This window comes from Anser cygnoides, chromosome 2 (genome assembly GCF_040182565.1).
Source record: "Anser cygnoides isolate HZ-2024a breed goose chromosome 2, Taihu_goose_T2T_genome, whole genome shotgun sequence".
NCBI classification, from domain to species: domain Eukaryota; kingdom Metazoa; phylum Chordata; class Aves; order Anseriformes; family Anatidae; genus Anser; species Anser cygnoides.
In genome coordinates, this window is record NC_089874.1 from 45,436,119 (window position 1) to 45,490,820 (window position 54,702).

Sequence of the window (54,702 nt, forward strand, 5' to 3'; positions counted from 1 at the left end):
CAAAGTCTCATTTCTTGACAGTTGCAGTATCTGACTATATGATGGCTCTAGAAGAGAAAGGCAATGCAGCAAACTAAATTCTCTGTGTTTCAGTCCCTACAGATATTGTCCTCCTAGTTGACAGCTCTGCTATGGAACAATCATCTCTCTCCTATGTGAAAAAAAAAAAAATAGAAAATTCTGTGCTGTAGTTCAGTAGTGTAATATTTAATTCTAATTAATTTTAAGTTAACTTGTTTTGTTAACTTTCATAATTGAGGGAGTTCTATCAAATGTGTGCACTGATAAAACATGCTCTATCACATGGACATTTTTGCAACCACCAGGCACTCACATATGGTGGAAAGAATGTCCCTTAAGTAAATGAAACATTACTTCATATACAATCCTGATGTTTCCAGCTCTTGTGGATAAACATCTTGAGTGGTCACTCATTAATGAATGTTGCTTCTCATCTGTCTTTTTCAGCAGCTATCAACACTGATGCTGGAGGCCTCTAACAGCTGACTAAATGGGCAGCTCGTGCTTGTGGAGTGTTAGTTCACCTAAAGTTTTTGAGCAGCCATAGATTCATTTTGTCCTCTGTCTCTTTGCTTCTCCTGAAGTAAAGGCTCTTTGAGTCTTCACATGCTCGTCACCTTGTACCCTGCACAGCATCTCTTCCCCCTGGCCCTTCTTTCCTTACAAACATTCAGACAAGTCCAATGTGCACCACAGATAGGTTTGCAGGTGCACCAACATGACAGCTATACCTAGATTCCATTTCTAACACCACCAGGCCAGATGCTGGCCTTCTGCCTTGCCAGGGCAGCTGGCAGCCTCCCACACCTGCCAGCACAAAATCTGAGAGCTGGTGTTTTGCTTAATGCTGTGATCTTTTGCAGGAACTTTGTGGTCATAGAAGGAACTGCTCCTCACAGCCTCAATTCAGAACCATAACAACCTTTGCTGCTCTAAAAGACAAAATACAAAACATTTTTTTGCAGAGTAATGCTTTGAAGTGTGGCTGATGAAGTAGGAAAAAAATGTTGGTGGTGCTGTCGTGTCTCTCTTTTTAGCCTTCCCTTTCTCAACAGAAAGTAAACATGAACACTTTCCACTTTCCAGAATGCTCTCACAAAATATTGTGCCAGGGTCAGCACTTACCCTGCCTGGGAACATACTGTAGGCACAGAAAAAAACAGCTACTCACATGAGCATCTATCTCAGAATTCAGTACAGTGGCTGCTTTCTCTGACTAGATTTTCACACTCAAAACATTACCCTATTGCAAAAGGTCTCTGAACTCAGATAGGAGCTGAGTGGAATCAGCGCTTCTTTTTGGCCTATGAAACATATTTGCACAGGGGAAGATGATGAGAAATTGAAAGAATGCTCTCTCTTATCCTCTATTCTATGCAGCAAGACTTACTGCATACTGAACCATTAGGAGCGCTCATTAGGCCTGTGTTGAAACTCAAAGCCCAGAACAGCTGTTTTTCATGTAGGTTTTGTATCTGTGGAATCGTAGGACAGTGAAAATGACCATTTTGGGTCATTTGCTTTGCTGATTAGATCTCTCCCAAACTAGTTCTCCCCCAAACTAGTTCTCCTAAATCATACACATTTTAAAGTATTATCCCATAATTTACTTGTTTTATGGTACCTTCTTTCCTCCTGGGCCCGAAACTAGGGCAAATAGTACACTCTTAACTCTTCTATAAAGGTAGGTTACATGAACTGCTTCAAAAATAGCTGGACTAGAATAAAAACAATATGAAAGAACAATGGTAAATCAGAAACAGAGAGACATTTTACAAGTTTTGTGGTTACAAAATGTAGTCTGAAAAGAGATCAACCTCTAAAAATCTGCGTGAACTGCACAAGGAACAACGCTATGCAGAAGCCCTAATATCTGATATTGAAAGACGATTGTTCACCATAAAGCATCCGAGGAAAACATTGGGTCACCTTTCGAATCTAATTTTATGACAAATAATGCATAATGATGAATGAAACTGTTAGTGAGTGATATGGGGGGAAATACTAGGAGAAAAATGATTTTCTCCTCATCATTCTTAGACACAGAGACTGTGTCTATTTAAGTACAACTCTGTCTCAAATGTTGCTTGCCCAACTTTTTGCTGAAACATGCACAGGCATATAAAAATACTAGCATAAAGCTGAAATCTTTTTCTAATAGGCACCCTTCTTTCCTTTGAGAAAGATGTTTCCATTCAGCTAAATCACTATTTTGTAGAACCTGCCGACTCAGGCAAAGGCACAAAGACCAAGCTGGGTGAGTTACCTGGACTGCAGCAGGCAGTAACAAGCAGAGGTGCTAACTTGAAAACAGTGAACAGGTGTGAATTTTTGTTCTTGAAATACTGTTTGACAGCACTAAGGCACAATGGGAGTTTTGATCTATATAACCCTTTAGGAGCTGCTCTTTAGCTTCTAGTTATTTGGATTTTCGTATAGTCTTACTGGAATAGCTTAGTGATTTTATACATGCGCACCCCACTCTAGTAAGACAAAGACTCTGATTTCACATGGTTAACAATTATGCAATATAATATATGAATGTTCCCTTTGGTAAACATACAAAACATACAAAGAAGGGAAGAACAAAGTGTTTCCATACTGCAGTATCTTGTCTTATTTCTTTCAGCAAACTGCTAACAGATAGGAAGTAATAAAAATTTCTCCCTCACTTCAGTACATAGTTGCTGCTGTGGCAAGAAGTTACTTGACTTTGTGTTTTGTGTGAGACACGATTTCTTCTGTGTATTGGTGTTGTAGATGGAAATTGTTAAATAATCACACCTCCCCCCTCCCCACCCCCCAATTACTAGTGATAAAAGCTATCACCTTCAGAGAACAGACTTTAATTGCTTTGACCCAGGTTTCCAAATTCTTGCAACTGGCTCTCATGTTATGAGTTGCTTCACTGCAGCCAACAGGCAGACAGCAGAGCATGCGTAACAACAGATATTCAAATCACTGTCTACATTCACTTAAGACAACCAGCCAACTAAACAACAACAGAAAAAAAAGCCTTTGTATTTGATCACGATATCATTAACAGACTGCCAGCTCAAACATAAGCCTCTGAACTGTCTATAAAAAATGAAAGAAAAAAGGAAAAATCAGAAGTCTATAGAAGACATGTTACAGCATCTCCAAAAGAGGAACTACTGGAACAGCTGTGCTGCCAGACAATTCTGACGTTTCTAAAGGCTGGGCCAAAGCTCGTTGTCCCTACAAGTAGTGCCAATGAAGTCCAACAAGTTTTCTCATGAGAATGGCCACCATGATTTTGTCATTCCACATTACTGTATACTGTCAAGAGCCGCACACAGACATACAGTTTATGCTTAAGAGGTTTTGAAGCATCATTGCTTGCCCCAGTTTTTAACCTTCTAATGATCACTGTAAAGCGCTTTAACACTGTAGAGATGGATCTTATAACACAAATTCTTTTTACACTGTAGCCACAATATAACAAAATTACTGCAGAGGAACAATGGGTATGAACAGAACCGAGTACCAAACAGGGAAGCTCAAGTGGACTTTATTATAGTTATTAGAATATACAGGGACATTAGTGCACTGGTTGGTATTTCATTTCTCAGATTCAATGCAGCAGCAGTCAGACGTTGAAATTGTACCAGCCGTTTCCTTTTTGTATGTTTAGATGTGTGGGAGTTCTTTCAATCATCTTCTGAAAGATCCTTGAAGAACAGTGACAAACTAGGCTAAACAATTTCTTCAAAAACTGCTTGGCCTTTCAGGCAAATGCCATAGATACTAAACACCTTTAATAAAAAAAGTGATTAAGAAGTGCTTTCAACAGGGTGGTAGGACACTGATAACTGATTTTATCACCCCCTTTACAGTCTTTTAAAGTCCGTTCTATTCCATGATCTGGAAGTAGTCCTTGAAAACTTCATTATAACACTATTTCTTTATTACAAATATTTACATACTATATATTAGTACAACTTTTATTTCCACACTTTAACAATCCCATCCCTTGATGCAGTTACTATAAACCCTTGAGTGGTCTGGAAAGTTGCTATATCTGTGATAATATCATGATGTCCAACTGGTAGAGACTCTGGACCCTTCCGAGGGGTCTCATCAGTGGGCCCCATTTTTTGCTTGTTTTGAATTTCCTGTAAAGTAAAAAAAAATGTATTTAGAGAACGGTGAGATTTGCAAAGGGTTATTGTCCCTTATAGTAGCTTGTCAGCATATGAAGACCAAAAAACCCCTCTTCAAATAACAACAACAACAACAACAAACTTCCACCCTTTGATGGTTCTCTTATGATTATTCCTTGGTTCATTTCTTTTCATCATACACAACCCAAGTCTTGATTTGAACTGACATAACAGCTCATTAGGGAAAATCATGGTCATTTGTCATATTTATTTCAATAACACAAACTAATAAGATTTGATGTTCCTCAAGGGAAAAATAAAGGTTACAGCAACACATACATCTTAGCTTTCCAAGAGTTTTTATAAAAAACAGTTCAATAGAAGGAACATAAAAAAGGAAACATATGATGTGGCTTCTGCATGTGTTATTTGGTAAGCCTAATTTTGTCAGAAACAACTGTTGTTTTTTTTTTTTTCCTTTTAAAATAACTTTTTCCTAACTATGCCAAAATCCAACGCTGACACCATCCATTAAAATTAAGAGAGAATTGTAATTGAAGTCATCATGAAATTAATGTAACCCAGAGGGCCATCCCAAAGGCATGCTGAATAGGTATCTATCAAACAAAGCAAAAATACCTGAACCACCTCTGTGCCCTCAATTATCTTCCTGTAGTAGGAAACGGATGGGCAGTTAGAACTTCCAGCAACAATGTATGATCTCTCAGGGTAGGCTAGATCCCAAAACCTAAACAGAAAGAGAAAAAAATAAAGCTGTTAAAATTTTTAATCAACTCAATATGGCTGTTTGAAACCTGTCTTACTCTTATGGTGAAAATGCGTGAGACCAAATACTGCATGCTTTCCACACTTGGTGGAACGAAGATGAAGAGAAATTAGTATTCATATCAAGCTTAGACATGCTATTTTTTCTGTTTCTTGACATGCAGCCTATCAACTGCTTCACAGAACGGTACACACTGCATCCCAGGGAAGCACAGTTTTGCACTGCTTTTGTTGAGAACAATTCTTTCTGCTCACTGATGCTTGCTAGTGAACGCATCTTCAGCATTATAGTTTTGGCTTCTTGGAGCCTACTTATACAGTGCTTTGCAAAACTTAATACACTGCCAAGGGTAGAAAGGGAGAGTGTCAAACAAAAACGTTGTTGGTTTCATTACCTTATTTTCATGTCCGAGCCTGCTGTCAGTAATATGGGATTACCAGATGCTGGACTACAGTATATTCCATGGATACTGTGAGGGGAAGGCTATTAGGAAAAAAGAACATATAAAAAAGTACTATCAAAAGCTGTTGCCATGCTTCACGAAGTAAATGCATTCTTTACCATATTCATCCATACAATTTCCAAATATTTGTGACAAATGCCAAGTTACCTTGTTAACAGGCCACATCTTTAAATATTAAAGTAAATTGCTTCCTTTTGTTTCTTACAGTTCACAGATCAGTGTAATGAATTAAACCCTTCATAATGTAATTTCCAAGATACCAAGAAGTATTCTCAATGATGGCAAATAAGAAAGAATATTTCTAACAAAATCAGGCAGGTGAATCATATTGAGAAGCATATGGAAGCTCAAACTTTTACGTGATTAAGGCATTAAGGAAGGGATATAACAGCAGAAAACGAGCCTGAATCATGAAGTTTCCTGTCTGGTTTTGCAAAGCGGGTGACCAAAATGAACTGAACTTGCAGTCCTTCTAGTACGTACAAATTCAAGTTTAGGTGGATTCCTGATCTGCATTTACGATGTTTATGAAGAACATGGGGTTATTTTTGTGTATGTAAAGATCTCCCAGATTGCTCCTTCCCCAATTAACTCCTGGAAGCAGAGGAACTTCATGCTCTAAACTGTCAGTTAAGTGTAGCAGTGGCATTATATTACAAAATGAACATGCAAAAGAACAGATGCTTACGGAGGTACCCATTATCCCAGAAACTACAAGTAAAAGTAAGTACAAGATGCCATACCACAAATTTTTGCGTTGCTAAAAATCTTTACAGGCCTGCCTGGCTCACTGGTCTTGTGAGAATGTGACTGGATATAACAAGTGAACGTCACAAGTACATTCCACATGGAGTGGAAGATACCAATGAAGATTCCAGTTACACTAGTGTTTTACAAAGGGAATTTAATTTTGACAGCAAAACAATTATGGTGCCAAAATAAATACCAGGGCAAGTTGCTGGTGCAACTGGCAAGGCCATGGAGACAGGTAACTGTACTGATGCACAGCATGGAGTCTGAGGTTGTTCTGGCCCCAGCTACAGAACAGAAGTGGGAAGAGAAAAAGACCAGACCTGCAGTTCTGAAAGAGGCGGTGCGCTGCTGGCCCACAAAGTGAAGCGTCGATCACCAGTTTCCATATCCCACATGGAGACTTCATTATTGCCTTGAACAGCTACAGGAAAGATAATGCCAATGCATACAAATAAAACATGTGGCTTGGCTCTCACTACTCACTTTACTAACATGACAGAGAGTATGGCACAGATGCTCTTTACTTGCTCTCTGCAGCATTTGTTAGTCTTGCTTTATCAGCCATGCATGCATTTTGTTGATTTTATCCCTTGATAGCACTACAGTGCCTCCCCTTAAGAGAGCTTTAATCTATAACCCTTTAAAAAAGGTATTAAAAATTCATTGTTTCCTCCCTAGATAACTTCACATACTTCTTTAGGAATGATAGATGATCTGTTCAGCACTGCTGACTTTGGAGATTACTCCTGGGCAGTTAAGACAGGAATCCAAAGTTACCAAGTTCAGTAACTACAATGAAGTTTCACACCCATGTTTAGTGTAAAAAGGCAAAGAATTCTGTTAAAAGGACTGTTTACATGCTTGGCATCAACCTAGCATGCAAGGATTTTGAATAATATTCCAAAATGATTAACTCTGTCACTAATTTATTCTTTAGCAGAGAAGAAAAAACTAGAAAGCACAGAGTAGCTTCCTTTTTTTACATGTTTTTAAAGAAATTTGTTTAGGTCCCAGGGTGGTTCATTACTAAAAGTAGTCAAACCTAAGAAGCAAGTTTAAGCAAGATATGAAACTCAAATCGCTCTCATTTCATATCAACTTTATCAGCTTTGTTATTGTAGGATTAGTTTAAGCTACTTGTCCACTTCAGAATGTTCCTGACAGAAACACTTAGAAGTACTTTCCTTACGCACAGCATATGAGAGGGCTACATGCGGTGAGGATGAAGCAGCTGTGAGTATACCAGATGAAGACTCTCGGAAGTTTTTAGAAAGCTCTAACCCATGACACAGCTGGATCAGATTCAAGAGGCAGTTGGACATGGAACAACCTTTCAGTCTCTGCTGTACAAAGGCACTGAAGGCAGTGGCAGAATTTCCGTCAGCTTCGATGTATGGCACAAGATCGGGTTTTGTCTTTTAAAACATTTTGTCCATAAAAAATGATGTGTTAGCACACAGGGAGGGACGCTCACAAGAGTTGTAATGCTCCAGAAGATGAGAATTGGAAAGGCTGTCGTTTTCATAATGGCTTAGCACTAATTATTATTTTTTCCTCTCTCTTTTTTAAATTTAAAAAGCCAAGAAGGGCACAGTGGTAGAATACAAGTATGAACTTTCCCTTTTTCCTTTCCCCAAGCAAAGCACAAGAAAAACTACAAGAGAAGAAAAACAAACAAACAAACAAAGAAGACCCAGGGATTGAAGCAGAAGTTGAAACAGAAGCTTCTTTAATTACAACCTCTGGCGACTATGCGGTAAGTTTAAAATCTTTTTACCTGCAATTACCCAGGACTGATAGACAGGATGCATGAGCAGGCGTCTGATTCGGGCCTTGGAAGGATGAGAATGGCTGGAGATTGGTAACTGAAACCTCATGTCCCAGCATGCCATGGTACCATTGCTTGTGCCTGGTGAGAGACAGCTGTCTACAGTCAGAAGGACAATTACACACGTTTTTACACAGCTCCATATTGTTGTATTCTGCTTCTACGGAGATGGGACCTCACCCTCAAATAATTATAGAGCAGAATACTTCCCACAAATAGATCAGGAGGTATTTCCTTCCCCTTCTTAGAGAACAGCATATTCTAGTAAATCAAATCAAGCAGAAGCTTGAGCTACAGTTATTGTAAAATAAAACTAAAGTGGCGAAACAAAAAGCAGCTAGTAGGAAATACAGGCTTACCAATACACAGCCAGCATTGGTGTATGTCCACAGCAAATGAAGTTATGAGGCCTAACTTCAAATCATGTTTCAGTGTCCAAGCATTGCTGCTAGATCGCAAATCCCATCCAACCAGAGACCCATTAACTGTACCATAAGCCAGCACTGACTGCGCTCCTGAATTGAAGTGATGCATATCTACCACGCAGCCATCATCCTTCAAATCTAGAGACCTGGGTTAAAAAAAAAAAAAAAAACTAAATTAGAAACAGATAGTACTCCCAAGTTTAAGACTCCTTTCAATAGCTAAGGCCAACCAGCATTGCCTTCACATTATTTCTCAAGGCATCTGCCTTGGGAACAACTTTCCACTCTTAGTGCAACGGATGCTTACACTCTCTGAAAACTCTCTGCTCGAAGAACCTGCAGGCCTTCTGCAGGCTAGTAAAATACTGTCGAGAGCTCTTTGCATGTTCTTTGCAGTGCTCTGGCTCTCTTTGTTTCAGATATTTCTCTCAGATTCACATTCCATGCTTATCAGATATTCATCTACCCAGAGTCTACAGGCAGGAACACATACCTGTTTTATTTTTTTCTTCTCCACTATCCTACTGCCAGAATTGTACTCAGTCACTCACTGTGTGTGCAAATGGGACCTTCTTCAGGCACAAACACAGTATACACCAAAATGGAAACATGCCTCTGGTTTGCAGTTTACACCTCCATTAGATTTTGCTTACTTCATTTATGAACTTAATCCCAGTAAGAGAGGACATTTGAAACAAAACCTTACTTTGGACAAAAAGCAGTCTTTGAGACAAAGGCTAGATTTGATGGAGCCTGGACGTGTTCCTCACTCATGCTGGAAGATCAAGCTGTTTAATCAGTGCCAACTATTCAAAATCACTTACATGGAGACAGGTAAGAAAGGTCTAAATCATCCCCACACATTCTACTAAATAGTGTCTTATCCCTCATATATTTGCGACCTTACTCCTCACCTTAAAAGCCTGGGACAAAAAACTGCAGATCTGAGGCCAAATCACTTATTGCTCATTTGTGAATAACCATCTAATGACCTCTAAAAAGAACCTCTAAAATTACTTTATAAATATTAACATTGTAACAGTGGAGGTAAGAAGCTACCAATCCCAGGGCATAAATAAAAGAACTGAGAAGTATTCAGACTGAGTGACTGTTTCAAGCTCATAATGAGTCCGGTGACACAGGAGATACCGATAACCTAGAGCTATAAATCCAAATCTCTCCGCTGTTGCTTTTCAACCTGTCTTTACGAAGCAGGATAAGATCACTGCTTATAGCCTTCCAGTACAGCCTGGGATTGATCAGCCAGCAAGAAGCACAGAGCAAAGACTCGTTAAGCGAGGGATATACCAACAGCTTGAGCTGTGTGGTGAGATTTAAATGCTGTAAGTACGTACCTGCTTTGTATTGGATGAATTTTAGGAGATTTAGGGAGCTTTGAAGCCTCAATACCAAGAAGCTGGATGGCACCATTATCTGAAGCTATAGCCAAATAATGCGAGCCTTGGCAGAATGTAAGCGTCTTGACATGTCCTCCAATTCGAGAGTATGTCAGAATTGATCTGAACAGTAAAAGCGGAGGGGGAGAAAAAGAAGAAATGTTTTCTAAGAGAAGTAATTTTTATTTACATTGCCACAAACACCACTGGCTCTTGAGAGAGCTCTGAGAATGTTTACTAAGTGTTCCAAAATCAGAAAGCAACAAAGCCAGAGTTGCTCCTGCAAGCTTAATTGTCCATCTTTGACCCTCTAGGCTATGACAGTCTCCAGCTTCAGCAGCACATATTTGTCAACTAACAAAATAGAATAAAAGTCTAACGCAGATCTGTATCAAATTATCATACTGTAGTTACTGTTACATAACTGATACTGCAATCTACTGCCCTTTTTCAAAAGTATTTTCAGACACATCCTCTTCTTCCAAAGATACTTCTCACAGAGAGTGTCAGCCTCATACCCCCCTACCTGTGTTTCAACCAACAATACAGCTTTCCTGCATCAAATATCAGTGGACGAGACAGTTTAGAATAAAGCTGATTTGTTGAAAAAAACACCCTCAAATGGCTTTAGACAGCAGCACCAAAATATTTTTATTTATGCTTAGAAATGAAGTCAAAGAGCCTGTAATTACAACTGTGAAGCACTCCCTCTGCTGTTTCAATTAATTAATGAAAGAAAAAGGTTTGCAAATGCAATCTAGTATTTTAGGCTTGCATGCCAAGAAAAACACCAGTATATTTCAATAATAAAATCTCCAATATAGCCACAAGTGATTTGTATTTCCTCTGAGCTCTAGTTTATTTTTTATTCTAAAGAGTAGCCCCCGTAGTCCTATGAGTTTTAAAACTACCTGGTTGTAGTGGTTTTTCCTTCCATCTTTTGGCTGTTCCAGATTTTCACTGTGCCATCATTTGAACAAGTAGCAAAAATGGAATGTTCATCAGAGACCCGAATGCGGTTCACTGCAGACTTGTGTTCGTGGAGGTGAGCTACCAACAACCCTTTGGGACGCCATCCTACAGGGAAAACAGAAAACCAGAAAGTTTGGGGTTAATTTTGTAACCTAACAGGAACAAGAAAATTCCCCTGATCTCAGACATACTGGGATACAGCTATTATAGTTCCAAAGCATAGAAGGCACTGAAAACACACAGGCAATGCATTTTAAAAGTTCAAGGCAAAAGCTTGTTCAATTCCGAACTGAAGTCTATTGGCAGAACTGAGTAAGTGTTTTCTTTTAGATGGGTTCTGTGCACATTCAGTGAAATTACAAAGAACCCTTCAGAACCCGTACATGCTGTAGAGAAACTAATGCACAGATCACCTGTAATCAGCCTATGCATACTTCTGTGCTGTGAATGGCAATCCCTTAAAAGCCCAAAATGCACATAGCGAGCAACACATCTGAGCAGGCTTATACCCCTGGATTGTCTGTAGCGTGCTTGAAGTGACAGGCTCGGCATTGCAGCACAAGCTACACATCAGCTTTATGTACGTAATAAAATGAAGTTGCAGCTCTTCTAAATCCCACAGAAACTTTATCCAAGCCCTTCAAAAAAGGAATTGAGGACTTGAGCAGCCATTCAGTAACTCTTGCCAAGAAATTGCCAAGATTTGTGTGATATGTTTCCTCCTCTGACATAAGCAAAGCAGACATATCTAGCTTCATTTCTAACAGGCATCTGCTTCAGTGAAGGATTAACAACAGATGAACATTAATGAGGTAGAGACTACAGCTAATTTCAGAGTAACACAGAAACTTTAAATATAAACATTATTAACAGACATAGACCTGTTAGAGCAAGTACAGAGGTAGGCCATGAGGATGATCAGAGCTGGAGTACCTCTCCTGTGAAGAAAGGCTGAGGGAGTTGGGATTCAGCCTGGAGAAGAGAAGGCTCCGGGGAGACCTTCTCTACCTTCAGGTACCTTCTAGTACCTAAAGGAGGTCTACAGGAAAGCTGGAGAGGGACTCTTTGCCAGGGAGTACAGGGATAGGGACAGGGTAGCAGCTTTAGACTAAACTAAAGATTTAGCTCAGATTAGACATTAGGAAGTCATTGGGATTGTGTGCACCCTCAGCAAGTTTGCAGATGACACCAAGCTGAATGGTCAGTCGATACAACAGAAGGAAAGGATGCCATCCAAAGGGACCTGGACAAGCTGGAGAAGTGGCCCCACGTGAACCTAATGAGGTTCAACAAGGCCAAGCGCAAGGTGCTGCAACTGGGTTGGGGCAATCCCAGACATGAGGACAGACTGGGAGAAGAACTCATTGAGAGCAGCCCTGCAGAGAAGGACTTGGGGGTTCTGGTGGACGAAAAGCTCGACATGAGCCAGCAGTGTGTGCTTGCAGCCCAGGTGGCCAACTGCGTCCTGGGCTGCATCAACAGAGGGGTGGCCGGTAGGGCGAGAGAGGGGATTGTCCCCCTCTGCTCTGCCCTCGTGAGGTCCCACCTGGAGTGCTGCATCCAGGACTGGGGGCCCCAATACAAGAAGGACGTGGAGCTGTTAGAGCAGATCCAGGGGGGGCCAGCAAAGATGATCAGAGGGTTGGAGAACCTCTGCTATGAAGAAGGGCTGAGAGAGCTGGGGATGTTCAGCCTGGAGAAGAGAAGGCTCCGGTGAGGCCTCATTGTAGCCCTTCACTACTTTAAGGGGGCTTATAAAAAGGATGGAGAACAACATTTTGCTCAGTCACATGATAGGACAAGGGGAATGGTTTTAAACTAAAAGAAGGGAGGTTTAGATCAGATATTAGGAGGAAATTCTTCACTGTGAAGGTGGCAGGCACTGGAAGAGGTTGCCCAGAGAAGCTGTGGATGCCCCATCCCTGGAGGTGTTGAAGGCCAGGTTGGATGGGGCTTTGGGCAACCTGATCTAGTGGGTGGTATCCCTGCCCATGGCAGGGGAGTTGGAATGAGGTGACCTTCTAGGTCCCTTCCAACCCAAACCATTCTGTGATTTTATGATTCTGGCACTCAATCCCTTCTGTGGCTGAGCAAATCAGCTGCTTGTACCAGGACCCATTATTTGATAAGTTCTAAAACTCTCTTCAAAAGACAAAAACACATAAATTAGCCAAGCTTGATCAAGGTTAGCTAAGTTCAAATGCTATCTGACTCTATCAGTTTCCTTGTAATTTTCAACAACTTCCCTTAAATTGATGTGGTAGCTTATACACCTAGCTATGTAACTTCATGCTAGATCTACCAAAAGACTTTAGCATCATAGTGTTGATCACTGCAAGCCTAGCCAGTACAGATTCTGCTAACATCTGAAATTTAAGCACATGAATTCCCATTAGCCTGGAATCTTCATAAGGGATACTCATTAACAAGCACATGCAGCGGACAATACCAGCAGAAAATTCTGAGGACTAATCTGGGTAAATTCCAAACTTGGAATTTGGAGCATCAAAATTTAAGTTGAGGTCATAGGAAGATGACAAATTTAAAACTGTGCACGTTTCCTCCATGGCTGCTGCCAAAGCTCTGTTCAGCAAAACCTGTGTGTTGCTCCTTTCTGGTAAAGAAAAGGGAACAAGAGGTAAAAATGGCTTTCCTTCCTCTCTGAAAGCAACAGTGTAGTATAGGAATACATCTGTTCTTGGCTGGGCACCTGTATTGCCGCTACAACTGCGGAAGGTGACAGGCCCCTTTGTAAACAAGGGCAGCTCAAACAGCTCACTCCAGTACGCGTGCCTGGTTAACAAAACCTGGCTGAGAGTTTAAAACTTTCACACAGGATGGCTGAAAATCTGGAGTCACTCCCCAGGTAAAAATACATTTCTCACCTTCCAACAGCATTTCTACCCTTGCTGAAACCAAGCTACAGGCTGTCACAGGATGGCACGTTATCTGCCACATATCCTGTTGTAAACATCCTGCTTCATAAAACTCTCTGGAAAAGATAGCACACCCCGGGCTTTAGACGAGTGGTTTGGGTCCATTACTGGAAAAGTAAAGATCCAGGGTCCAGATCCTCTTTCATAGGTCATGCATATGTTTTGCTAAATAGGTGTTCTGCATAGCAGGCATATTGCCTAAAATTTCCTGTTTTCCTAATGTTTTGCATTTTTCCTTGGGATTAACGTGTTTTAACTTTTTTTTTTTTTTTTTTTTTGCCCAATGACCTCAGTGGCCTGTGATTTACCTGGAGGTGGAGGCTTGCTCTCCCACTCAGCATTCTCCATCATCTGCTTGGCAATTCTTTCTGCATTACACTGTTCTCGCTTTTGCTGAATCAGCTGCTGAAGTTCCGTTTTGCAAGTGGTGATGCGTAGCTGGTATGCAGATGCGGACACCGAACTGCTTGGTACCTGTATCGTCGGTTTCCTGGGTTGAACAACTGTTCCATCGGATGTCTGTAACAGATAAGCACTTAAAAATATATGCCTTACATTTTACAACAGTAAATGTTTGCAGAAGTGATTGGTTTTAATACAAATATACAATAGCAACAACATTATTGACAATTTCATATTTCAGATCCATCATGATACAAACTCAATCAAAAACTTTTGAAAACAATTAAAGAGTGAAAATTATTTATAGAAAAGCATAACCATTCAGTTATCCTACCTAGTTTGCCTAGTATGTTCTATATCCTATTTTTGTACACTCTTAAGACTGACAGAATTACAAATTAGCTCCCAAATGATTAATTGTTTATATTTGGCTTGAAAAATAAAAGTGGGAAGTGTTTCCATCTTAGTTCAGAGTGGACACTTATTTAAAGCTAACAGAAGTTAATTTCCAACTAGAAACTGAACAGACAGCAGAGCTCAGTGTCAAGGGACGCTTCCCCAGCCTGCAAGGCTCCCTGCCCATCCTTCTGTAGCCAGTACCAAGTATTACAGGTACAGGATGTCTAAAGGCAGCTATGATGTGATACACCAGTTCCTATTTTCCAAGTTAAAGTCATGGTATCTCATCTCTTCCTCACAACACGTATCAGAGCATACAATTTGAGAAGTCTTCCCTATCAGAACAGCTTATCTAACAATTGGCTATTACACAAAGCTCCATCCCTTCATGCAAAGCATACATTTGTTAGTAAAGCTTTTCTGTTCAAGTGACTAGACTTATTTCCCTCCTCTTTTAATTCCTATTTTAAAAATAAGAAGTTTAAAGTCTGCTACTCTGCTGGAGAAAAACACAAGAGAACAACAACAGTTTAAAGTAAGTTCCAAACGAAACAAGAATGCCACTTCCCCGTAGTCCTGCTCCACATTAAACTGAACATGTTAAACAACTGAATCATCTCAGTTTAAGACGAAAGATGCAAAGATGGTGTTTTTCAGCCATACCTGTGGAGAGGATGATAGAGCAGCACAAATGCCAGCTGAGGACTCTGAACGAAGTGGTTTCCCAGCTTGTATAGACTCAGGATCAGCCGTTTGCCCGTGTCCTTTGGGTATTGGCTGGGAGATGTTAGATGGTTCCAGGGACCCAAACATGCTTTTCCATTCTTCATTTACATTTGAATCTTGCTTTACGTGTTTTCTAGCTATAAGCAGTTGGGGCATGAGGGAGAGGAGGGAGAGAATAAATGCAGTGATGACAATATTCATCCAGGCTGGTCACTGCTTTCAGACTACATGTGAGATTAATGTTTACATGCCAATTTATTATGTATATAGTTAATGGAGAAAAACCACTGCTAGGTGGTTTAAGTTGGCTGACAGGGCTTTATGAAGCAAACAGAACATGTGGCAAGTGCTCTGTTTACACCTTATTAAACCTACAGTTGACTCATTCCAGTATCGTGAAATTTTGTATTTATAAAGCTACAAAATTAGACTCCATGTGAAAAATTCTTCCTTGCAAGTGTTACTCCATTATTGGAGTAAGTCTGGGATAAGTTTGTAATAGAACAGTAGATAAGTCAAATACAATCAGTTTTCCAACAAAATCACATCATCTATAGATTCAAGAATGTTATCTGTAAACAGGAAATGTATTTTCATCATTTTTTTGGAGTCATTAAAAACTGTAAAATACAGAAAGTGAAATGAAAACACGTGATTAGATTTGGATGAAATCAGTGAAGGAAAGCTGAAGGCACAAAGACTTTGCAGGCAAGAGTTTTGTGTAAAAAAAATCAGACCAAGCACATTCTCCACCTACTAACTTTTAAATCCTGCCCACTCCTGACTCCAGAGGATACACAAAAATGAAAAATCCTGTACTTATGTACTTTCCTTTAAAATTAGATGCAAAACATTTGCAGAGAATATCTTAGTCCTGGAAATAAGACGGCAGTAGTTACACAGTTTGCAGATATTTCTGGATATTTCTGTATTTTACATCTAAAACCATAGAACTTAAGAGTGGCATACAGAGAAGGGACCTACAAGTTTGAAAGAGCTAAGAGGAAGATCAAACATCACCTAGAAGAAAACAAACTTTTGAGGATACAGACAACTGGAAAAGGGTTAGCAGAAAGTGGATTTAAAAGCTGGACCAGGGAATATGAGAGGTGGTTTTTTTTGTTTTATTTTTGTTATTGTTTTCTAAGCATAAAGGAAAGCAGGCAACAAAGTAAAATGAGGGTGGACAGGCAGCTGAAGAACTCTAAAGCAAAAAAAGTATGTACTTAGATGAATGACAACACTCCTCAGTGCTAGCCTGTTTCACACCTATGCTTCAGTCTTCCCCATACCACCTCAAGAAAACATCCTGGATTTTCAAATTTAAAGAGCTCATCACTTCTTAAGAGGAAACAGAAGTAGTAGAAATGTGTCCTTCACAATTTACGCTTACTTACCATGGGTCTCTAGTCCTGTTTTGTCGCAACCAGCTAAAACAACCTGTGCATATTGCTACTGCAAATGCAATCTTATTTAAGTACTCTTACAAGCAAAATATTCTTATATTTCACTGTTGTAGAGAGCATTCCAACACCTCATGTTTCAAATAGCAGCATGCTACAGAGAAGCTGTTCTAGATTTCCTTATTGCAAACTCTGTGAGGATGGTGAAAGTTATGTAGGATGAATTGCTGAGTAAATTAAAGACTTAGTTCTCTGAAGGAAAAACAATACTTTATCTATATAGACCACAAAATATACCAACCACGTTTGTCATCAGGCTCCTGTTTTGTTTTAACAAGATCCACTTGTCTGCCAGTTATTCCCAGAGCTGACAAGTCGATCACCCCTTTCTGACTGCTGTCGTGCAGGTGGCTCTGATCCACTATATTGGCTTTAGCTTTATTTGATTTTAACATAAAGTCTTTCAGTGCTAATAGTTTGTCTTCTTCCTCCTCAGTCATCCCCTGCAGAATAAGAGAAAAGATGTTACTTCTTTTTTGAGCAAGAACATGAAACAAGGCATGAAGATGCAAGCAGCAGCAAGACTAATGACTGGCTCAGAAGTAAAGCTATCGAGCACATCCCCAGAACTCAAGACACCAGTCTATCATTCATATGATATGAACTTTGGGTAAGTTGCTTTAGTACATCTTTCTTCTTCAGGTAAACGCCTAGGAATGATGAAAGAGCAGAATTGCATTTAATATTGGATCACTGTCTGGTGCAATCTGCTTAATTGCCACCTCAGCTATTCTTACAGCCCACAAACCGTAGGAAACAAAATGAACAAAACCCAACCACACACACTTAGCTGCAGTCCTTCCTCTTCCCAGTTCTCACTGCTTTGTGTGGGTGATTCTTAGCATTCCCCTCTTCACATATAAACCGCAAAACTTTTCAGTTCCCTTTGGCTTTGGCACTGTTATTTGCATGTCTGTCTCTTCAACAAATGCATACTCTCCTCTACAGCACTCTACACAGCCTGTATTCTGTAATACTGACATATTGTCTATGTCAGAAATTGAGACATACAACTGAAGTCTATAAAAAGAGGATATACTTGGGAAATCCAGACATAAGGTCACCCTATTTCTGGTAGATCTTTTAAGACTCTTCCATGACTTCTGAACTCTTTGTCCTGCAAGCATATACAGAAATCAGAGAAGTCAATGGTTTGCAGGATCAGAACCTCAGACCAGGAGCCTCTAAGAGCATCAACTGCAGGGCTGCTGTAGAGACATACAGAGCCCAAAACTCTCAAATTACAAATGAAAAACAATCACTTGTGAAAGTAGCTTCTTCAGCAGCTGTGCAATGGCAGGGTCCTCAGGGGGCGGACAGTCAGGGAGAGCACCATTCCTCTTCTTCTGACGCATCTGAAGGTGTCGAAAGAGGCTTGTGATATCCTTTGATCTTAAGACATAATCAAATATGGAACGGCTGACAGGCTCTTTAAGTACACTTAGCAAAACTATTTCTTTGTCTATCTGTAATTCAAAAAGAGAAAACAGTCAACATAGAGGATATCCATATAGATATGGAGAAATCTAACAGTAAGTGCTGTAGTTCCATGTCTACAACAGTTTAACTTTTTTTCCTAGCCCACAAATCAGTAACTGGACAACTACAAATATTAATAAAAATAAAAACATATCTTCCTATGAAGGCTTGCTCTAAAAGCTACTTTTAAACTCTGTCCTGAGGAGATGATTTTAAGCTTACAATAACAACAACAGAATCATCACACTAGGACATCAAAATTATTGCATGTGATTACGCCAATAATCTAAATTCAACTTCTCTCCTTTCTTGAAAAAGAAATCTCTCATACTAGATATACCAGACTTCCTCAATTTTCTTTCCCTGTTCTCCCCGTAATCTCAGAATTTTAGCTTGGCATTGCTAAATGGAAGTAAGAAATCTACTAGTAGTACAACGCTATTTCAAACTCTGTCATTCTTTGACCTACATTTACCCTCTAAAAGTATCAAATAGAAGAGCTCCTGGATCAGTCAGATTACGGTCTTTCCTTCAATGTATACAATGGCATAAGGATGCATAAGAATGTAATTACATAATAATCAAAAGTATATTGCGAGTTTAGTAAACAGTCACAAGAAATCAATGGGTTGGGGCATAATTTAGAATCATTAACTGTGGAAATGCTTATAAAGACTGTTCATTACTATTAAAACAGAAAACAACAACTTTCAATACTGACAGGTGGTGATTCAATGTCTGGGACTAGAGAACATGTCTGAACAAATAAAATCTTGTACACCATTCAGGGTACTTGCAACCCCAACACTCCTTTGAATTCATGTTTATTTTAGTCCTTAAATTTTCCTGTTTCATGAGTAGGTCTTAAGATGATGGCGGCAAGGGAAGAGGGCAATATTCATGAGATAGACACCCCCAGTTACAGTCCTAGAGTTAGCCAAGTTAGCCAAACCTAACTTGACCCAAAATTATGACATAAATGCTTGTATAAAACTTGGAATACTCAAAATAGTTAATGGGATGGGGTTGAGACTGCAATTGTTTTTTCACAAGTGACAGAAAACCTCGTAACTCCAACTCACTCCTCATAACAGGCTGTCTACATGAAATACAAATTCAACATTAGTCCAAAGTGAGGATTTCTTCATTACAATCCAAGTCCCTACTTGCTTACTATATTTAGTGCTTCATAGCAAAGAAAAGATTCATACACTAAAAATGAAGCAAGAAATGAACAAGACAGATATTTATCAACCAATGCCTAAAACACAGCAAAAGCCATTCAAGGAGAGGAAAACAGAGAAAAATATTATTTTAATTAAGGTGCCGGCTGCATGATTTCCAAAAAAAAAAAAAAAGGTTAAACACATGATGCACTCTTCAATGCAAGTACTGCGACTATTTCTTATCTATTTAAAGACCTGAGAGGAATTCTACAGGCCCTAAAGCTGTACACAGAGATGCCTACATAATTCATGTTACCAGCATTATGCAGGCCATTCCAATACATATACTGTTAGGAAATAACTTACTCATGCTGAGCACTTTGCTCTTAGTCTTGGGCAAAGCAAACAAGTAGCACTGCAAAAACCACAAGCTAGCAATACTAGCAGACTGTTCGTGTTTTCAGTGAGTGGGGCAAACTAGATGTTTGTAGCTGAAAGCACAGAGCACAGAAACACTTGTGTCATAGCCAACTTTCCATGCCTTTTAGACTTCTACAAAGTAGTGCAATATTGCAGCAGTTTGATTGCAAACAAAAAATTTGAGACAAGCCTTTCAAACATGCATGGCAATGGACATTCAGTCAACATTTGCTGAGATCAAAAAACTATCACCTCTACCCTTACTAGAAAAAAAATTAAATCTAATAACCAGGACCATGAGAATGACAGACCTAAGAATTATGACTGTTCGAGGTATATTCACATTAATAGTTGAAATATTACCTGTATTATTGGTTGTGTGATAAAAGGATTGAGGTATGGCATTAGCTTGCAGTAGACATCAGCAATGTTTAAATACTGTGCTACCACAGTGATAAAGCCCACTGCACCGTAACGTATCCAAAGATTAGGATGGCACAGGAAAGGTGCTGAAAGAAAATTAAGCTGTTAAAATACATCATTCAAATTAAAGAGAGAGGATCATCCTGTATATGGCAGTCTGTGATATTATTTCCTTCCCCTAGGATCACCCCACAGATTCAGCCCTTCCTCCTGCAGAGCACCAAGGTTGACACCTGAATTGAGAAAACTATTTCAGAGAGTTTACTGGGCCCATGGCACTCAGCTTCCTTGCTGTTGTCAAAAAGCATGATTTTCCTGTTTATTCATTTCACTTCCTAATTGTCAGCTCCAGATTTGCAAAGGAAACTAAACCAAAAATAAATGCTAACCTTAATCTGGGCAGTTACAGAGAACTGAAATAACAGTGGTTTTTTGGTTTTGTTTTTTCATTTTTAAGTAAATACTTTATTCCTTCCTTCTTCCACTTTCTTCCTTGCACAGTCGCTATTTATGTTGTAAGATTATTTCTAAGTTCTCTTGCTTGACTCAAAAGTCTGTCTCAGTTATGTGGGTTTTAAGAAGTTATAATCAAGGGACTGTATCCAGTCATGAGATATAACCACGGATCATCTGCCTCAAATTCTGAATGCTTTTGAAAAGTCGTAACAGGAAGAAGCAGACAGTTTCAAAAGATGAGTTGGTCTTTTCTACAAATAGCTTGTAAATGCCTAAATTAAGCCTGATGAGGAAGGAGAGGCCAACTCTGTATTTAAAGTTCTATAATAAATTGTAAATGAGTGAAATGCAATTTTATGGTGTTCAAAACAGGATGAGAAGGGATCATGTGTCGTCTGAAAGACTGGATTCCCCCGTTCATCAAAGGCCAATGGGTAAGACAGTTCGCAAGTTATGTGCCTGACCAGCTTCCAGAAAGTAACTAGTGATCCGAGGTTGACATGAAGAATAAGAAAAGATCTTAAACCAGAAAGTTATCAGACTTAAGGTTCAAGTATTGTGTGTTGGTTTTTTTTTTTCTGCTGTCCTATATGAAGTCAGAGAAGACGTTTTCAATTTGTTCCACCAAAATGATTTTTCTTTTTTTAAAGAGTTCTGAGCACTAATACAGTCCAACAAGCAACAATTTATTAACTTAATTTCAAGTAGACTCTAAAACAGTACAACAGGTTTGCATATCAGACAGCTAAGCTGACTGAAACTTTATGCAGTACTAAGTTTTCTTTAATAGCAAAACAAGGTTATCTTCAGTATTCCAACTTACCAATATCACAAGCAAATTCATAAATATGGGGCTTTTGCAAGAGGCCTAACTGGCACATACAAGTAAGAGCATTCAGGGCCTTATAAATGACAAATTCTTCAGCATCACTGAGACCTTGCTGAAGCAGAGGTTTCAGTATTGACGAGCTCTGCCAGCCAACATAAGCAGCAACACCTGAAACATTAACAAAACAAAAAGAAAGCACATAAAAATCCAAAGTAGCACTTCCTTGCCTTTCCTCACCAAAGTTTATAATCTCGATCCTCTGGTAGACAAGGAATCGATAACATTTTCCAGGAAGTATCAAAACAAGAAATATGTGCATATATTGAGACAGCAATGCAGAAGCAAACATCAAAGCCTCAGTCCAACAAAACTGTAAACGCGCAAAACGCAGGATGTGCGTTAAAATTACTTAGAAGACCAGGGATGGTCTTCCCTGCGACACAGATTATAATCAGAGATTAAAAAAAAAAGTGTTAAAGATTAGGAAGGACACATACTTATTTCTAATCTTATTTCAATCTTTTAGATTGACCAGCACCACATTGTAATAAGACAGCATAACATGAAAAGTTAAATGGGATGATTTAACATTACTAAATCTACCTCTTCCACTAACCCCAAGTTAAAAAAAGGGCTTTTAAATTCATCATTGCTGATGTTCAAGTATTTATTTTTAGAACATCTGAAGAGACATACGAAAATAGAAGATTAGCCATTTAAAAAAAAAAAAAAGGAAGCTTCTTTCCATTCAAATTTAGACCAATATTCTGAAAGCTGTTTGACAAAAACAGATTCCTGTGCCTGCAGAGGTCCCAGACATCAGGCATGGATGTAAACACACAGCTGGCCAGCAAAGTCTGAAACAGCAAGGCTAAAACCAGCTGTGCTCCTAAAGGGTGAGAACACAGTGCCTGCAGTTGTATGTGGAAAGGACGAAAGAGCACTGATGAAAGATTCTGGTGGCAGGATTTTTTGTCTTTCAAAAACTTTAGCATTTATTTGTTGTAATTTAAATTTTTCAATTAGTGGCTTTAGAAAGATTTAAAAATAAACTTTAATTTATGTGGGTTTTTTTTATGTTAATCTAACCTAGCCTTAAATGTGTCAGCCTCATTTGTATGAAATATTTGGACCAAAAAAAAAAAAGGATATTTGTATTTACATTGTCTCTTGTGTACTCCATCAAGAAACATTTATACACAGTAATTCAGCAGGTCCTTTCCTAAAAATTATGCACTTCTTTAATAAGAAATGACTTAACAGTTACCAAGATATGCAAAAATAAAATTTATATTTTACCTCTCCACGCTGGCTGAAAACATACACTTACCTACAATGCTGTCAAAGAAAGCTCCTCGAAGATGCCAGTCATTCTTATCATTTAAGAAAGTGATCATATGAGACAGAAGAACATCATTGGCTTTTTGACGTCCAAAAAAGACACAGAGGCGTGTTATTCCATTTTCCATTAGTGTTTGTTTCACAATATTCTCTGGGTCACTCAGCAAAGTCACAACTTTCTGCTGGACCATTTCATGCAACGCTTGCAACTCTGCAAGAGCAAACACTTGGATAGGTGAGAAACAGCATGTGCACATATACTGCTTGTTGCTAAAGGAGTTACGCTGATACATCACCCTGAAAAACACCCTGAAGAACTTGCTGAGATGGACAATGCCACAGGATCCCAACAGTTCCAAGGACTGGCATAAAAAGACTTCAGACTAAGCAATAGGGTGGTGGTAAAATCAAAAACTATAGAAATATGAGATACTCTTCCCAGAAAAATGTAATTCTAAATTTGTAAAAACTTCAACTCGGATGAACCAACTCATCTCATATATAGGTGAAATGCAGATGTGAAGAATCATTAGAAAAAGTCAGCACCAATGTTACAACAGTAACCAAAGTACTTCAAAACAATTATGTCTTTACATGTTTATTTGACTGCCAGTTTCCAAATTCATGAACTGAAAACAGATCAAGGCTGTATTTTTACTTAGGTATGTAGATTAGCTTCATTAAGGTCAGAGGGAAATAAACAATACTCCAAAAAGTACTTCCAATTTCATTCAATACTAGCAGTTACCCTAACAACACTGACAAAACAATTTGAAAGTGACCTCACCCCTGGCTTCTATTCCATGATGCAATTGAAAAATGAACCACCTCCATTAAGTGGAAGTAATAATACTGTTAATGCATAAGCTCATACTGAAAGCCGTACAAGGGAGGTTCTCAAGCAAATAGCACAAAATTTTCAGATATTGCTATCCCAGCCTTGCAGGAGTAATTACCATTTGCCCACAGACAGTCACAAGACCAGTTAATTTGCTTTCTAAAACACTGTTTGTCAGTCACATAGAAAAGTTGCCTTCTGGGTTCAAATTTCTCAGGCTCAGTTTCTGCAAGCATGAAAAGAACAGAACTAATCAAACTTTTCTTCCTTGCATTACTTCTTTCATCTCCAAGCTATTTTGAGGAATAGAGGACAGTATCTCTTAGAAACATAGCCTGTGAGATAGACCTTACTTTCTTTCATGCTTAAGCAATTCTCAACACCCAATGGCTTACATGAAGAACTGAAAGGAGCCCTTTTTTTTTTTTAAGGCATTGTTCTGCAACTATTTAAAACATAATTGAAGCATATATTTTTCCCTGACAAATGGAGTATGCACGAGCCATTTACCATTACAATTAGTCACAGATCTATTCTGGGCTAAGTAGATTAAAGTGACATGTTTTTAACCAAAAAGCTCTTCCCAATTTAGAAAAGTTGCCCAGCATTATTCAAGAAAACTATGTATCACTAAAAGGCATTGAAGCTGACACAAAGGCCAATTATTTCTTAACCCTCCTTTCCAGGAGAGAGAAAAAAAAAAGCCATCCTTAGAACTTTAATTCATTCTCTGTGCTATACCACAGACTGCCATGTTACTGTCCAATGACATCCACATTTTCAGCATTTTCAGACAAAAGACAGACAAAAATTGCCAGGCATATGAACAGAAGGGAAAAAATGACTGAACAATACACTACTATGATTATGCTAGAACTTGCCAGATTTTTCAAAGCTAACCCTGCCTGGCACTTCAAAGGAAGTGGTATTTGGAACACAGCCATCTTTACGCAGCTAACTTATTTATGGGACCATGAGTGAAGCAGGATATACAGCCAGTCAGTCAGCATCAGAGTCAAATACCTTGAGAATTTCTGGAGAAGAAAAGTGTGCTACTTTATTTATTTTTGTCTTTCACAGCGTTCAGAACAGAGGTGTCAGTTTCTGCATGAAGCTGTATCAGATACACTTTGATACTGGTTGAGGCAAAGCAGTCTTCTCATTTAATAGGAAGGCTAACCTTCAAGTGTTGAGTGAAATCAGAACTAAGCAGGAGCTTTGACGTATGATTTGCTGTTATAAGCAGGCAAGGTAAGTAGACATGACAATACCTGTGTCATAGTTATCACTAGGCTGAGATGTTTCATCCATTTCTTCACCATTTGGTTCATTTTCCATATTCAGGTTTTTCAGCTGGACTAACTCCAGAAATCTCAGAGCTGTTTCTGCCAACAACGCTATGTTTTCTGCAGAGGAAAACATTTCGGTTAAGAATTGTTCTGCTTTGCCAATTTACACCCTTTCGATGATCCCTTATGAGAGATTAAAACCACTCAGAACACCAGTCACGATAGGCAAATAGCACTGAAATTACACAGCGTGTTCTGTTAACCCACTTCAGGGACTCGTGTCCCTGACCACAGAGAAGCTACTGAGTACATCACACAGTAATGTCATGTAAGCAAGTGGAAAAATTGTAAGGATATCAAATGTAACAACAACTAATTTTAGTCTTCTAGAACTAGCCCTAACCACTACCTAATCTCAGGCTAATGACTAAGTAACCTGATAGAACTTAAAGGCCAATTAACCCAAATTAACAACAACCCAAACCAACAACAAACCACCACACCAAGATATGTACCCTAGGGAATAACAACAGGGCTACCCTCGAGGGCTGGATTCCAGTTTTACGACATTCATACCCATATCTATCCATGGGATTTGGCACTATTCTGCTGTGTTTGGAAGCTGCCGAAGCAACCCAAGCTATATGGGTCAGGCCACTGCTGGCACAGGAATAATCCCGTCAAGGCTTAAGTCCCACTTAAGCAGTCATTCTGAGTCTCATCCAAGACAACACCAGCATGCCAATGGAGACTGTACACAGCCAGATCAAATCCTGTAAGTGACCAGTCTGACCATGTCCAAAAAGTGTCCTATGGTAACACAAGTTAGCTCAAGCATTAAGCTACCTTACATATTTTGTTATTTACTTATTGAAATATAATTGTTTTCTTAAAAGAAAAGCTATTTGAATTGAAGGCAACTTAGCCAGATAACCACCTACAATTCAAATAACTGTCAAATTTCAGAAAATACTCTAGGTGCATTGAAAATAAAGTCAAACTACTTAACATAAAAAGAGAAACTCTGTTTAAGCAGATGCAATTGGAATCTATTGAGTAGTGAAATCTGCAGCCTTTTTGCAATTGTAGAAAAAGGAGATGGCATTTTATTTTTTTCCATTTCAGTTTATTTAACAAGCTCAACTTTATATTAGTTAAATTAGAATTTTATTATGAACAGACCGGAATTTTACAAGATTTAGTTTTGGTTTTTTTCCTAGCCTACAAATAAAAGCGAGGCATGAGAAAAATGTTTCTTTCATAAAGCCCTAAATGTGGAAGACCAAGGTGAACAAAAGCACCTGGTTCTATCCACTACCTATACATTGCCTTCAATAATGAGCTTTATCAGTTTATTTAGTTTAAAAAAAAAAAAGACAGCCAGCCATCATCTTCAACTGACTTATGGATTTGTAAATTTTAAAAAAAAGGTAAAAATATGCTAGTCATAGCAAATAAGGGTAATTGGTAAATAGAAAATAGAGGTATCATTACAAAACTTCTTCCTGAACCACCAGAATTCAGATAACTGAATAAAATATGAAGAAAACATCTGCTAAGGTCTAAGTCAATCTATTACATAGCAAATAATATGATTTCAGCTCCAAGTATCAAATTTCACTCTGTGGGAAAATAACTCTGAAGCATAATAACGAAGTGATGCTTTAAATGGAGTTTCATATTTATTCGTTTCAGTTGGGCTACTCCAAGCAAACAGTTTGAGCTAATGAAATGTCAATTACTATAAATTTATAAAAGCTGCAAAGGGTGGGTAAGCTCAGAAAGCCCTGTTCACATACTTAGATACACATGGCTGCTTGGACAAGTGGTTTTACTCGTTACATTCTTTTTTATCTAGGGAATAGATGCAGGGCTGCTTCCCTGAGCACAAGGCTCTAAACTCTGACCCCTTACCTTAGCTGCGAGCAGACCTGCTGTGTGCTACATTCAGGCCCTAACCCAAAATGAATATACACATTCTGCAAGTTCTTTGTACATGCAGAACCACAGAGAAGAATGAATGTTAATTTATACATATAAAAGAAAATCATCTAGCAAAGAGCAAATGAGTTTTGCCAATTATTTTACATATAATTATTTACTTCGGGCATAGACCTACACTAGAAACTCATTTGATAATACAAGCCAACTCCCATAAATTATTAAGTTGCTGCCACCCCCTGAATCAGTTAGCTTAGGTGAATACAGGTATCTTTACCTGCAGAAATTTCTGAGACTTCTGGGGAGATTCACTGAAATAGAAACAGCAAGCTGTGTGACGATTTTGAGTAGCAGAGAAAACAGTTAAGGAAATACAGAAAAACCCAAGATTTGGAGTTTTGACTGGATTTCCTCTTACCAGCATATGCAAGTCTGACGATAGTGGCTTCATCTTGGGCCAAGTGTGCAATGCCTGGCAGGATGTATTCTGGATAAATGTTAATATCATTGCGTGGCACTTCTTTGACGAGAGCAAGAACTTTAGTTAGTGTCCTCACAGATTCTGCCCTCACCCTGGGCACAGAGTCGTTGCTGAAATGTAACAGATAAGGAGTAATACGATCCAGAAGAATCTCTACACTTAATCTTGGTGCTAAATGAAGAATCAGTTCCAAAGCAGCCAGTTTTGAATCACAATATTTGAGAGTCTGTAAACAGGAAGTTATCACAGACACTAGAATAACCAGCCCATTCTCTTTTGTCTCTCCCTCGGCTTTCTCTGTGCGATCATGCCCACAGAGATTGTGAATGATGTTGTCCAGATCTTTACGTATGACCAATATACGCTCATCTGCCGATACAAATGTTTCCTTGGCAAACTGGGCCATGTAAGGCTGAAGGAAAGTGTAAAATATTTCAGGAAATGCATTGTTACGTTGCTGTTTCAAATAATCTTCAGCTGCTAAACGTTTATCTGGCTCACGATGGACCATCTGAGTGACCTTGAGAAAGGCAGAAGCAGGAGGGAGCGGGAGAGAAAGATTAAAGGTTTAGACATTTGTAATGAAAAACAAAAAAAAAAAAATCAACAAGCAATTTGTCACCAATGTAGGTGAAAAACTACACACAGATTACACAAATGGTTCTACTGCTGTAGTCCATCCTTACCAGTTCTCTGATACTGCGGTCTTCAATTTTGTTTAGAACTTGATCAGGGGAAAAGAGGCCATTTCTGTAAGCCAAAAGTTGAGATAAATCAAACATCGGTACACCTTCTGTGAAGAGCTCTGCTATTACACAGCCTGGAAAAAAATAGTCAAAGATATCAGAGGATTATAAGCAGACATTTTAACTTTGTTTCCTATATGCAGTTAAGAACAGAACCTGCATCAATCTTAGCTCAATTAAAAACAAGGCAAAGAAGCTGAGAAATTAGCTTGTGGAAATGGGACAGTATTTCCACCTCCAAAACCTGGCTTTTGCACTTGATCCCTGAAATGTCTCCCAGGTATTCTATTTCAAACGTGCCAACAGCAGAGGAGTTTGCAATTAGGAAACATGAGGCACTGCCAGCTGGAAAATACAACACCAGAAAAGGAACCCACATCACTGTCACATGGAAGAAGAGTGCCAGTAAATCAAGTGTGGACCAGGCAGGAGGTCAAAACTAAGTGGCCCTTTTACAGAAGGTAAAGGAATAACCTCTACTTCTGCAGTGATGCTGGGGGACAGCATACATTCACTCAAACAAGCTCAAAAGCGCAGTGAAAAATGACAAAATTACCAAACGCCCTCCCCCTCCCCCTCCCCCCCCATTGTGTATATGATACATGTCTTCTTCAAAGGCTTGTGTCCCATTCCTGCAGTTTATTCCCAATGGTCAGCATCCTGCTGTATCAGTGGAGCAGCCTGGAAGTTTGGCGGTAAGAGCAGCTGGTAAAAGTGCAGTAACCGTTACCTTTACATCCAGATTTTAGTTATTATTATTATTATTTTAAATAGGCCAAACATATGGCTTTCAAGTTACTCAAGACAAGCCCGAGACTCAGGACAGGCTCCTACAATGAGGCTCTATCAAGTATTTGTGAGAAGCACCATGAGAGGAGCTTACTGAGTTATCCAGCTTCCTACTTGTGGGAAAAAATGAAACAAGAAGGGGCTTCTAAAGTCAACGTTGCCAAATTGCACTGAAAACTGGCACAGTCCCCAGGCAGGTGGATCTTAGGTGTGCCACTGACTGGTTCCTCCTCTTGGGTCCCATGAGGCATACAGTATGCATCCCTGGGACCTCAGCCACCTGAACATGATGATGTGCTTAAGTTATGTAGCTTACTCTATTGTGTCTGTACTTTTTCTGTGAATGAAAGGTTTGGCGTTCAGTCTTAATGCTTAAAACAAGCAAGTTCTTCCACATGCTGTTCTCTTAAACCCACTGCAAAAAAGTTAAAAATTGGTTAAAAAGAACCAAAAAAAAATCCACCCAAAACTTTTTCTGCACCCCTGACGTACAACCGTTAAGAAGACACTGATCTCTCCAGATCAAATACCTGCAGAAAAGATATCCATTGCACGTTTTAACTCCCCTCTCGTTCGCTGATTGCTATTTGCCAAGTCCACCAAAGGGGTTGAAGGATCCCGAATGTTCTCCAGCTCTGTAGCAAACATACTTCCATCAACAAAGCGCTCGGGAGCAATGTAGCATGTTCTCCTCCGCGACGTGTCGAAGAAATAATTGAAGTCAGCGGGATTGTCTTCAGGAAGATACGTTGGTTTAAAACTGGCAAAGTCAGTGAGAAGAACCCAGTTCCAGCTGGTCACCATGATGTTCTCAGTTTTAATGTCCCCGTGGCGGACCCCGGATTTGTGTGCTTGGTCCACCGCAGTAAGGATCTGGAAAGCGATCCACCTTTTTTCAATGTTATTGAGGAATGGCCTAGTGCTGATCCGATCGTAAAGGTTGTCCCGTACATACTGTCTGAAAAGCATGGCAGCCTTTTCGGACAAAGTTGCTTTCTGAAAGGGGAGGCAGTTCTGCGCCGAGTGTAACCTTATCTTCAGCTCCTCCAGCTCTTGCTTGTAGCTCGTTAGGGGTAAAGTCGGATCCTGGATCGCAAACACCTTCACAACCACCAGGCCCTCCCGGTGCTTGGCTCGGGCAACCTTGAAGAAGCGGGTGCTGCCCAGGCTCTTGTCGTATTCGAAGTCGTGGATGTCGGAGAAATAGCTGTCCACCGACAGGATCTGCGAAGGGGCGATACCAGCCAGCTGGTTCCCCATGACGGCGCACCGGCGGACGGCACCCCTCAGCCTCGGGAAAAAAAAAAAAAGACAATTCACACTATTTCACACCGGACAGGCCCGGGCCGACCCCGGCAGCATTCACAGCTCAGCTCCTTTCCCCCCACGACCCCACGGAGCCCCCGGGCCGCCACCGTGTCCCCCCCACCCCGCGCGGGCCCCGCCGCCGCCGCTCCGGCCCCGCCGCGGGCTGCGCCGCTGGGGCTTTTCCCCACAGCGGTCCCCCACCGGCAGCGGAGCCCCTTCCCCAGCGCTCACCGGCCCGGCACGGCTCGCCCTGCCCAGGCAGAGCCGGGACCCCCCTCCCCGGCCGCGGTTTGGAGCGAGGCGGGACTCAGGGCGGCGGAACCGGCACCATGAGGCGGGCGGGGAAGGGGCGGTGCAGGATGTGAGCTCACGGCGCCGCCATAGCCGCCGTCCCTCTCATAGGGGCTGCTGGGGTTTTGGTTCTCTTTTTTTTTTTTTTGCCTTTTTGCTTTTTTGACCATGGTTGTATTCTCCCGAGCTCTGTCCTGGAGAGTTTGGACGGGGGGACCTGAAGGGGTCAGCAGCTACCGTGCCGGTTGACAAGCAGGGCTCTTCGTTTTTACCCCTTTGTTTTGTTTCTGAGGCCAACAGGGCTGTTTGATTTCCTGGGGAGGAGAGGAGGAGGGCTTAGAGGCTCAGGTTTGGTGTGTTAAGGATGACTTGCCACATCCCTGTTAGCCCTTCCCATGCAGTTACCCCAAGGAAGGAATTCCAGGCTTTAGTCCTTCCCTTTCAGGCACGGCGGAGTGAGAGGGGAACTCGTAAGGTGCTAAAAATGCTGCCTTCCAGTTTTCAAGGAGGGGTTGCAACCTTGGCAAAAGCTTTCCTGGAAAGGGACCCTGCACCCTTCTCTTTTGTCCGCTCTTTGGTTTCCTTTGTGCAGCTGTTACTCCTGCTGAGGAGCTGGAAAGGTGCGTGGCTGCAGTGGAAGCAGCACAAACTAATAACAAAATTCCTTACAGGGTGAAATGGAGCCGTTTTCTACAATACGAGTGTCTGTGAAAGCACTTAAATACCTTGGACCTTCATTGCGCCCTTATTTCTTCTGTTCTTTACCCCCTCCCCCCCCAATTTCATTTTAATTAATACGTGAAGACATTTTTCATTTTTCCTCCTTGCATCTTTTTGCTGGTGAATTTACCCAGAGCCATTCTGTGGTTCTACTCCCTAGTTTGAATGAGCTTATGCACAGTAGGAGAATGACTTTCATCGTCCAAAAATCAGCTTTACTTGTTCTCCCCTCTGTGAGGGATGAGGCCAGGCCTGGCTGCCGTCAGACTGGCTGCCTGCTGGCGGTGCTTTCCATAAGGCTGCTGGGCTGTCCCCCGTGACTTGTAAAGGGAAGAGTTTTGGACTAATAACTAACTCAGTGACATAATTTTGGCCTTGAAAGTGATCTGGGCTAGTTTTCTTCTGGTGAACTTTTTTGCTACTTGTAATCCCTTAAAAGGCGTCTATTTTTGGCTGCTGCTTTGTTATGGGAAGAGGATATGACAGCAGCAAGAGTGAAGTGTTCAGGCAGTTTTCGTGTTATTTTTGTCTGCATTTTTCGATGTCAAGGAGAAGCTGCAGCAGTGTGGGGAGGTACAGCGTATCTGCTTCAGTGAGTTTGGTACTGAGGCGGTGTAAACTGGATCAGAAGGTGCTGCAGGAGACCAGCTACGTCGGTAGAACCAGCTTGAGGTGCAGCCAGGATGTCTTTTTGGCCAGGTGAAGTGTCGAGTAGCTGCTGTGTTTCTTTCTCCCTGTGTTCAGCATTGGATGCCCGCGAGGAACTTTTCAGATGACTTCACTACTGGGTCTGTCCTGGAACCATGTACCTGAGATAGCAGAAAAACGCCTTCCATAGCGAACCCAGAATGAAACGAAAAGGGCATCTTTCTCATTCTCGATCTGAAAATGCTTGAGAGCAAGCAGAAGCCCAGGGCAGAGTCTTTTCCTGCTTTCCTTTATTTTTTGCATTTCCCATGTTGTTTCATTGCCATCTGTAACTCTCACATTACAAGAGAAGCGACATTTGGGTCCCCTACATGTGTGCAAGTATGATGGAAACTTACACAAATAAGCAATTTCAGCAGCCATGTGTGAGGTCACTTAATCGGGTTGTCTCCAAAGCGGATCATGTTGTGGCAGTGAGGGCTTCCTGCTGGGAGGACTCTTCCACCAACAGTCTGCACCTGGAGGCTCAGCATGTCCCAGGGCAGACATCTCAGCCCAGGCTTCGGGTTATGGTAGAGCTAGGACTCGGGTTAGGAGAGTGAGAAATACAAAACCTGTAGCCATCAGATTGTCGCCTAGCCATGGTTTCTTCTAGAGTTGTGACTTGCCAGTGTGCCCGTTTTGCCCCTTGGGAACCACGAACAGGACATAACTGTTCAACTCACAGTCCCTTTGCCTGGAAGCGGGCAGGGTTTGGATGAGGTGCTGCCAAAGCGGATCTGTCTGAGTAGAGAAATGGAGTCAATTTTCTGCGCTGCTTGAGGCTTAGCAGGTCAGCCCTGTGCTGTAACACTAACACTCTTGACCACTGCTATTTAGCTCTGGTCAGAGCAGGTAGAGAAATGACAGTGATGTTAGGACTCCTGAGTTCCCTTTCTGATGATGAAAAAGCCTGCAGGTGCCAGATGCTCCTTTCTGATCACCCCTAGTCCCCTTGCACTTTATTCCTTCCTTTCAGGGCATAACATGGCTGGGGACAGCTGTATGGGGAGAAAACCAAGTGGCCATTGAAAGTCTCTTTTTCAGGCTACTGGAAAGTTGGACATTTTCTTAAAAGTTAGTAACTGGATAATGAGAAAAATCTCCGTTGGCTTTTTGGAAAACAAAACCAAAAAAAAGTTTGCAGGTTTGCTCTCTCTGGGAATGCTATTGGATTTAAAGCAGAAAGGTTTTCTTAGTTGAATCAGATGTATGGAATCTATTTCAAGGAATCGAATGTACAAGTTTAGTGAATATAAATGTCATGGAAGCTACTTTAAGTATTTGCTAGCCGTGTGTTTGATGAAGACCAGAACCTGTGTTCATGCTCTTACTTCCTGCTCAAATTATGAAACTGTCACTCCAGCTACAGCAGCCCCTATTCAGGATTTGAAACTGTCAGGGTTTAGTCAGAAGTGAGCCAGCCCACCCTGTTGACATGCCTCTCACTCTCTATGAACAGGAAACGTGTTACTCCTAACAACCTACCAGCCTACACCTCCCAAAACCGAGTGCGAGTGCTTGTACTTCCCCATGACTGAGTACCGTTTTGAAGGGATGCCAGAGACAGCATAGCTGAGCTCCAGACAACAGGAGAGGAGCATCTGTCAGCCCCTGCTGCCTAGCTGCATTCTCTCCTTTGCCCATAGGAGGTAAGTTCACTTTTCAAAAGTAAGAGGGTAGGGCTTTTTGATACTGAGGCTTTTTGTAACTCCTGTAAGCAGACTTTGCTCCCAGTCAAGCAGTGAAGCTCTTAGTTACTGTCTCCTAGCTAAGATATATGCTTCTCTGCGGACACAGTAGTACTGGACTAGAGTGACTTCTCAAGCCAGCACTAGCACAAGATGGAAATCTCATAAGAGGTTAAAGAAAATGAAATAAGCTGCCAAATACATTACTGTGTTTTCCCCCATCACCCAAATCAGATTTCCTTTTAAAGCATACATCCATGGGTACCTTTGCAGACTGTTTTGCCTTTCTGAAAAGCATTTTTTTTGACTTGAAAATACCACAACTCTGCTGCTTCTATGGAGTTGAGCATTGATGCAGAAAAGCAAAACCACTGTGGTATCAGTAATCTCATTTAAATCATGGATGGGGATTAGAAATAGCCTGGAAACTCATTGTTCTCAACGTTGTGTCCTGTGGACTTCTAACACTCCTGATCCGGTACCAAGGATTTACTCCATAATTAGAAATGAGTGGGAAAGGGCCAAGATGCTTTTTTTTTTTTTTTAAATAACAGGTTGTCTATAACAGAAACAATTGTCTGTAAACCAAGAAAAGTGTTGGATGCAAGACTAGGTAATAAAGGAAAATATACTAAAATAGATATGTAGATAGGTAGGTAGGTAGATAGATAGAGGCTGTTGTTTGGCAAGCTTAAAGTCTTATTATCTTACTTTAGATAGATAGATAAAAGGCTCAAGTAAGTTATGCTCAGCCAGATTGTTTATGTTTGTGCTTTTGTGTGTTTGTGTATGTGTCCTTTCTAGCTTTTAAGCTAGCCAATTTCTAGCAAATTTAACAGAAAGATGCAGTTGCTAAAAATCACCAAATTTCTCAAAATGGAAAAGAGGGGAAAGGAAAAAACTCTGTAGGTGTCCTGTCTGGAGCAGGAGCTGTGCTATGACTTCCCAGGTTTTTGATGGCAGAAACCCCAGGGGAAGTGGATCTCTTCTGGGTTTCAGCAGTGGGAAGAACTTCAAGGAAGTGTGAGTTCTTGTTGGACACCAGAGTTGATCAACCAGGAGACACAACTCTGCAGAAAACCACATTTCACTAATTCCAGGGCTTATAGTGTTATTTACACTGTGTGAAACCAAAACTGCTTTGGAAGAAAAAGATAGGTTTAATGAATCTCCCGTCTAAAGCATCCTGGAGTAAGAACAAGGCTTTTGAAACTCAAATTCATGTGTTTTGCTGAAAAGGGCTTGGGAGAATTTCATTGAAATGGTTCTTTATGTCAGTGTTTTGGATTTTTTTGGCCTTTTAAGAGGTTTATTAATATATCAGTTGACTTTATCTGAATGGCATTTTTCTCAGTATTAATTAAGGATTTTTTTCAAGATTTATGCATCTTGCCCCTGATTAGTAAGTGTAAACATTTTAAAACCTTCTGCAGCACAGCTCTCCTCTATCAAATCTTCTGACAGTCTGTCTTGCTGATTTAGCACTACTTCACTGCATGTGATATGGCAGTGATCACAGGGACTCAAATGGGAGAGAGGCTGAGCTGAGAAAACCTTTATAGAGTACTTACTTTACAAGCACCTGAAGTAGAATTGCCTGAAATTTAGTCTTCAGACTATGAAGCATGAACAGATTTGTTCTGTAGTCATATGGTAATTGTTTTTGAATGAGAATCGCTTGGTCCTGGAGCTTCTGTCAAAACAGCATATACAGAATTAATTTCGCAAAACTCAGGGAGACCATATGGAAAGGGAAAGCGATATTCATTTTATACAACGTTGATTTCAGTCACTTACAAATGCTGTTCTAATGTCACTCCCTTGCATTCCCACACCGTGTACTTAGAAACATCAAGGTGTGTGTCCAAGTAATCCAACGAGGGTCCCTTATGTGCAATACAGAGAACATTGGTACTGGATATCAAGTCCTCCTTGCATCTCTGCAGTTCCTCTTGTTTGGAAATGATGACCTGTTTTGTGGATGTAGCTCATGCAGACCATGCAGGATTCAAGCGGTTATCCTTTTTCACCAAAATATTACTTACTGCATCCTCAGTAAGTGTTGGTGCCCCTTGCATATGCTTCCTTGCTTCAAGTACAGCCCATTCTCTTGTCAGGTTAACAAGGAAGAGGACTGCACATGCAGTGTGCTGCAGTCTTCTTGCCTTTCTCTTACCAGAGCGCTGCCTTTCTGGTCCTGCTGTGGACAGCCCATTCCTCAACATTTGTATTGTTACTGTTGGCACTGTTGGTTGTCGGCGCCCACCATTCTTCTAAGTCTTGCTCTGATGTTTCTTCTGGTGCTTTCTTATATATTTTTCTGTTAATGATTCATTCAGACCAAGTTTAGTATTTCTGATACAAATCTCTACATGCCATGCAATAAGTTAAATTGTACTAGCTTACATTCCTGCTGTTAAATTATACTAACGCTATTTTCTTCCACGTCTGCAGGACTTTTAACTTTGAGAATTAAAATGACAAAGCAAGACGTTGTAAAACCAAACTTTATTATACCCTAAACATACCTGTAAGCTGGTGATAGTTCTTACCAGCAGCGCCCTTGGAGCTGAGGGTAGAGCAAGAAGAATGTTGTGCTTTTTGTTTCACGAAAATATGGAAATTCAGGGGGAGAAATTTCAGCGCCTTTTAGTTCTAAGTGTGAATTCAATAACTCTTTAATATCAAGGAACAAACTATCTAATTTCCCCCAACCCACATTTGATTCCTTCTCCTGAGACTCAGAAATGGCTCTTTTGTATTGGCCACAAATCAGTTAATGACAATCTTTTCTTGGCCTAAGTCAGCCCTCAAATCAGCCAAATACCTTATGATTATTCTTCTTTTAGAATATGTCTACTTAGCCTGCCTTAGAAATTCTGGGTACAAAACCAAAATACTGTGCTTTGGCACTGCTTCGTGAGTACCTCTTTAACTCGATCTTCATTAAAAATATCAGTGGTTTGCTAAATGAGTTAAGCCTAGTATGATTTGAACCTGCAGGTTCAGACATGAAACTTTGCCCAAGCAATCTGTCCAGCTTTGTACGACCAGTCTGAGAGCACTGAGGCTGAGAATTAGTTCCATCAGAGGGTTGTCCTCGTTAGCCACTGGGTGGCAGTGCTTCCTCTTCCTTGCTACTCTTGGAAGCACCAGTGCTTCAAAATGCCCCATGGCTCAGGGGATCCCATCCAGAAACGTGCTGTCTAAAATATTAAGTATTTCCAGGGCTCGTGCAGCTTTGCTGGAAGCTGAGAGCTTCATTTGTTTATTTTGTACGGTGATTAGAATTAGGGAAAGACTAATACAGTAGCTACCACATTTTGGAAGTCTGTTTATACAGACAGATTTATGGAAAACAGAGACCTTTCATAAAAAATGTAGCACATCATTTCCAGCTCTTTGGCTTCCTATAGCCCACAGGTTTCTGTCTCAGCAGGGAATAATTCTACCAGAAGGTAGAGGGGACTGTTCAGTCTTCTGCTGACAAAAGGCAGAATATTATGTTGTAAATGCATGTGCTTAATAAATTATCCTTTGCTGGAATTTTAGAGGAACGGAGATGAACATATTTCCAAGCAAGGAACAGCAAGTGGGTCCCGATTGCTGTGAAATCTGGATCAAATTAAAAGGATTTCCTTGCAAGAGAGATGATAGGCATGTGAGCTCTTTGAGAGCAGGTATGGTTTGGAGAAAGCCAAATCAGGCAAATCAGTTGTTAAGCCGTCAGCCTGCCCAGTGCACAACTGGCAGGAGAATTGGCATGGCAACATCTGGAGAGGTGATGCAGAGCTGGGAACACCTGTTTGGCCAGTGCTGTTAGTTATGGGAATGTCAGAGAAGAGGACATGAAAGTAGTTCAGGCCAGTCCCATATCTGAGGATAACAATTTCTGCCTCCAGACCCATGTGTCAGAGCAACCACTGTGACATTGGGCTTTTCCCCATGAGAAAAGAGTGAGAACGGAATAGCTGCTCTTCGTGATCTCCTGATGTAGACATACAGTCTGTACTGAAGAAGTTCCTGGGTAGTGAGTTTAGTTCACTTTAAATGATTTCATCTTGTTCTCTTAATAACAATGTCCTGGTACAGACAGAAGCAGTCATGTTTATACTGTGATATCAAACAGTGCCCTTTCTCCTCCACTCTTACCCTTCCTTGCCAAGTTTGAGCTTTCCCGGAGTCAGACATTATGTTTAGCACTAAATCCCAGTCTGAGTGCAATGCCTAAGGGTCTAGTTATTTAAGTTTGAGATGAAAATTGTGGATTTAGGCCCATCTCTAGTGAATGATCTATTTTCAGGTGCCTGGGATAGTTAGACGTATCAGATGCATATATTTTGTTCATAGGTGCAATATCATGGTCATTAGTCATTCTTGCTTTATGGCAAAATACAAGGCAGTTTCTGTTTTTCATTAGCATCTCCATTACCTGCTCTCAGTAAACACGTTGTTGGCTTTTTTCATAGAAAATTGTACACATCTTCACCTTCCACACAATGTAGTTACCCAGCCTGCTTTAATGTAAGCTGCAACTAATAAATGAGCAGCTGCCATGGCTACTGTAACTATATAAATACAAAGAAAAGCTCTTCAGCTTTTAAGGAGTGGCTGGAGGCAGGTAATTAACCAAGGCTTCACTCCTTGCACACAAAGGGCACGAAAAGAAACACACCAGGCTTCCTTGTGGGTTTTGCTCTTATGAGCAGGTGCTTCAAGAATTGCAACATAGCTGCCATTTCTGGGAGCAGCAAGAGAGTAAGAAAGGGCAAGGCAGAGTGCTACAATGCTTGCAAGAATCCTCTCTATCAAATCCAGTTGCAATTAAGCTAGTGATAACAATAATAGCATATTCATCTTTGGAGAACTTTATTTTACTGCTTGCCTTCCTCCATTTTTAGGCTTTTCTCATTTGTTCTATTCTCTCCACTGATTCAAAAAAAAATGCCTCTAATGCATCCACTATTTTGAAGGTGTTCGCCAAAGATTTTGTCACGTTTCTGAGCTCTTGGCTTTTTTCATAATGATGCTTTGTCATTTATGCATCCCAATGCTCCCCTCCTCTATTCTTAAAGAATCCCTGATATTATAGATCTATTAGAAATTCTGTTCTTTTTAACATTCTGGGTAAATCACATTCTTACATGTAGCAGCTTATTCTTTTTCTGTCAGCTCACAGTAAGAGATCTGATTTCTGCTCACTGAATTCTCTGGGAAGTTGTCAGTTGCCTATAATGAGGGTAAAATTGGGTCCAAGAGTGTTAAATTAGATCTTCTCCAGCATAGAAGAGCATACCCAGACTTTCAGCCATATCACTCTATTTGCAAACAGCAGTGAAATTCTTTTTTTGCTCTCACTGAGCCATGAAAACATGATAGTCTCTTAGAGCTACAGACTGGGTTTCAGAACAGAAATGGCTGCTAACAGCTAGTTTGAATTCAAGTGGATAGAGGCTAAAATTCAGCCAGCAGCTGTCTGCAAACCTGTACATTTGTGCAGTCACCAAGAAAAATACTGGTATTGGTTTATTGGAGGAGATTTTCTCTCTCTGTCTCTCTCTCTCTTTTTTTTTTTTTTTTTTAATTTCATATCCCATTCAGAGCTTACTGTCCCTTCCTTCACTTGTCTCTGAAATTCAAACCATTGCTGGTGACTCTTTTAAATGACAATGATAATTTTAAGTTGCTATAAAATTAATCAGAAGTTGCAGATGCATTTTCATTCATATTCTTACTGTTCATCTAGTATATTTTAGAGTGTATGGGACTTTGGGCCAAGCTTTGCTATAAATCATAGTAAATAGTTGGCTGAGTTACTTGAGTATCTTCCTTCAGCAATCTGTTTCTTGCTCTCTGTTTGGCCTTTGCAGCTGGGATACCTGCTGCTTTTCCTGCCAGCACTTTTTTTTTTTTTAATATGTTCCAGCTGAAGCAAAAAATATCTTGGTTCAGCAGTCTAACATCTTACTTTGTGATTCCTCAACACTATTTCCAGCCAAGGTTTTTCAAATTTCTTTGACCTCTGCTCCCCCAACCCACCTGTTTTAAGAAAACATTGCTTATTGTCTAACTTATGTAGCTCTCTAGCATTAGAAATTCCTAACTCATTTTTCTGAAACAAAAAGTAAGGATATGCTGGCTTTGACTCACAGTGCTGTTCTCGCCCAGCTTGCTTATCTTTTGACTTGGGTAGCAGGGCTAACATAATGTTTGCAAGCCTCAACAAGAAAGTATGCACAGCTCCTTCTTACAGAGGTCCTTCTTTTAAAAATCCCTGCCAGCTGCAATTCACCTCTGTTCTCCACCCACACCCCTTCTAATTCCCTGACTTTTTTTCTGTGGCCTCACTCCTAAAGCAAATCTGAGCCCTGCATAAGGCGTAACTGGAGAGGAGGGAAATAGTGATGACAAAGCTCCCTCAGCTGTCTGGGTAACCGAGTGTTCAGCTTCACCAGGAAATCAGCTGTTGTGCTAGGTTTCCACAGTCCCTTTCAACTCCAGCATCAAGTGTATGAGCCAGCTCAGTAGCTGGTGAGAAAGCACAGCTGTCTTTGAGTGACTTGGTGCCTCCAGAGAGGTTCAATTATAGGTGTCCTCTGGGCTTCTGCGTCCTTTAAAAAGGCCGTGCAGGCTGCTAATCTGTTCTGCTGTTGTTCTGTTGCTTTTGATTTATTTATGTCTCTTTTAAACTTGGAGAGAGTGTTCAGGTAGCAAGAGAAGTGAAATAGTTCTCGTAACATCTTTGGAAAGAAATACTTTGAAGAATGGCAGAGAGCACCCTAGAGGGAAAATATTTCCTGTGGGACTTGCGTGTTCTGGGGTGATGATGTTTGTGTAGTGCAGCCCTGAGTCGTTTAGAGAGTCTCTCAGTACACGCTCTGCAGACCACCAGAAAAAAATGCAAAGCGAGAGGCTAAGCAACTAGATTTTCTATTGTAGTAGCATCCGCTGACTGACCAGTACGTTGACTTTGAAAAACGACATATCACAACTCCTGTTGGTCAAAATCTAAGTAGGAAACGAATAGTGAAAGTGAGCTGGTGGGGACCATGCTCCAGCTACGAGGCTGGAAAGAGACCTCCAGCTCCTCCCAGGCCATACTTGTGCTGTGAAACCAACCGATGGCAAAAATACAGTATGAAGGACCACTTGGGGAATTATGCCAGATAACAAAGGTTCCTTTGTATGGAAATGCCACAGAGCCAGTCATGCAAGAGGAAGAGGGAAATGGAACGGTGTCTACAAGGGCAAGGAGGGCCCAGCACAAGTCAGAAAGCAAAATAAAAGCCTCTTCTTTGCACCAGAGCCAGGCACAATCCTGGTCCTTGTGCTCTTTAAACACAAGGACAGCTTTTGCCTAGTACAAGAGCAGGGTTGCCTGTCCTGCAGAGGACCAAAGCACAGGCAAGTCTCATTTTCCGTCACGTGCTGCAGCTCAGCTGGCACAGCAGCACTGTATGAGGAAAACATGTTTTCTTCCTTCAGTAAAAAACACAATGCATTAGAAGCAGCAGAATGAATTCTGCTAGGCTTCCATTTTAAACTAATTGTATATTGGGGTATACAGAATATAATTTTAAAGACAGATTTTTCATTCCCAGCCTGCAGAAGATTCCATTTTCCAGCTGCTGGAAAACATTGTTAGCTGATCCTGTAATGAACTCTCTCATGTAAGAATTGCCTCATTACCATTAAATGTTGCCAGCTCTTAGATTTGTGTTCTGCTTCATAAGTTCCAAAAAGCAGACCAATGTATTTAGGAGCTATTTCCCTGTCTTAAAAGGAACCAGAGTCTATTCCAGGACCCAAGCCAGCTCCCTTACAGTTTAAATGAAGACATATTGCTGAATTTATTTCAAAAGATGAAGAAAAAGTTCTTGCAACACAGTCTTCTTTCTTTTTTTCTTCCTTCTTCCTTTTTCCTTTCTTCCTTTCTGAACAAGAAGTCATACTTTTTGTGTCTTTGAAGAACAGTGAATAAGCCCAGCAAAATTAGACTATTGTATGTGCCTCCTAGTCAAGTATTAACATTATGATCAATTTTTTCCCTCGGTGGAAGGCAATAAAGGGCCAGAAGCCATTCCCTCTGATTCTACATACCGGTTCAGTAGGGATCAATTCACTACAAAGAAAGGTGGAGCTGCTGTGGAGGGAGTAATGATGTCTGTGGGATTTCTCCCTTCAGTTGTTGATTTGAACATAATCCAAGCCAGTGTTAATCGCTTTAGGTCAGCTCTGTGTTGCCTGACTTCTGTAAAACAATGAAATCTCTTCTAAATCGTGATGGGTGGTTGCTACACAGTATGTTTACAGCAATTTTTCACTTTAATAGGCAGCCTGAAATATCGAATAGGAAAAAGAGGCAATTTTCTTTTCTTACCTAGAAAGGCAGAACAGTGCAACAAATTTGTACTGGTATTCATGTTGCATATGGCCATAAGAAATAATAGAATGAAATTTTCTAGGGGCTGCAAAGGCACTTCACCAAAATTAATTCACCAAGGAGAACAGTTACAAACTGTGTACCTTTCAAACATCTGGGAGATTTGCCTGGGCAATACACTATGTTGGGTCTTAGTGGACAGTGTTACATTCATGTTGAATTTCACTTACAAATCTTTTTGAAAGGAGGTGGAGAACAGAGAAAAAATATATTATGCAATTGGTGGTTTCATTTTCCATGAAAAACTGGCAGCTTCTATCATGTCCAAGCAGAGGTAAACAGATGAAAAGGTCAAATAAATAATAATCATATATATGATTATACATGTATGTAAATTAAAACATGAGAGCTTCCAGTATCTAATTTATCTATTGAAATGCTGCTGTCATTTTAAGAAAGGAAGTGCCCTAGAAGGATCAGAAGAGAGTATCCCATGGCAAACAACCAGAATTAGATGAGTTCAAAGGTACAAGAGGATATGTATTCATTCTTTTCAAGGGGAAGCATGCAGCTGTGTCCTAATAATAATAAATTATTTGATCTCCTAGGGTTATTTTCTTCCTAATCTGTGCAAAAAAGCATTTTTTAATGCTGTGGCCTCTTTTCTTCATAATGTCTTTCAAAACAAGCCACAGTGTCAAGAACCCTTCTTTCCAGCATAGTCCTGACATTTGGTTATTAGTGTGTTCATTGTGTAGGCTCCCTCCTGTCCTGTTCCTGGAGAATTGCAAAGCAGTCAGGACAGCGTACTGACCTAGGAGGTCATGGCTGGACCTGGACTACATGTTTCCCATGTGTTTTGGACAGAGGCGTACAGAGAGGGTAAATGCCAAGTCTGACATTACAGTGCTGGGAGAAGCTTCTAGTCAAGATACACTTAAACAAGCAAACCACTGGGTTCTCTACAGGGAGTTCTTTTATTATCTGAACCCAAAATGCCATTTTGCTTGCTGTGTCCTGGCTAGAAGTAATATACATACAGTATGCTGAACTTCCAAGTGTGGTTATGTCAAAAGTACATCTGTTTTATCCTATTCGTCCATCTCTTGCTGGTCCTCTCAGTTGAAAAAAAAAAAAAAAAAAGTGGATTTTATTCAAGTCTTTCCTCAGCAAACATGTTAAAAATTATCATTTCTTATTGCAAAAACAGCTGAAAAATTTGTCATCCAAACATCATCACCTTATTTTATAAGGTACTTGACCAAAAACTTGCCTGTGCACTTTACAAAAGCAGAGTCCGTAAAGGGAACAGTTCTATCAGTCTGAAGTGCTATTTATACTGTCAGTTGTCTTTTCATAAATGTGTTTTTAAATCAGAGATTTAAATTAATCACTCTCAAACTAATCAGTGAATCAGTTCCAAATCTGGCAGCCAGTCAGTGTTGATACTGGATTTACTGCATGTATATACTCCCAAATTTTGTTTTCACAGTATTTTATTGCAAATATTAAAAAACAAATGCAGTTATCAATTACAAATGAAATCAAACCAGAATAAACCGAAGAAGAAAACTGGTGTATACTGTCAGTAACCTGTCAGTATGGGCAAAAATACCAGCGAGTTGACATCTTGTATTTATTTGCTAGGTCTTCATATAAATAACAGTTCACTTTTTGGAAGTAACGTGCACTTTGTTCATCATTCGAGATTTTCTAAATCATTAGCAGCTTGGCAGGGATTTCAGAAACTGAGCTGAAGAAAATATTCAGGGGATCCTGAATAGTTTATATTAAGATTCCATGCTGGTCTTTTGTTCATACGTCTTCTTATTTTACCAGAAGGCTTCCATAAATTTGTATTAGAGAGAAAAGTCTTGCTTTTCTACTTCTGTGGGACATTTGCATAATGTAACTATTCTGAAATAAAGGTTGAGTAACACACACAGCTGTTGCAAGTCAGTACATTATACGTGTTGAGTATGGCCAAGTTTTCAGTATTGTTTTCAGTTTATTTCCATTTGCCACTCAAAACCAGCAAGGACGGGTTATATTAAAAAAAAAAAAATCAAGCTTAGAAGCTTCCGATTGCAGCTTCTTCTACTCCAGAGTCTGTGTGCGGGATACTTTTGCTTCCTCCCAGAGAGAGACATTAATGTTTGTGGAGGGGTTGTTGGGGAAGGGTGGCAGGACAGTGAGGATGCAGTGAAAGGAAGATGGTGCAGACAAGCTAGTAGGGAAGGTGAGTGACAGATCCGTGTGTCCTTGAGGGGGGGAGGAGGGGGAGAGGTTAGGTGTGGTGTGGAAATGTGGAGGAAAGGAAGAAAAAAGGGCTGGAGTTCGTGTTTTTACTTAAGCAATGTGTACTGTTTGCTGTGCACTTCAGAAAGTAAGAAATTTCCATCAGTGGAAAGATTTTCATCAAAGTGGAAAGAATTTTCATCAGTGGAGTTCTGATACTCTTACAGCTTCTGGAGCTGATGTGCCGAGCTGTAAATTTCTTCTCGGGAGCAATACAGCTCCTAAATGCAGGTCCTAAAAAAGCCATGGTGAAATAAAGGAAGAAAAATGCAAAAAGGAAGAAAAATAAAGGAAGGAGATTCCATATCCTCCATGGAAGGGCTTAGTGGCCAAGACAAGACAAACAAAAAATCTACCATAAAAGAAGAAAACTCTCAGGTTCAAGAGGCACAAAACAAAATCGTGATGCTGTACCTCTTTCTCCCAGTCCTTTTCATTATCTGAAATACACCTTCACAGACTGGAAACTTCACTAGTAATGATTTTTCTGCATAAACGCCCTACTACTAAGTTCCATTATGTTACGTGTTGTTCTGGGCTGGCCAAGTGTATCCAGGTCAGAGTGAGCAGCACAGCCCCCTGCTTTGAGAGCAGAGGAGTGAGGAATACAGAGGATTGCTAAAGTGGGAGGAAAACTCAGCAGGGAAGGGATTGTGTTCAGGCACAGACCTCATGATGAGGACCACCCTGTTTTTGCACACCCCAGAAATCACAGAACAGCCAGGTTTGGCTTTAGGTCTTGAAATTACATGTGGGCTGCTGAAAGTAAGGTTGCTAATTAACTGTTCATTAATTCCTTTCTGAAAGTAATTTGTTCATCTTCCTTTTTCTTTTTTTTTCTCCTTCCAGTAGACATCTCTTCTTCTATTTTTGTAGCATGAAGATAACCTGCAGGGATAAATGGAAATTGGGTTTGTGCCCTTATTTCTACAGTAATTTGGATTGGTGTTGTATCGCTGGTAAAAAAGAAAACAGAAAAACTACATAGCCAACCTAGTTGGTTGGCATTTTTAAAAATGATTTAGCCACTTTTTACTTGTTTAATTTGGACTTCTTTTTGATGTTTTAATTCTTTAATTCTTTTCTTATTTTCTTTACCTTAATTTTCACATTCAGCTTATGCATATATAATCACTTAACGTAAACAAAACATAGATTTCTTCCAATGGTGATTTGTAACAGTGGTTTAAAATTGAAAAGAAAAGATGGTAATCTGGAAGAATAAGTACACTAAGGAATATATATCTGCAGGACATAGAGTTACAGAATCTTAAAATCACAGAGTGGTTTGGGTTGGAAGGGACCTTGAAGATCACCTCATTCCAACCCCCCTGCCATGGGCAGGGACACCTCCCACCAGACCAGGCTGCCCAAAGCCCCATCCAGCCTGGCCTTGAACACCTCCAGGGATGGGGCATCCACAGCTTCTCTGGGCAGCCTGTGCCAGTGCCTCACCACCCTCATAGTAAAGAATTTATTCACTATATCTAAACTAAATCTTCCCTCTTTTTGTTTAAAGCCATTACTCCTTGTCCTATTACTACTCCCCTGACAAAGAATCCCTCTCCTGTTTTCTTGTAGGTCCCCTTTAGGTACTGGAAGGCCACTATAAGGTCTCCCCCGAGACATCTTCTTCATTACTCTAACCTATACTCTTCAGTGCATAAGCTTTGTTTTTCTAATTGAAAGACTTGTAGGAATTCCACATCTGCACATCTGTTTAGGTAAAGCTCAGGAAATCTGAACATTAGTTCAGCTGAATGCTCTGAACTGGTAGACAGCCAACTCAATTAAACAGCTATCCTGATAAGGAGAGGCAAAAATGCTTCTGAAAAGACTCATCATGGCATAAAGTGCCCACTAAAGAAAAAATTCTCCAGTAAGGAGATTACTCACAGCATTTCATTTTTCTTTGGCATTTATTTCCTTCTTATTGCTGGAATCTCTTTTCGTGATTGAAGTGAAGTTTGGCGTTTCACACTGATTTAAAAGCTTGCTAATACTAATCTCCCTGTGTCACTGAATGAATACATCCCTGCTAAGTAGTTTCACTATCATTAAGTATAATTGTGCTAAACTAGCATCCAGGGAGATGTCCTGGTTAAGAATATCCTGGATAAAAGGTTTATACTATACCAGTGGTTGTTTATATTCACACACAGTTTGGATTTCATGACATTGCTCTGAACAGTTACTTTGATTTTAGGTAGATATTTTCCAAGGATATGAAGTCTACATAAGACTGAAAATTACTGTAGGATACCGATGTATTTGGAAGGCAAATTGTCATTCAAGAGAAGATATGAAACTTGTAAAATTTCTGATAGAAAAATAATCTATTTGAAAATCTTCAAGTATTTATTGTGTACAAAGGAAAAAAAATGTTTTCCCCTTTCTTTATGATGTATGGAGGAAGTCTGATGCATTCTACACGATGCCGGTCATTTCTGCTTCTGTGTTACATCAGAAATTCAGCCCTTGCCTGTGAGATTGTTTCCCTGGATGACTGTGTAGAAATATCGTAATCATGACAAAAAAAAAAGTAATCTGAGCAATAGTTAAGAAAAGGAATGTGTAGTTGCTCTTCAGAGTTGTGGGCAGGGAAGTGTTTCCACATCAGCATCTTCTGGAGCAGGATAGCTTGCTTTTCACAGCTAAGTCAGCAAAATGGTCCTGGTTCCTGGGCACTGCTATTTCATACCCCTGTTTTGCTAAAAAAGATGTGTGTCCGTTGCAGGCTGAGGTTTGGCAGAATCTTGCTTCTCCAAGCGCTTGGCTCTCTCACTGGGTGAAAATTATCTACAGTGTTGGTGTTTCTTTTGCTTCCTCTGAGCACTGTGCACAAGATAGGTTTGCTGTAGAAATTCTTCAAACGATCCTTGTAAGAATTAATGTTGGAAGAAGGTCTTTTCCTTTTTGAGCTGTTACACTTAATTTCTAATTAGCCCACAGTGTCAAGGCTAATATGATAATTCTGTAGGCCAGACATTTCTCATGAGGAGTAAGGAATAATTTAAAATGGTCATTAGCAGCTGCATGGTCTTGGAAGTAGAAATTATTTTCATTTTATCTATAACTTAGATAATTGTGCTATAGTATTCCTTCAAATTTAGTGCTTGTTTCTGGAGTTGCTGGGTAAAATAACAAGCAGACATCTGTATTGTACCATATGCTTGTTCACCTGTATTTAGAAGGTGGCCAAAGAAAAAATTCAGATAACAAAATAACCTGATGCTTGAGGAAATTTTCAATATAACCAGCATCTGGGGATATTAGTCTATTTGCTTAAGAAGGATTTTTTTTTATTAATTGACCTCCACAAACAAAGCAAGAAGATAAAACTTTGGTTCAACGTCACAAGACTTGCATTGAAAGGTGTTTCAGAGGATTGTCTGAAAAAATACTTTTTGTATCTAATAATTTGTCTCCTAGCCATACTTAATTCTAGCTATTTGATTATCTTTCATCTCATGTCCAGTGAGCTAAACTGACGGAAAATTATCTTGCTTTTTGATATATAAAGAAGGGAAACGGTTCGTCCTTACCTTCCTGCAGAGAATCTGTGTCCAATATTTGCTTCCACTTGTGCTAGATTCCACTAGCACTGAAGTGTTTTAAAGTATTATTAATTCATATTCGTGTGCACACAACAAGCAAATGCATTTTGAAACTATACTGATATAATCTATTTTTCACAGCCTGCTTCAGTCAAAGCACCAGGACTGTGGTGGATGGAAAAGAAAATTGAATTCCGGAATGAGGAATCTCCACTGATCGTACCTCTTCCCAGGCTCTGGACATTCCAACCCAGATACCTGCAACCAAGAAACTTCACAGCGGATTTCGACAATTTAGCAGAGTGATGGACTCTCTCAGGTAATCAGACAAGATGAGCTGTATTCTCTGGAGAGTATTCTCTAGAGAAGAGATTTGGTTTTTTTAGTCACAATGTTGCATCTTAGAGATGACCATTAATTCTGCTTTTACTGCATTGTTACTGCTTTCCTAAGGAATAATATTACCATACAGCAAATTGTTTTTTCACTGACAGCACCTACCTCCCACGTACCACACCTTCATTTGCACTTCTTGGCAACTCCTAAACTGCAGCATGCATATCCTCGTGTAGGCCTGGCATACCAGATGGGATACATTGGCTCTTACTTAAGAGTCAAAGGCAGGTTTTGTAATAGTTTGCTGACGTTTTCATGTGTTAGTAACAGGAGCATGTGATACCTAACTCCTGAGGTACGGCATCACTCCTACTCCCATGCCAAGCTTTTTCTGAACAGGCTTAGCCAGCTGTACAACTGCAACAGTCATTTTTCTCTGATATCTACAGATAGGGACTAGAATAACACTGTCAAACCTCCTTTCAGATCTTGTGAATAAAGATCCTGAATCTGCAAATGTAAAAACTTGAGTCATAGTATCTCCTAATGTCATCATATCATATAACGCTAGTCCTTGGATGATTTAACTTTCTAGTACCACAATGTTTCTGTAGCCTTTCAGGGCAGTGTTGAGTAAGGTAATTAAAATTGTCTCAGGGACTAATGACTTTCAATATTTCATTCTTTTATATTTAGTTTTTAATTATTCTTTGTTAATTTCTCTCTGCAAAGGAACACACTTTTCCAGAAAAGAATGAAAGAACGTGTGTTAAAAACACATGGTTTTTATTTTCTTATTTTCATTTTCTTAAGAAACTACTATATTAATGCATCACAGGGGCCATATTCTGACTGATAGATTACTCATCAGCAGATCACTAGAATTGCTCCATGGAAGCTGTGGAATGTCTATCACTGAAAGTCTTTGAGTCCAGAGTAAACAAACAGTATGAGAAATGACCTATACTAGGTTCAAGGCAGAGCAGTAGGATATATCATTGTTTCTCAGCCTTTTTTATTGGAAGGACAAGCCAAGCTTTAAGCAAAGAAAGATATATTAGTTTTTGTGATAGTTGTTTTCTTATATAACCAAGCAACATCTGGGCTGAAATTGAATTGTTTGTGCTAAACTTTTTTTTTTTTTAACCAAGATTTTTATTCATTTCTTTGCTTATATTTGGCCTTCTGTTTTGCTAATGTTACAGGTTTTTTAATTGTTCGCGAATGTGCCATCTAAGATCTGAAGAGCAAGTGGTGAAAAACTCTAAAGAAGTGTTGAACTAGATAACTTCTATAAGTCATTTGTATCCATTTGCTTTACAACACTGGTACATGTTTGCAAGTAGATGTTACCTGGCATCCTCCCTGCACCATTCACTGCAGAGTAATAACAGTGAGGATATGAGACTTTCTTCTACATTCCTATTTAAATACACTATAATAAGCTCCAAGGGCAAACATAAATGTTTATTGCTGCAATCTGCAGCCCATTCATCCAAATTTCATTATTTTTATGACCTTTTTTGTAGCAGTTGGGTGTGATGGTTGTAAAAGCAGCAAACTTTGAGGCAAAGGAATTGTCTATAAATTCTCATTTACTTCTACCTGTTTTACTTCTGATGAAAGGTCCTGACTGACAAAATGGCGTGTAATCTGTTTGGTCTAGATGGATGCTGCTTCACAGCTAATATTTTGAGAGGTTTTTGTGAACTCTGAGTCAATATGAATGTCAGCATGGGAAATATATTTAATCTTTCTGCACAGCTGTTTTTATCAACCTTCTCCTCAAGCATTAATAAACAGCTGATAAAGCTCTCAGTGGAATTTGCCATGATGCATACTGAAATGGGTTTGCCCAACATGTCCCTTCTGTTACCTAGTAGAAGTTTAATGCTTTAAACTGGTAAGAGAATTTGAGAAGTCTTAGAAAAATTCAGGAGTGGTTTAGAGGTGGTAAGAGTTCTGGCCTTAGCCCATCATCTCATGTCAAATGAGAAGACAACTCATTTCACTGAAAGCAAGATCATTTTTTAAGACCAGGCTGAAGTTTGCAATTTGATAATTTTTATCAACAGCTGAGCTGCTTCACGTGGAATCTCTGACTCACAAACCGGGGGGCTGTGAGGGCAAAGCACTCCCAACCAGGCTGTAAGCTCAGAAGGGAACCTGTTAGCAGAATAACTTGGTAAATGGTGTTCTAGCCTAATGCTTTGGAAAGAACGGGATGAAAACTTCATCCCCGTAAAATCAATAAGGCATTGCCATTACCTTCAGTACAGTAGGAATTTCATGCTGCAGAGGGAGGAATGTAATTTCAGAGTGACTTCTCTGGCAGCAGAGACTGCATGCCCATGATTACCTAGAAAATTATTTTCTAGTGCTTGGGAATTTCTGTTTTCCTCTCAGTCAAAATTACTTTCTAAAAAAACTACTATGTGTAGACAATATTTGTTTATGACACACTGCTATAAAGGGTAGTCTTTGCTATATTTACCCAACAGAAGTGACACAGTGGGACAAATATGCTATTGAGTAAATGATATGTAGGGTGAAAAATTCATATTGTCCTTTGGCTGAAAGGGCATGTGAGTGTTACTGATCTTTGTTCACTGTAGTCATTTTAGAACTTAAAAGGTACTGAGAGAGCACTTCAGTTCTGAATGATGTTGCTTGAGTGAAAAAAGGATAGTATTATAAGTGAACTGATGAATCAGTATTCTGTGGCCTTGAAAGTGATATCACAAGTGACAGGTGTTTTCCTTTGAACGTATGGCCATATTAATAAATGTCATCTTATAGTATGCCAGTGCAAGCCCTGGCATGACTTCATTGGAGGTACTCTGGATTTGCCTCAGAGTAAATTCACTGGAAATTGTCCTCTGATATCCCTGGTTTGAACTTTCATGTTATTTTTTAAATTTAATTGTGGTTATACAAAGGTGCTGTAATGTGTCAGCTGTAGAAACTAAAGCCTTTTATTTGCAGAGAAGATAGAAATAACGTGCTTGCTTTGCTTTCTAGCCTCCTTTCAGCTTTTGGTACGGAGGATCAAGCAGAATCTAAGAATGGAACTAAGGCTTTTTTTTCATCCTTTCCATTGAAAATGCATGCAGTAAACTATTTTCTTACAAATGTGTTTTATCTATGCTACCTCTATGTACTTGCTCATTGCTGAATAAAATACACGAGGTAATTTTGTGGTGGAAGGCATATAGGTGAAAGATGGAATCAAGTACAAATTGTAATTTAATACTAAACATTTTGAATGATTTGTTATAAATGCTAAATAATGGATACAACTTGCACCTATTTATAAGATCATTAGAGCACTGCAGTTTTGTATAATATCACAACTGGTCATTCTGTGGTTACAGCATGGTCATTTACCAGGAATATGGGGAGGCAACCAAAAGAGTGAATGTCCAGGTAGTGGGGTTGGGAGACAAAGATTTCTATTTTGTCTGCACCATATTCAGGATACGCTGAAATAGATCTGTTACCAAGCCTTTAACAGTTGTAAGTTAGAATCCAGGCCAGACGACAGACAATGTTTTTATATATGTCATCAATATGCAATGAATCAGTGGTGGCAAAATCCGCTTTATAGAATACCAGTGTTCACTGTGTCATAGTGGCCATAACTAGACTGACTGGGTACTGGGCCTTAAACCTCTCACCCTTAGTTGAGATTTGGTCTGTATTTCCAGTTGCCTGAGCTTCATGTCCTATGAGAAGAGAACTCCTTGCAAATGCATCAGGTAAATTAGACATGAATACTATACCTGACACACAAAAATGGATATTAAAGACCGTTTTCCTTTTCACCAAAAGCATTTGTTTCTATTCCAGCAATCTTCATCTCTCTCATACACAACTTTTACTTAATTTCCGATAAAAGGCACTCTGTGTACCCATTTAATCAAGGGAATGAAATAAGTCAGTACTTTTGAATCAAATTGTGATATAGTCAAAAATAAATACAGATGTTTCTGATATTCAGTCTTCCCAGGTGGATAACTGACAGTTTAGGAAAATGTTATTTTCTTGCACTGTTAATAATTTTTTTTATTGAGTGTCATAATAGTTTTATTTACTGAATCAAACATTGTATTGACAGCAGGGAGCACAGTGCACTTCTTGTAAAGTCAGATTGAAGATTGTTATTTAAAGCAGAATCAAAGGCTTATGAAGAAGATATGGACTTAGCTCCCATGAGGTGATAAGGAAAATTGCATTGAGACAACAGAGCAGAAGGTTAGCTTACTGCACTCTGGAATGGAGAGATATGAGAAGCAAAAGAGAACAGTAGTAAATCACAATGTTAATATCATCATGTTATTTCCTGGAATGACCTGGAAAAATTAATGGAAACAGAAAAGTACTATGTCTTACACATGCACTTGAAGCATCTATAGGGTGATAGAATGACCCATATGCTGAGCATGGGCTTTAAATAGAAAAATGGGGGGAGGTGAGGTGCCCTGTTAATTCCAGTAGTGACACCACTAACTCCACAATAAACCTGCTTATTAAATGTTCTCCTGAAAGCATGAAACTTACCTCTTTATTCACCCACAATCACAGCAGCTCAAGAGCTTTCAATAAGTTGATTGTTCTGTGCACAGGAAGTCCTTCCAAATAAATAAATAAATAGCAACCAAAAGCTAAAATGGAGACATGAAGAAAATGGAAGTTTCCTTTTCATTGCGATTTTAAAGCCATCAGAGCGTCACTGGCATGAGCTGATGCCATCTGGGAAAGAGGGTAGCTTCTCTTACAGGATGTTAGACAGCAGCAACAGCTTGAAGTTGCTTGAAGGAACTCAAGATAGACTGGAAGAGTTCTGTAAGCTATGCCCAGCTGGCTTTGGCAAACAGCTCTCCAGAGAGCTGAGTTTGAAACCCACTCCTTCAATATAATGCATGTAAACCAAAGAAGCAATATTCAAGGATAGGGCAACTTTTCCTGCCCTTCAAAAGGCAGTGCGATAGAGGTATAACAGCACAGTATCCTAATCACCCATGTGCACATTCCCATTGCAGAGACACAGGGAAAAAAGTCCCTGCATTTGATACCAGCAGAGGTTGATATCATTCTCATGATACACTGATCTATCCCAGTACTGCAACTCTACTTCTCACATTTTCTCTATGATCCATAGAGTGAGGCAGAATTTCCCAATTATATGCTGCACTAAGTAACCCAAATGCAGTATTTGTAAAGTAATTTTGTTCCAACCATATGTTAAATATTTTCTGACTGACAAATTGTGTATCATTTCTCTATTATGAATATATGATTATGTCTGGAAACTGCATTTGTGCATATTCATTGTATCATATTGATCACAACAGGTAGAAAGCTAACAGAATGCCTTTTCCATAGAAACAGAAGGCTGTAGTGGGAACACTGAGTCTTTTCACAGTGATAAATGGTGCTGACTCTGTGATTGCTCTGCTTGTTCAGTCTCTGGAGGTATCTCTTCACAATAAAATTTCTACTAACATTATGCCCTTTACTTTTTCCTTTCATCTGCTCAACATTTTGGCTTCCATATTTTACACAAAGTAAAAACATTGCATCATTTCTTTCCAAGAGTCCTTTTACTTGAATCTCTAAGCCTGAAATTTTATATTTGCATGTACAGTAGTAGGAAGTCATTCAAAGCAACTGATACTGCTATAGCTGTATGAGATCAAGGTCTGTTCTCAGTTACCCATAAAAATTCAGCAGTAATTTAACTACACTAATGTATAGGTTTTTTGCTTTTTAGAGGAACTCAAATTGATTCATAAATGAGTTTGTCAGAATTAGGAATGCTAAGTAGCGGAGCTCATTGCTACAAGATGTTGTGGGTGCCAAGAATTTATATGGACTTTTAGAGGAATTAGATGAATTTATGCAAGAAAAAAAAAATCATCTGGGTTGGTGCACCTAAAGATACCACTTCTGGTGCAGGAAGTCCATGACATGCAGACTGTTGGAAGATTGTTGGAAGTATCGTGGAGAAGAGGCAGTGTGTGCCTGATCTGCTCAGAGTCGTTTCTTCGTGCATCCGCTACCGGCCATTGCAGGAGGCAGGTCTTGACGGAAACGTGCTCAGGCTGGGTATGGCTGCTCTTATGAATCGCTTAAGGCAAACTCTAGGACATACAAAGAGAACCCAGATCTTCTCATGCCATAACTCATGATACAAGAACACAACAATACCCCTTCTGTTTGGCAGAAATGGGTGAGGAGAGCCTTTCACCTCGTGTCAGGCCCTGAGGGCATCCCTCACCCCTGTCTAGCAATTGTACAGCTGGTGGTCATGGGTGGAGAGCTGGGAGGCCTTGGTGAGGGTCTCTTGCCCCCTGTTCACCCAGAATCTGGTTTTAATCTCAAACTCTGTCTCTTTGGACCTCAACCAATGTTGCAGCTGCATCACAGCCATGCCCGTGCTTTGCTGTGGACCCTGCCAATGCATACACGGGCCCTGACCCATGAAAGGACTTTGCAGCCTGACCCCAGACCTGCCTCATCACCCATGGACTTGCC

General features: G+C 40.0%; 1 protein-coding gene and 1 long non-coding RNA gene across 3 annotated transcripts; one reads left to right on the top strand and one right to left on the bottom strand.

The window, feature by feature from the left end:
• Positions 1 to 3,537: 3,537 nt before the first annotated feature.
• On the bottom strand, positions 3,538 to 30,569 carry PIK3R4 (phosphoinositide-3-kinase regulatory subunit 4). Its single transcript, XM_048078018.2, has 20 exons — positions 30,434 to 30,569; positions 29,425 to 30,185; positions 28,046 to 28,179; positions 27,297 to 27,879; positions 24,920 to 25,054; positions 22,800 to 23,021; positions 21,464 to 21,637; positions 20,125 to 20,270; positions 17,959 to 18,162; positions 16,938 to 17,139; positions 15,171 to 15,370; positions 14,015 to 14,225; positions 10,710 to 10,875; positions 9,757 to 9,921; positions 8,336 to 8,547; positions 7,926 to 8,057; positions 6,469 to 6,569; positions 5,327 to 5,415; positions 4,785 to 4,893; positions 3,538 to 4,157 (listed from the first exon to the last, which is right to left on the bottom strand). Exons 2-20 carry the CDS (start codon positions 30,152 to 30,154, stop codon positions 3,987 to 3,989), a joined length of 4,086 nt encoding a protein of 1,361 aa, XP_047933975.2. The 5' UTR covers positions 30,155 to 30,185; positions 30,434 to 30,569; the 3' UTR covers positions 3,538 to 3,986.
• A 727-nt stretch (positions 30,570 to 31,296) lies between these two features.
• LOC106046660 (uncharacterized) lies at positions 31,297 to 54,345 on the top strand. Of its 2 annotated transcripts, XR_007168702.2 has the most exons (4): positions 31,297 to 31,912; positions 33,363 to 33,552; positions 47,971 to 48,148; positions 49,371 to 54,345. It is a non-coding gene; the product is annotated as an uncharacterized lncRNA (long non-coding RNA). The 2 variants fall into 2 exon arrangements; XR_001213359.3 differs by having other exon boundaries at positions 47,971 to 54,345.
• Positions 54,346 to 54,702: the final 357 nt, after the last annotated feature.

Bases quoted from the DNA above. Each gene is read 5' to 3' on its own strand.
- PIK3R4 (XM_048078018.2), bottom strand. From the start codon at position 30,154: ATGGGGAACCAGCTGGCTGGTATCGCCCCTTCGCAGATCCTGTCGGTG. The intron at 17,140-17,958 runs GTGATTGTTTTT...CTTATTCTGCAG, and splicing joins TGAAGAAGCTACTTTCACAA to GGGATGACTGAGGAGGAAGA. The intron at 6,570-7,925 runs GTAAAAAGATTT...TCTTTCCTGTAG, and splicing joins TCAGTCCTGGGTAATTGCAG to CTGTTCAAGGCAATAATGAA.